Below are 72,089 nucleotides of genomic sequence, written 5' to 3' on the forward strand. Positions count from 1 at the left end.
AGAGCCTAGCCAGGGCGTTTGTGTGGTGGCCGGGAATTGATTAAGAAATCGAGGATATGACCAAGAGATGCACAGGATGCCAGAAGGTCCAAAACGCTCTACCACAGGCCCCGCTACATCCATGGGAGTGGCCCTCATCTCCATGGCAACGGGTACACATTGATTTTGCTGGTCCATTTATGGACTCAATGTTCCTAATCGCTGTGGACGCCCATTCAAAATGGCCAGAGGTCATCAAAATGTCCTCCACCACCACGGAGAAAACTATTGCAGTCCTACGGACCATCTTCACCAGGAATGGCTTGCCAGAACAGATTTGCTCCGACAATGGGCCACAGTTTGTGTCTGAGGATTTCTGGAGGTTTCTGAGGAATAATGGGGTGTAACATTGCAGATCTGCCCCATATCATCCAGCCACAAATGGATTGGCTGAGAGGTTTGTTCAGACCTTTAAAAAGGCAATAAATGCAATGCATAATGCTGACATACCACTACAACACAAGGTGGATAATTTCTTGTTTGCTTACCGGAATGCGACACATACAGTCACCAACCAAACTCCAGCCATAATGTTCTTCAACTGAAGGCTAAGATGTCGCCTGGATTTGCTCAAACCAAACATAAGACGAGATGTTGAGGATAAGCAATTCCAGCACATAAATGAGAAACCAACCAGGAGCTTCAAGATAGGGCAACCAGTCTTGGCCCGCGACTACCGAACAGAAAAATGGCAGCCAGGAACGATATGCACACAGCAGGGACCACTAATGTACACAGTGGACGTTGGAGAGAGCATCATGAGACGCCAGATTCTAGAGTCACAGGACCAAGCCAAACCCATACCACGAGCAAGTGCACCTGGTAATCAACCCGAAGTACAGATTGCGTCTACCTCAGAAGCAGTGGTATTGGAAGCTGACGAACCAACCAACCAATGACAATGAGCCAGAATCAACTCCGCCGCAAGAACAGGATACTCGAGAAAGGCGCTATCCAATCAGGATCAGGAAGCCTCCTCAATGACTGAACTTATAAATGATTATTTCAGTTAATGTATATAGTACAGAGCAAATTGTAATTGTAATTAGTTATTACTTAGTTGTTAAATGAATGTTATGTACTGTTTATCTAAAAGGGGAGGAATTGTTGTGTATGTACCTTTAAGAGAAGAACTGATTCTATACTGCAGTACCGGCAGTGACCACCCCTGTATATAAAGCCATAGCAGGCTTCTGTACTTCAGTCTTAAGTTACCCTCCGTTCAGTAAATACCTGTTTTATTGTTCTCCTGCAGTCCGTGTATTATTAAGGCGCGGACACTACAACCATCTCCAACAAGTGAGAGTCTAACCACCACGCCTTGACATTTAATGGCATTACCATCATCAAATCCCTTACCTCCAATATCCTTCAGATCACCATTGACCAGTAACTTAACTGGGCCAGCAACACAAATACTGTGGCACAAGAGCAGGTCAGATGCTGGCTATTCTGCAGCGAGTGTCTCACCTCTTGACTCTCCAAAGCCTTTCCACCACTTACAAGGCACAAGTCAGGAGTGTGATGGAATACTCTCCACTTGCTTGGATGAGTGCAGCTCCAGCAACACTCAAGAAGCTCGACACCATCCAGGAAAAAGCAGCCCGCTTGATCAGCGCCCATCCACCACCTTAAACATTCATTCCCTCCACCACCGGTGCACCGTGGCTGCAGAGTGTAACATCTACAAGATGCACTGCAGCAACTTGCCAAGACTTCTTCGACAGCACCTCACAAACCCGCAACCTCTTCTACCTAGAAGGACAAGGGCAGCAGGTGCATGGGAACAACATCACCTGCAAGTTCCCCTCCAAGTTACACACCATCCTGACTTGGAAGTATATCGTCATTCTTTCATCATCAAAATCTAACAGCACTGTGGGACTTCATTCACCACACAAAATGCAGCTTTTCAAGAAGGCAGCTCAACACCACCTTCTCAAGTGCAATTAGGGATGGGCAATAAATGCTGGCCTTGCCAGCAACCCCCATATCCCAGGAGCAAATAAAAAAGGACAGCAGCAGGAGACCTTTGGGGATGGTCCCCAGCAATTGGGAGCTGTAAAAGCCAGAGATCAGGGCTTGGGAGGTGGGGGAAGAGAGAAGCAATCAGGAGGGGTGAAGGCCCGAGATTGGTGCTTCAGTGTGAAGGGAACAGTGGAGGAGATACAGGCAATCAGGAGGGGGGAAGGCCAGAGATTGGTACTTAGGGTGGGGAGGTCGGCCAGGATCGATGCATGGAGTGGACATCGGTTCTGGGGGGTGTGGGGGGGAAGGTCTGCGATCGCGGCAGGGAGGGGGAGAGAGAGGCTGCGATTGGCAGAGGGGAGGTCAAAGGCTTCCTTGAGGGGCCGGGGGGAACACTCCTGCTCCTCCTGGCCCACAAGGAGAACTGTAAAATGCACTTACCTACTTGAGCTGGCAGCTCCCGCCTCCCTTTGCTGGGAGGTGTGACACCTGGGAAACCCATGTGCCAACTGTTAAAATTAAATTGGGCTCCAGATTGCACTGTGGGAGCCTGCTTTAAATGTGTTAATGAAGAGGACCTCCTCTCCACGACAGAACACTCGTTGCCGTGAAAATGGCGGCAGGCACGTACGCGGCGAGTAGGGGTTGTTACCCCAGTTTTTTTAACTTTAAGGCTCCCCACCCCCACCCCAACGACCCTCTCCCAGCTGTCATGGGGGTTAATATCGAGGCCAATGTTTCCACAGAAAATTTTTGAATTTACCCTCTTTAAGCACAGGCCATATCGCCTGGTTCTACTGTTCTGGAAAGTGTGAAATAGCGCGCTATGGTCTACATTGTCCAGTCCTTTTAGAATCCTAAAAAACAGCAATCATATCACCTCTCAACATTCTGGCCCATATATTCCGATGCCTACGGGTGGGTATGAGCTGTGTACACACACATCGGAAATGCCGGTTTCAGGCATGCAAAACACATCCTCCGTTACCAATAGCTGCTGTCTGAAAATAAAATGGAGTTAAGGTCTAAAATTGTTAAATTCAAATGTTACGGCTGGACGGCTGTAAAGTGTATTGAGCTTCATTGCAACAGTGCAGGAGGCCAAGGACAGAGCGGTCACAGTGGGAGTGGGATGGAGAATTAAGTTGGAATAAAAACAGAAAATGCTGGAAATACTCAGCAGGTCAGGCAGCATCTGTGGAGAGAGAAACAGAGTTAACATTTCAGGTCGATGACTTTTCGTCAGAACTGAAAAGAATTTGAGATATAACAGGTTTTATGTAAGTACAGGGGCAGGGAAAGGGGGGAACGGAGGAAAGAACAAAAGGGAAGGTCTGTGATAGGGTAGAAGGCAGGAGAGATTAAAAGACAAAAGGGATGATGGTACGAGGCAAAAGGAGATGGTAATGGGACAAGTAAAGAAACAAAAGAATGATCTAGAAGATGTGTAAATGGGAATATCAGAATCATCAACAGCTGCCATCTGAAAAAATAGGGGCCGAGGTTATGATCTGAAATTGTTGAACTCGATGTTGAGTCCGGAAGGCTGTAAAGTGCCTAATAAAAAGATGAGGTGCTGTTCCTCGAGCTTCCATAGAGCTTCATCGGAACAGTGTAGGAGGCCAAAGGCAAAGAGAGGTCAGAATGGGAATGGAGCGGAGAATGAAAGTGACAGACGAAATTGGAAAAAGTACAAGTAAATCAGTGTTTCACCTGGAAGGAGTGTTTGGAACCTTGGACTGTGGGAAGGGAGGGCGTGAAAGGGCAGGTGTTGCATCTCCTGCACTTGCTTGGGAGGTGTCAGGGGAAGCTGAGCAGGTGTTGGGGGTGATCGACAAGTTGCTTTACTCACCGCCATCAAGCATTGTTGTGATAACTTGTCTATGAGATCCACCTCCTGCTCCCTCGACCCTATTCCCACCAAAGTGCTGACCACCCAACTTCCTTTTCTGGCTCCCATGTTAGCTAATATTGTTAACAGTTCTCTCTCCTCAGGTACTGTCCCCCTCTCCCTCAAATCTGCTGTCATCACCCCTCTCCTCAAAAACCCAAACCTTGATCCCTCCGTCCTTGCAAACTACTGCCCCATCTCCAACCTCCCTTTCCTCTCCAAAGTCCTTGAACGTGTTGTCGCCTCCCAAATCCGTGCCCATCATTCCCGCAATTCCATGTTTGAATCCCTTCAATCAGGTTTCCGCCTTTGCCACAGTACCGAAATGGCACTCATCAAAGTCACAAATTACATCCTTTGTGATTATGACAAAGGTAAACTATCCCCCCTCGTCCTTCTTGACTTCCCTGCAGCCTTTGACATGGTTGACCACTCCATCTTTCTCCAATGTCTCTCCACCATCGTCCGCTGGGTGGGACTGCACTCACCTGGTAACATTCTTATCTATCTAATCGTAACCAGAGAATCACCTGCAACAGCTTCTCTTCCCGCTCCCACATCGTTACATCTGGTGTCCCCCAAGGATCTATCCTTGGTCCCCTCCTATTTCTCATCTACATGTTGCCCCTGGCGACATCATCCAAAAACACAGGCCGCAGTTTTCCCAGCCCCGAGGAGGCTGGTTTGGAGGTGGGACAGTTGGGAAAATCGCAAAAAGTGAGCGCTGGTTCAGAAACCGCCTCCAACCCGCCTCCAACCCACCTCTGCGCAATTTTGCCGGAGGCAGGTTTCATGGGTGCGATTCAGTTCCGCCTCCTTCAGGAGGGAGAGGTAGTTTCCATGACTCATTCATCCTGCGGCACGCTAATGTTCCTCTGCTCTTCAATCTGCCAAACCAACTTAACTGATGGCTCCTTGGTGACACGGGCTACCCCCTGAAGAAGTGGCTAATGACGCCGATCAGGAGGCCAGCTAACGAGGCTGAGGAGTGCTACAACGCCAACCACATTTCAACCAGGTCCATTATCGAACAAACCATTGGCTTGCTGAAGATGCGATTCCGATGCCTTGACAGATCAGGTGGAGCCCTGCAGTATTCAGCAGCCAGTGTCTCCAGAAAGGTCGTGGTCTGCTCTGCACTGCACAATATGGTACAGCGTCATGGCTTGCAGCTTCCTGATGAGCAAACGGCTAAGTACATAGCCTCCTCAGATGAGGATGAGGATGAAAAGTAGAAGGAGGACTGAGCGGCGGCACATCTACCAGCAGCAGCAGCAACACGCAAGCACATGGCTACCTGTGATGCAAGGAATGCACTCATCCTGGCCAGATTTGCATAGGTTGTCCATTGTGGCACATATGCTTGGCTCCTTCTTAACACATGATAGACAATGGACATGACTCTCTGCCCTCCTTTCGCTCTGACCACCTGACCACGCAAGTGTCACGGAGCCCGCAATGTGGAGCTGCCAGAGACTCCTGCACCTGCTCCGGGAGTTCCAGCACCGCTCTCCTTCTGGATGGACCCAGAGGCACAGGTTCCACATGCAGTGGAGCAAAGTTAGGAGAGTCCTGCAACCTCCGACGAGGACTCTCCATTGCTGTCCTTTTCTTCACCACCTGCTGATGCTCACCTGTAAGCTGTGATACACACGGTGACAACACTACTGTATGTCTCAAAGGTCCCACCGAGGTGTGCGTATCTGCGCTGGTGCTTGGTGCACTTACATCTACTGATGCTGCATCCTCAGAGGTTGCAGGTTCCCCTGAGGAGTCTTGCGGCTCAGCCTCTTCCTCGTCGACAGTGGGGGAGGCTCTGTGGATGGTCCTGTGGGGGAGTAAAGGCATGGGTTAGACATTTCACGGAAATGTGGCATGCACATGCAATAGTGCAGATGCTCAAGTGGCATTCTAATAACGTACACCAGCAGCCATTTCAGTCACTCAAGCAGTGTAAATGAGAGTGACGCAAAACTATTCTGTCATCGCCCTTTCCCTTCTATTGTGGGCTCTCTTTTCCTGCAGTGAGGGAGACAAGTGGAGTTGGAGTGAGTGTAGCGAGTCCAGAGCATAGATGCTTAGAAGGAGATAAAGATGGAGTGAGCTTCCATGTCCAAGGGCCCTCCCTGTGCGTTGTTAGTCATTGTCATTGCATAACATTGAAAGGGAGGGTGAGGGCAGCATAGTTGAATAGTGAAGTGATTGGGTTCATAGAGTGAGAGGGATGGTGAAGAGTGCAAGGGTTGTAAAGGTAAAATGGGATGTGGAGGAGGAGGTTGACAATGCAGAGTGCTGGTGATGAGAGGAGAAGGGGAGCAGAAGGAGGGTCAAGCTGAAGGTATACTCACTTTGCCTGAACTTACAAGGTCATTGAACCTTTTATGGCACTGCAGCCATGTCCTGCTGCACACAGGTCTGGAGGTTATATCCATTGCCAGCTGTACCCAGACAGCCTTGGTTTCTTTGGGAGGCCTCTTCCTCCCAGAAGAGGGGAAGAGCACCTCCCTGCTAGCTCTCGCTCCTCAACCAGGATACCCAGTGCCTCATCCGAGAACCTTGGAGCTGGCCACTCTTCTCTGTGATGAAAGTTTGGACGTGGTGCAGCCTCGACCAAAACCAGTGGAATGAGCCAAGGCAGCAAGCAGCCCTTAAATGAAGTGACATCAGCAGAGGCGAGTTTCAGTCCCAAAAGACTAATTGGCCCAGGGGAACCCACATGTCTGAAATTAACTGGCCAATTAGGGGAAAATCGCAAATTTTTCCTCACCTGACAGTGGAGGCGGGTTTGAAATCAGCCCAAACCAAAACCCGCCTCCAACCCGCCTCCAATGGGAAAGTCGTCCCCTCAGAGTCAGTTTCCATATATACGCTGACGACACCTCACTACCTCTTCTCTCGACCCCTCCACAGTGTCTAAATTGTCAGACTGCTTGTCCGACACACAGTTCTGGATGAGCAAAAATTTTCTCCAATTAAATATTGGGAAGACCGAAACCATTGTTTTCGGTCCCCACCACAAACTCTGTTCCCTAGCCACTGACTCCATCCCTCTCCCTAACATCTGTCTGAGGCACACTATTCACAACCTTGGTGTCATATTTGGCCCTAAAATGAGCTTCCGACCACATATCCGCAGCATAACAAAGACCGCCTACTTCCACCTCCGTAACATTGCCCGTCTCCGCCCTTGCCTCAACTCATCCGCTGCTGAAACCCTCATCCATACCCTTGTTACCTCTAGACTTGACTATTCCAACGCACTCCTGGCTGGCCTCCCACATTCCACCTTACTTGAGGTTATCCAAAACACGGCTGCCCGTGTCCTAACTCGCACCAAGTCCCGTTCGCCCATCACCCCTGTGCTCGCTGACCTACCTTGGCTCCCGGTTAAGCAGTGCCTCGATTTCAAAATTCTCATCCTTGTTTTCAAATCCCTCCATGGCCTCACCCCTTCCTATCTCTGTAATCTCCTTCAGCCCCACAACCCCCCAAGATATCTGTGCTCCTCTAATTCTGCCCTCTTGAGCATCCCTGATTATAATTGCTCAACCTTTGGTGGCCATGTCTTCTGTTGCCTAGGCTCTAAGCTCTGGAATTCCCTGCCTAAACCTGTCCGCCTCGCTACTTCTCTTTCCTCCTTTAAAACACTCCTTAAAACCTATCTCTTTGATCAAGCTTTTGGTCACTTGCCCTAATTTATCCTTGTGGATTGGTTTCAAATTTTTTGTCTTAAAATACTCCTGTGCAGCGCCTTGGAACTTTTACTACATTAAAGGCGCTATATAAATACAAGTTGTTGTTGTTGTAACTTAAATTTATTGTCAATCAGGACCCACAGATCTCTTTCCTTTTCCATGCACATTATTTTCATTCCATTTAAGTAAAATCCCTTCCTGGATACCTTGTCTCCATGTGAGGCATTTTGCCTTTCTCCACATTGAATTTCATCTGCCACCTGTCTCCCCAATTCCCAGTGTATTCAAATCTTCATGCAGCTTATCCTGTTCAGCTTTGGGGTTTATTACTTGCCGTCTTTAAAAAAAGAATCCCCTTACCTCGAAGAGAAGGCAGATAATTTGGACGTTAACTTCCTTAATAATTCCCAGGTGTACTGAAGGCCTGCCCAATTCAGGGTTGGATGATTGAGTCTACCACAGAGGGTCCACTTGATTCTGAGCTTCTGTCACCAAGCATGTTATTTTGAAGGCACTTTGACCTGAGGAAGACTAAGCCTACTTACTACTTAACAAGGAATATTCATAAGAAATAGAATCACAGTGCTGTGTGCAAACGTTAAAATTGGATTTTGAACACAAGTAAAAAGACTGGAAGCATTTGACTTATATGATGTTACAGGAATATGCTGGAAATTAGTTGAGCGATAAGAATAGCTAATGGGCAGATCCTTGAACACAAGAGAGATGTGTGGGACTGATTATCATAAGATAAATGGCATACCATGGTCATATTATTCAGGAATCAGAAAGAAAGTTGTTGGGATTGTTTCTGTGCAGAAAAATTGATAGTATCAGATTAAAAGGCTGAAAAAAGAAGAATGTGGATAGATAATGTGATGGAAAGGAGAATTACCTACTTTCATTCATGTCTTATTCATTCTCTGAATAATGCATTCTCCATACACTGCATCAGTTAGCCCCTTGTCCTATGGGTCTTGGGGAATCATGTAATTGACTTGAAAACCTTGATGTAATTAATTTGTTTTTAACTCCTGATTGGCTGCTTGCATCCATTGTAAAAAGGCAGTCAGAGTGCCTGATCATCAGTTCATTTTGGCCTATGATGTAGTACAGGAAACTTTCGTTTAAACGGCACCTAAATATCCGGAATTCTCTATTAACCAGCAAAATTCATACTCTGAAAACAACACCTCAATAACCGGAAATGTTGCCGAGTCCGAGTCCGAGTCTCCCGCGGTGGCCAAGTTAGTCAGTGGGGGTAGTTCTCCAAACTGCCACTACTCGGCTTTTTGGCGCTGTCAGAAGTCCGAACACCTCAATAACAGGAGCCTGACTCTCCCGCGCTGCCGGTAGTCTCTTCTGATCCGCCATTTTTCTGTTTATTGTGTAAGTTTTGTTTTACTGTTAAGTAATTAAAGAGTTATGGATTACCCTCAACTGGCAGTACTGTACTTAATCAAGCATCTTCCACCATCCATTTAACACAACATTCTGTAGGTGAGTACCCAATTACTGTATACTGCATATTTCTTGATTTTTTTAATTTTTGTTTGTTAAAAATAGCCTTGGTAGATAACCCTCTCCGTCATCTGGAATTTTTAATCAACCGGCACCATCCCGGTCCTGTCGGTGCCGGACACCAAAGAGTTTCCTGTATTTGGATATGTAGTATACCATAGTTTTAACTAAAACTGCCGTTCAGAGCTTCGACTTTTGAAGATGCAAGGAGAATTTGACGGAGTCATAGGACAAGTCCAGTAGCTAAAGACATTTAAAGGAGGATTTTCCAATTGTTATCCTGGACACAACATGAACATTTACCTCAATATCAGAGCCAATTAATATACTCTCGAGGCTGTAAGGGATGAAGGGAAAGGAATGCGGTGTCTGAAGAATGCATCAGACAGTACCACAATTAAATTATCCCACTTCCTTATTGCATGCTCGCTCCACAATCCATAGAGCATAGCAAAGCAAGAAAATTCAGGAAGAGGGAGGCCTCGGAAATGGATTTTAGTCATGTCTAAGAGGACAGATTTGCCCACGGTGAGATTCTATTGCGGGGGCAGGGGGAGGGGCGGGCGGGGGAGAGCAAAATACTGCAGATGCTGGAAATCGGAAACAAAAACAGAAAATGCTGGAAGTACTCAGCAGGTCAGGCAACATTTATGAAGAAAGGAAAAATATTAATATTTCAGGTATAATCCTTTGTCGAAACTGGATAGTATGCATGAATTATAATGCTGTAATTTGGTGTAAAGCCAGTAACACTGCACAAGGAAATTAATGGTAAATGGTTTTCCACAAAAGGAATTTTATTTTTAATCACATGAACTCATGGGTTCAAAATGCTTTTTCACCTCCAAACTTATCGATTCCAGGCTCTCCTGGCTTGCCTCCCATCCTCTACCCTCCATAACTTGAGCTCATTCAAACTCTGCTGCTCGCGTCTTAAACTGCACCATCACCCCTCTGCTCACTGATCTAGACTGGCACCTGGTCCCTCGTCCAATTTATATTTCTCATCCTCATGTTTAAATCTTTTCATTAACTCACCCGCCCCAACCCCACCCCCCATCTCTGTAACCTCCTCCATCATATAACCCCCCCAAACTCTCTGTTCCTCCAACTCTGGCCTCACATGCCATCCTCTTCCCTTGGCAGCTGTGCCTTCAGCCGTCTCGGCCCTAATCTCTGGAATTCCATCCCTAAACCTCTCCACCTTCCTCTCCTGCTTTAAGACCCTCCTTAAAACCTACCTGAATTAGAAAACTTTTAGTCACCCAACCTAATAGCTCCTAGTATGACATTGTGCCAATTTGTGTCTGATTATGCCTTTGTGAATTGTCTTGGTACATTATTCTACTCTAGAGGCACTAGATGAATGCAAGTTGTTCTTGAAGAATTTTGAGCCCATTCTTTGGGATTGGAAGGTAAAATAAGGGAAACAATCAATAGATTCTTCTGAAGTAGGGAGTGGAAAACAGTGAGGAGACCAATATCTTGCAGATTTTAAAAATTCGGGGATATCCAATTATAATGAATTTGGAGAGACTGCCTGAGATACACAGGGGGTACTACCCATAAAAGGATGCTTATTGTACGATATCTGATATAAAATGCAGACCTGGAAAAGTTGGTTCACTTTTAGATCCTGGTGAATTAGCAGAGTTCTTTAAAAATTACCTAAAATTTGTCTTAAGTATTCTAGCAGAGCAGCCTGATGTCAGCCTGACGACAGTTGAGGCCATTTCATTAAATATATTCAAGAAGGAGTTAGATATATTTCTTAAGGCTAATGGGATCAAGGGATATGGGGAGAAAGCAGGGACAGGGTACTGAATTTGGATGATCAGCCATGATCGCATTGAATGGCGGAGCAGGCTTGAGGGGCTGAATGGCCTACTCCTGCTCCTATCTTCTATGTTTCTATGTTTCAGCACTAAAACCTGGTCAATTTTCAGAGTGGAAAATTACATTTTGATGCCGATTTTTAAATGTAATTGTGGGAGAAGGCAGTGCCTGTATAAAAAAAACATGAATTGTCTTCAACATGGTCATATGGGGAAGGGTTTTGTCCAATGTGATGGCAGCTGAAGAGCGGGCGTGAGCTGTGCGCTCAAACCCCAATGGTCAAAGCACAAATGGCCAGTGAGAGTCAGTAAGGACCTCAGGAGTCGGAGGGAAGAGAGGAAGACTGGAGAATGGGATTGGAGGAGGAGACTGGGGGCTCGGGGGAAGAGAGGGGCAATGGGGGTCGGTGGATGGGGAGACTGGGGGCTCAGGGGAAGAGAGGGGCAATGGGGGCCGGTGGATGGGGAGACTGGGGAATGGGATTGGAGGGGGAGGCTGGGGGATTGGGGTAAGAGAGGGACAATGGGGGTCGGTGGATGGGGAGACTGGGGAATGGGGGTCAGAGAGAGAGGGAAAATAGAGGTCAGGGAGAGGATAATAGAGTCAGAGAGAGAGGGAGAATGGAAGTCAGGAGCAGGGAAATGGGGTCAGTGAGAGGAGGAATAGAGATCAGGAAGAGGGGAATGGGGTTTGGAGAGAGGGGGAACCCCAGAAGGCTGTGGATGGTTATCGAATCATAGAATGGTTACAGCACAGAAGGAGGCCATTCGGCCTGTCGAGCCCGTGTCAGCTCTCTGCAAGAGCACTTCAGCTAGTCCCATTCCCTCGCCCTTTCCCCATAGCCCTGCAATTTTTTTTCCTTCAGTAATTAGCCAATTCCCTTTGGAAAGCCATGATTGAATTTGCCTCCACCACCCTCTCAGGCAGTGCGTTCCAGATCCTAACCACTCAGTGTGTAAAAAAAGTCTTTCTTCATGTCGCCTTTGGTTGTTCTACCAATCACCTTAAATCTGCGTCCTCTGGTTCTCGACCCTTCCACCAATGGGAATACTTCTCTCTATCTACTCTGTCAAGACACCTCATGATTTTGAACGCCTCTCTCAAATCTCCTCTCAACCTTCTCTGCTCTAAGGAGAACAACCCCAGCTTCTCCAGTCTATTCACGTAACTGAAGTCCCTCATCCCTGGAACCATTCTTGTAAATCAATTCTGCACCCTCGCTGAGACCTTCACATCCTTCCTAAAGTGCGGTGCCCAAAATTGGACACAATACTCCAGTTGAGGTCAGACCAATGTTTATAAAGGCTCATCATACCTTCCTTGCTTTTGTACTCTATGGGCAGTGTAGTGTCCGAGGATCAATAATACTCAGACTGCAGGAGAACAATAAAACAGGTATTTACTGAACAGAGAGTAATTCAAGACTGAAGTACAGAAGCCTGCTATGGCTTTATATACAGGGGTGGTCACTGCCGATACTGCAGTATAGAATCAGTTCTTCTCTTAAAGGTACATACACAACAATTCCTCCCCTTTTAGATAAACAGTACATAACATTCATTTAACAACTAAATAATAACTAATTACAATTACAATTTGCTCTGTACTATATACATCAACTGAAATAATCATTTATAAGTTCAGTCTTTGAGGAGGCTTCCTGATCCTGACTGGATAACGCCTTTCTCGAGTATCCTGTTCTTGCGGCGGAGTTGATTCTGGCTCATTGTCATTGGTTAGTTCGTCAGCTTCCAATACCACTGCTTCTGAGCTAGACGCAATCTGTACTTCGGGTTGATTACCAGGTGCACCTGCTCGTGGTATGGGTTTGGCTTGTTCCTGTGACTCTAGAACCTGGTCAGCATGGCGTCTCACGATGCTCTCTCCAATGTCCACTGTGTACATTAGTGGTCCCTGCTGTGTGCATATCATTCCTGGCTGCCATTTTTCTGTTCGGTTGTTGCGGGCCAAGACTGGTTGCCCTATCTTGAAGCTCCTTGTTGGCTTCTCATTTATGTGCTGGAATTGCTTATCCTCAACATCTCGTCTTATGTTTGGTTTGAGCAAATCCAGACGACATCTTAGCCTTCGGTTGAAAAACATTATGGCTGGAGTTTGGTTGGTGACTGCATGTGTCTCATTCCGGTAAGCAAACAAGAAATTATCCACCTTGTGTTGTAGTGGTATGTCGTCATTATGCATTGCATTTATTGCCTTTTTAAAGGTCTGAACAAACCTCTCAGCCAATCCATTTGTGGCTGGATGATATGGGGCAGATTTGTAATGTTTCACCGCATTATTCCTCAGAAACCTCCGGAAATCCTCGGACACAAACTGTGCCCCATTGTCGGAGCAAATGTGTTATGGCAAGCCATTCCTGGTGAAGATGGTCCGTAGGACTGCAATAGTTTTCTCCGTGGTGGTGGAGGATATTTTGATGACCTCTGGCCATTTTGAATGGGCGTCCACAGCGATTAGGAACATTGAGTCCATAAATGGACCAGCAAAATCAAAGTGTATCCGTTGCCATGGAGATGAGGGCCACTCCCATGGATGTAGCGGGGCCTGCGGTGGAGCGTTTTGGACCTTCTGGCATCCTGTGCATCTCTTGGTCATATCCTCGATTTCTTTATCGATTCCCGGCCACCACACAAACGCCCTGGCTAGGCTCTTCATTTTTTCCCCTCCCAGATGACACTCATGAAGCTCACTGAGCACTCTATCTCTCAACTTGGGTGGAATTACCACTCGGGATCCACACATCAAGGTCCCCCAGCACACTGACAGCTGTTCTCTCCTTGGCGAGAATGCTGGCAACAGTGAGTCGCCATGTGCTGGCCATCCCTTCACCGTCAAATCATAGACCTGAGAGAGTGTCGGGTCATTTCGGGTTTCCTTCTCTATACTTGAGTTTGTAACAGGTAGACATTCGACTATGGTCGCATGGAATATCTCAACAGGGTCCACTGCAGGTGCTTCCTCTACCGTAGGCAGCAGTAGGTGCGACAGCCCATCAGCGTTTCCATGTTGTTTCGTACCCTTGTACTCTATGTCGTACTGATGTGCCCCTAGAAAAAGTGACCATCTTTGCAGCCGTTGCACCGTCATCACCGGAACGCCCTTCTTCGGGTTAAAAATGGAGACCAGGGACTGATGATCAGTCAGTAGGGTGAATTTCTGCCCGTGCAGATAGTGATTGAACTTCTTCACCCCCCACACCAGGCTGAGGGCCTCCATGTCAATCTGGGCGTAGTTACGCTCGGCTGAGGTTAACGTGCGCGACGCAAAGGCTATTGGCCTCTCTGAACCGTCAAGGAATTTGTGTGACAGCACCGCTCTGCTGCCATAGGGAGACTCATCACATGCTAACCGAATTGGTAGTGTTGGATTGTAGTGGGCCAATACTTCTTTTGAAGTGATTAGGCATTTACATTTCTGAAAGGCACGCTTACACTCATCACTCCATTTCCATGTTACTCCAGTTTGCAGTAGGGCGTTCAGTGGGTGCAGAATTGTAGATAAATTCGGCAAGAACTTATGGTAGTAGTTCACCAACCCGAGGAACGACCTCAGTTGCGATACATTTTCCGGTGCTGGAGCCTTGACTACAGCCTCAATCTTGTCCGGCGATTTATGCAACCCTTCCTCATCAATCATGTGGCCACAATACGAGATTTGTCTCCTGAAGAACTCGCATTTGGGGCGGTTGGCTCATAGCCCATATTCCTCTAATCTCGTGAGCACCTGCTCCAGGTTGGCAAGGTGTTCACTGTCATTTTCGCCCGTAACCAGGATGTCGTCCAAATAACACTGGGTCCCCGGGATCCCTTGCAGGACTTGTTCCATCGCCCTCTGCCAAATAGCCGGGCCTGATGCTACCCCGAATACCAGTCGATTGTACTGGTAAAGGCCTTTGTGAGTGTTTATCGTGTGGTATTTCCTAGATGCGTCTTCCACCTCCATTTGTAGATAAGCTTGGGCCAGATCAATCTTTGTAAAGCGTTTCCCTCCTGATAGTGAGGCGAAAATATCTTCTATCCGTGGAAGTGGATATTGTACTGTGTGCGGGACTGGGTTCACAGTTACCTTGAAGTCCTCACAGATGCGAACCTTCTTCCGTTCCCCAGGTGTGCTGCTCAATGATTTCTTCATTACAGGAATGATGGGTGTGGCCCACTCGCTCCAGTCCACCTTGGACAGCACACCCGAATGCTCCAGACTCTCCAGCTCTGCTTCAACGGCTGGGCGGATCGCGTAAGGTAGCGGTCTGCCCTTAAAAAATTTTGGGTTTGCGTTATCTTCGATTTTTATCGTTGCCGTTACTCCTTTTAGAGTCCCAAGTCCTTGTTGGAACACTTCTTTCGCGTCAGTTAGAATTTTTGACAGTCGACCAGGTGTGACGTCATCATCCTTTTTATCAGTCACAGCTAGCGCCTGAATGGAATGCCAATCCAATTGTATTTTTCGGATCCATTCACGTCCCAATAGTGGTGGTCCTCCATCCGGTAGTATATATAGATACAGTTTCTGTGTTTCCTTGCCGTTGTATTCAACTGGCACCCTTATTTTTCCTCTGGGTTAGACTTTGTGCCCCATGTATGTCTTCAATACAATGGACGTGTCCTTCAAGGGTGTGTGTGAGAATAGCCACTCATAGTCTCGTCGATTCCTGACAGTTAGGGCTGATCCTGTATCCAATTCCATCTTTACTTGGGACCCTGCTATCATGAGGGTGACCCAAATGGTTCGGTGATCCTCCTTTGCGATCACGTTGTGTAACTTTAGACAACTTAGTCTCCTGCTCCCGGAGTCATTATGAATCTCCTGATCTTCCGAACTACTGTCTGTCATTTTTTTTACTTTCTTGTACTTTTCCTTAGTAGTTCTTGTTGTTTTGGTTTTCTTTCCCGACCTGCAGACTCTTGCTTTATGTCCCATTTTCCCGCATTGCCTGCATACTTTGTCCTTAAACCATCAGTCCTTCTGATCATGGGTTGTTCTGCCGCAGCGATAGCACTTTTCTGCTCCATACGCCAATTCGTTAGCACTGTATTCTTCTGGTTTCTGTTGTATTTCCGCAGCTCCCCATGCTGCTGCTTTGTAGGATACTGCCACGCTGAAAGCCTGTTCTAGCATCAGGTCCTTTTCCGAAAGTCGTCGTTTCTGGGTTCCTTCACTCTGGAGCCCGCAGACAAACTTATCTCGTAAGGTGTCTGCCGGTCCTGCTCCGAACTGGCAGTGCTTTGATAACTTGCGTAGTTCCGTAAGATAGTCAGCATTGTTCTCATCTTTGTGCTGGTTTCTTTTATGGAACTTGAATCTTTCTGCTATCAGCAGCGGTGTAGGGTTTAGGTGTTCCTGTAAGATATTAACAATCTCTTCAAAACTTTTCTCCATTGGTTTAGCTGGGGTAATTAAATTCCGCAATAGGCCGTACGTTCTCGCGCCCATCAAATTTAATAATACCGACACCTTCTTTCCATTGGCCACCTCATTGGCATTGCAGTACACTTCAATTCTTTCCACATACGTGGTCCAGTCTTCTACCTCGTTGTCGAAAGCAGTGATACTGCCACTCTTCGGCATCTTGGGTGATTTAAAATGGCACCTCCCGTGCTTTTTCTTCTTCCCCAATGTAATAAAATGGCGCCTCCCGTGCTTTTCCTTCTTCCCCAATGGAATAAAATGGCGCCTCCCGCACTTTTCCTTCTTCCCCTTGCTTCCATGCTGCTCCTAGCATTCTACAGGTTAATGGCGGTGACCTGCGGCTTCGGTGCTTCTCACTTTTCCTTCCCCGCGTTCTACCCCCTCCACGCTGCCCTGTTCTTGAGCACCGACCGCGCCCTGTGCGCTCCACCCTCTCTCTCTCGCTCTTTTCCTCCCGACGATGCTGCATGGCCCCTTTGCAGAGCCGCTCGATCGAGCCCGAGGCCGCCACAGTCCGGAAGGGTCAGCGCACTACCTGCTACCAGCACGACTTGCTGGAACACCTCGCCTGGGGAGCCAGGCCCAGCTCTCCACAGCCTCCCCTGCAACTCTCCGATGGATCCCTGGGCGGTTGCCCGCGGTCGACACCTGCCGTTCTGACTTCGACCTCCAAGAAGCTTCTCTTCAGGGAAAAGATCCCCATGAGGTGATGCAGTACTGCAGGTGAGTTCAAACCTGCCCGTCGCCAGTGTAGTGTCCGAGGATCAATAATACTCAGACTGCAGGAGAACAGTAAAACAGGTATTTACTGAACAGAGAGTAATTCAAGACTGAAGTACAGAAGCCTGCTATGGCTTTATATACAGGGGTGGTCACTGCCGGTACTGCAGTATAGAATCAGTTCTTCTCTTAAAGGTACATACACAACAGGCAGGAATTTCATTGGGCCGTGGAGGCGGGATTGGAGGTGTGTGGGGGGTTAAAATCCCAAAATCGGTGGGCACAAACTCATCCCGCCCCCAACCCGCCTCCATGCCAGTTTCAAAGGAGGCGGATACCCGACCTGTGCTGGGACCCGCCTCCCTGAGGCGGGAAGGGGATTAGTGCCAATTAACTGCCTGTTAACAGGTAGTTAACAGACAGTTTTTAGCCTAATCCCTATTTTGATTGCTGAAGTGTGGGATTCCTGATGGCTCCAAACCATGCCAAGTTAGCAAGGCGGGCTGTCGGGCTGAAGGACTTGGAGGGTTCGAGATGTCCGGTGTTCAGTTGAGTGATGGGTGCATGAGTGAAGAGGTAAGTGTGTTTGGTGTGTGTAAAGTGTTTAAAGAAGTTTTACTTACCTTTACAGCCTTCCTTCCTTCAGGTCTCGGGAGTCCCTCATCTCACCAGCACAGAAAGCAGAATGGCCGCGAGCTGTCAAAAGTTGCAGCATTGAGCTTTCTGTTCTGGAGAGATCTCTAAATCAGCCTGAGAGGAAGGAATTAACTTAGTGTACAGATTGTCAATGTTTGACAGCTTCAAAGAGCTGTCAAACGCTGATATTTCATCTGTCAAAAGTTCTTGACAGATGAAATGTCAATCTGTGACGTCACCTGTTGCCGTGCGGCCCTTAATTGGCCTGCTGAGCCTGCTGGGCGGGCTCAACAAGGTCAATCAAGTAAAAATCATGTGGGTTGGCCACAACTCGATGGAGGCAGGACAACAACCCCGAAAGTTGTAGTCCCGCCTCCTGCATGCCTCCAGAATCAAAATCCAGCCCTATGCCTCTATTTATGAAGCTCAGAATCCCATATGCTTTTTTAACTGCTATCTGAACCTGCCCTGCCACCTTCAATGATTTGTGCACATACACCCCCGGGTCTCTCTGTTCATGCACCCCCTTTAGAATTGTAGTCAATGAGTATATTCAAGACTGAGATCAATACATTTTTGGGCAAAAAAGAAATCAAGGGATATGGAGATAGGGCGGGAAAGTGGAGTTGATGTAGAAGTTCAGCCATGATCTTATTGAACGGCAGAGTAGGCTCGAGGGGCCATATGACCTACTCTTGCTCCTATTTCTTATGTCCTTATGTTCTTATATTTTAATTGTTTTTTAAGTGTTTTAAACCCTGTGTTTTTGCGTTTCTTGTGATTTCTGGGCAAGAACAGCAGTTGTTTACATTGTAATCTGTACGGAGGGGCAATTTTAACCTAAGCCACCCATCGTGAAACTGACGGGACTGGTTGCAACACTGGTTTTACAATCACCCAATTTTACTCTCCATTGAAGTCACCTGACCAGCGATGTAGGTTAAAATGACCCCCAACATATCAGTTACTGAGCATTGCGGCACCCTTTAAAATGCTTAAAGCTATAATAATTCAATTGCCAACTACAATCTTTTAATACAGTAAATGAATTCGATGTTTGAATATTTTTCATTCTCTCCTTTCGTTTTTTTGTTCTGAAATGAGCACAAGTGGCTTATAGAATGAATCCAGTGAAGAGGGAAAAAAACGTAGACTAACCTGAGGCAGGTCCCAGAATGAGGCAACTTGGATAATGTCAGGTAATAAAAAGACACAGTATTGGAGTTGAGGAAAAATGAACTGACAGCCCTTTGACAGGTGACAAAAATAGACAATCATATGTTGCCACCAGCTTCATTTCATCATGGTCATCAAATTGATGCCATTATTTTCAAGGGCCAATAGCATAATGCGCAAATTTCAGCTGTGTATGCAGAATGCAAATGAGGGAATGGCAGATGTTAACATCAGGGGCAAATTCAATGCCCCTGTGCAGAGACTGAAAAGTATGGTGTGCACTGACGGCCAACTACCAGAGTGAAAAAGGCACATAACAGGGTACAGGAAACTTTGGTTTATCCGGAGGTTATATGGCCGGAACACTCGATGTAACGGCAAAAATCAGGAGCAGTTCTCTGTAAGTTTTTTTGATCTCGTTCTTTTTTCTTCCCAGTCAGCCATTGCAAGGTCTGTAGCTATAGCAACGGCTTCAGCTACAGACGCTGGCAGCTGCAGCCGACTCTTTAGAAGCTGTTGCTAAGCAACAGTGTTTGTTGTCAGATACGGAGATGAAAACCTCCGTATGCTTCAACATTAACTTTGTATGTCCGGCAGTTTTGATAGATCGGCAACACGTCGGTCCCATCGGTGCCGGATATCACAAAGTTTCCTGTACTGAGTTTGGATGATCAGCCATGATCTCATTGAATGGCGGAGCAGGCTCGAGGGGCCGAATGGCCTACTCCTGCTCCTATCTTCTATGTTTCTATAACAGTTGAAATTCTGTCCCTGGTGCATTGGTGGTGCAAGCACATTTTGTGCTGCTGATGTACAGAGGGGTCTTCCCTGGGTTTTCCACTGTCCCTTTATTTAGATATAATAGAGTTGGTGTCCTTCCAGCATGATTCACATAATACAGTAGAGCAAAAATGTGCTGGTGCAGTTTTTTAGGCCCCGCACTTCCTGCTGGTGGCAACGTTTGAAATTGGGCATTTTGCTGAGATGAGGCAGGAGACTGCTAATATCAAGAGGTAGGAAGGACAGCCCATGCCAGGTAAAGGCTTTGCATCGTGGGGTCCAACAGTAAAAGTGAAACCAAACAACAGTGCAACGCCAATAAACTAAAAACAGCAACAAAAAATCATGGACAGATCTCACCAAAAAGTCAGTAACAGAAATTTTAAAACTACATCTGGTCACTTTATGACCACATGAATGTGGTTCACTCCAAATTTTGAAGGTGTGCAGCGTTCCCCTATTGTCAAGGGCATAATGCAAAGGAATACCCAAGGCAACAAGGACACACATTTCTCACATCCCCAAATGAATGTTGATGAGGCTTATGCCATCAGAGCAATGCAAGGCTCCTGTGGCCCAAGTGTATGTCCAATGAGGAGACCAGGTAAATCAGGTGTACTGACACTAACCCCAGGTTTCTGCTCCCTCCGTGCCCACTGCATGCCTGCACCACTGACATAAGGGAACAGAATTGCAGCCCCAGATAGAGAGAGAAAAGGAAATGCTATGTAAGCCTTGTACCATGGAATAGCTGATATGACCTTCAACCCCCAACATGAAAAATAACACTATAGGCCAGAATTTTCTCTGACTTTATTGGCAGGGCCTGATTTGAATGCGAGGCCTCAGATTCCCGCCCACAGCCAGCCAGATTGAGAGGTTGGCTGACTGCTGGCGGGTAGGTCTTAGAAGCAAGGGGCCAGTCTGGGGGAGGGATCATGGAAGGGGGGTCAGCAATTGGCCGGGGTCAGGGATCGGGGGGGTTGAGGAGAGGATCGGCTGGGGTCGGGGAGTGGGGAGAGGATCGGCAGGGGTTGGGGATCAGGGGTGGGGGGTGGGTCAGCCAGGGATCAGGGGGACGGCGGGGGGGGCAGCCAGGGATCAGTTGGGCGGGAGGGGGAGGGTCGGCAGGGGGGGAGAGAGGATCAGCGGAGGCCATCGGAATATCGTGGCCGGTCTCATCATCATCGTTATTGGGTGGGGGACGGGGGGGGAGGTTGGGGAGGGGGAGAGGCCTGGGAAGGTGATTGGAGGCCGCGTGGTGGGGTGTCTATGATTGCATGGGATGGGTTCGGTAGGGACGCTGGATCCAGGAGGTAGGTATAAAGCCACTTACCTCCTGGATGTAGCAGCCCCCACCTCTTTAACTGCCAGGTTTCATGAATTGTGTGAAACCCGTCCGCAGGCAGTTAAATTCAAAATGGAGGGGAAAATAGAGGCTTCCAGCCTCATTATAATATTTAAATTGAGGTAACGCCCCCTGGGAGCGGGTTGGTCACCCACCCCCAGCCCCCGACCCGTCTCCAGCAAAACCGGAAGCAGGCAAGTTGGTGGCGGGATTGGGTCGGGAATCCCATTTTTAACATTTTAACCATCCCCATGCTCCAAACCTACCCTTTTTTAGGGGAAAATTCCGGCCTGTGCTGGATTTTCTCAATGGGGAGCTTTTGGAGGTGGGACTCCCACTTGTCAGGTTTTAACCCCGCCTCCATTGACTTGTGGCCAACCCATGCTATTTTCCCTTGATTGACCTTGTTAAGTCCGCCGACCGGGCTTAGCAGGCCAATTAAAGGAAAGCCAGTCACTGGTGACGTCAGCGAGTGACTTTTCATCTGTCAAGAGCTTTTGACAGAGGAAATGTCAACGTTTGATGGCTTTGTGAAGCTGTCAAATACTGACAATCTGTCCTCTGAGTTGAGTCCTTCCATTCAGGCTCACTTGATCTCACCTGAGCAGAAAGCAGAATGCTGCAGCTTTTGACAGTTCAGCGGCCATTCTGCTTTCTATGCCGGTGAGATGAGAGACTCCCGAGATCTGAAGGGATGAAGTCTGCAGGAAGAAGTAAAGGTAAGTAAAACTTATTAAAACATTTTACACACACCTCACACATTTACCTCTGCACACTTGCACTCATCACTCGCCTGCACACCGGACATCTCGACCCCTCCGACTCCCGCAGACCGACTGCCCACCTCGCTGACCCTAGCGAGGTTTGGCGCCATCGGGAAGCCCACACTTCAGGGCTGAAAATAGGGATTCTCAAAAAAACTGCCTGTTAACTACCTGTTAACAGGCAGTTAATTGGCACTTATCCCCTTCCCGCCTCGGGGAGGCAGCTCCCAGCGTGGGTCGGGTACCTGTCTCCTGGGAAGATGGCATGGAGGCGGGTTAGGGGCGGGATGGGTACCCGCCCCCAGATTCTGCCATTTTCCCGGCAGTCCCACCTCCAAACCCGCCTCCCCAGGGTTGGCAAAATTGCCCCCGATATCACAGCTTGGACACACTTTAAGGGTTATTTGATTGTGGTCACTATATTTTTGTTCCTTAAGCTCCAAATTTTATAAATGACTATAATTGCCTATAGGATAATTGGAGTTATTCTCACCAAAGTCCAAAAATTAGAAAAATTGTCGTTTCTGCTTAAAGTGATGGAAATATCATTGTGGGTACAGAAAGTGGCAGAGTCACACGGAAAATTGGAATGCAAGTGTATGTAACCAGATAAGACTAGAATCTGCCAGCACTGAGTGAAGAGATGGAGCCATAATACAGCTCACTGAGGTAGAAATTATATCTCATTGTGCCCGTTTTACGGGCATAAAACATGCACAACAAAGGCCAATTTGGGGGACCAACATCTCACGCCCAAAGTGCCTGAGAGGTCCAACCCAATATTGGGGTGGCGGTTTTTTGGTGTCCCTGGCAGCCACCTCAAACAGGCATTAGTTGTTTTAAATGAGGGGTCTTGCACCTGCTAAAAGCCCCATCTGCTAAATACGGTATCGCAGAGCGAAAGCCACCAAAGGGTAATTTAAAAAAAGTTATCTTTAAATTGTTCCCATGGAGGCAGGAAGAGCAGGAAAGCTCCCCTGACTCCACAGTATCCTGATCACCCCCCATTGCCACGCCACCCCCTCCCGTGGGACATACCTTCTGGCCACTGCTGGCGAGGCAAGCGGCACAATATTCATTGCTTCAACTGAGCCTGTGGAGATGCGATAGGCACCGACCGCTCGCCAAATTAATATTAATGTGGCCCAATATCGGGCTGGCCGCAGGCCTCCCGGTTTCAGCACAAATTGTAGCCTCATCGCCGCCTTCACACCCCAAACCCGGGTGCTGACAAATTTATACTCCCCTGTATCCAGAATATATATAATGATTTTTCTAAAATTATAATAGCTAAAAACGACACTGTTTCTCTGGAGATATCTAACGCAGATCTATTTTCGAGGGTTATGAATTATTCGATGTATTCAAACACAGTGAGGGATTGGACATTTTTTTTACTTCTTTCAATTTAATAAACAGGAGGTGGATTTTCACCTAGCCGCCTGGGGATATGGATCGGCCGCCCATTATAGTAACCGCCTGATTTCCAGTGAAAGGGAAGTCGGACATTTTCTGTGACGCGCGGTCGATCTGCAATGCCAGTTTAACACCCGGGCAACAAGGGTGTTTTAAGTTAAAGGCCACTTATGTTTTTGAACACAGATGGTTTGCAATGGTCTGTTTTTGTTGGGAAAGGCCTTCTGGCCACCTTCATCACCAAGGTTAATGGCTCAAGCTCTCCTCTAACCCACCAGTGAGCATTTACTTGCTTAAGAATGTTGGCTGCTCCAGTCTACATTGTTTTATGTAATACTTCAAACACAAAAGAAAGACTAAAATTCTCAGTCCATCAAAAGAGCAATCTGCCGCTGTAAGTATTCATCATCGTGCATTAGCATTAGCCCTATTGTCAAACTTGAAACTGAAGATTCAATGTTATATCTTCTTACTGAGTGCAGTCTTCAGTTTGTTTACATGTGGCATTAAGTGTGGGGGGAAGTAGAGGGGGGGAATGTAAAGATCCCAAATCTAGGTTTAGAAAACAATGAGTAAGATTGAGTGAACGCCCTGAGAATGGTGAATCCAGCCAAATCTACATTTATTGTTCACCCTCACCCTTGCTCAATGTCAAAGTGAAAAATGTGGCTCAGCTCCAAGATTTCCTTTTGACATTAGGGAATAACAAAAAGCATAGAAAAGATTAAATGAGTCTAAACCTGGCAATATTAGGGTTGCTTCAGTTCGGTGTAACCACCCATCTGAGATAAATTGAGAGAGGTTTTTGCTCATTCACACCGATCATCTTGTTATACCCCATTTACTTTCAGTTAAAAGCGGGCATTTAAAAAAAAAAGTCAAACATTTTTATTTGTTTTTAAGCAAGCAGTGGTTGGATATCAGCCAATTTCTTTTTTTTGTTCCAATTTTGTGTAAATAAGTGCTTCTTACACAAATATATATATTAAGCTGAATTAAACACAGATCTCTTTTGCTCATTCTTAGCAAAATACTATGAGTGGACAAAAATTGATGAATAAGAATCTATTGCAGATTTAGAAATGAGTTGGTTTATAAATTGGACAATGTCTGCCCTTGTAACGAACGCAAAACATTCCCATAGTATAGTTCACATATCCAGTCAAGTAGCTGCTAGAAATTGGACTTCTGTCCCCGACAGACATCCATATCATGTTATAGTCTGCCAGAGTTACATTCTGTTCTCTTTGGATGCTGTTTCCAGTACATAGGTCTAGATATTGGCAAATGTGAACCGCCACGCTGAAACTGATCAAGAGGACCATGCGAAATTGGACATCTTGGTCCAGAAATTGAGTGGGGTTAGCGCCCATTTTGAGGCGCTAGAGGGCCTAGCGCCGCAAGTACAGCCGATTGAGAAATTCACTTGGGCGCTGCCATCGGCGTTAGCCGGTTGCGCTGCGCCGGCACCGATGACGTCATCGGTGTGCGCAGCGTCCCGGTTGCCGTGGCAACGCGCCCGAACGCCGAAATTGAGTTGCGGCCGCCTCGCCCGTGGCAGCCGCAACCAACGATTTTTCAAAAGTTCGCTACGGGTCTTAGTGCCAGCGCATTAAGGTCGCGCGGCGGCCGGCCGCTTTCCCGGCGGCCGCCTGCCCGCACCTCCCTCCCCGGACTCCTCCAACACCCCCCCCGCGGCACAGATGCGTGTGGGCCGCGAGCCCGGCACTTCTCCGAGGTGCCGGGCTCATTTTTCTCCACAGATCAACAGCCAGCGGTCGGGTGCAGGCAGCTCCTCCTTAACGGAAGGAGGAGGCCTGCACTTCCCCAGCCTGCCGCACCGCATCGGGTGCCGCAGCGGTGGATTAGCGCCGCAATGCGGCAGTCAGCGCCCATTGCGAGGCGCTGACACCCTCCAGTAGCGCCGGCAGCCGTCTGGGCGCGGCGCTACTGAACTTTTGGCGCGCGCAGGGGGACTTAGCGCCGGCGCTAAATTTCCGGCGCTAAAGCCCTGGCGCGGCGCCAACTCAATTTCTAGGCCCTTGTGTCATCAATATGTGACCAGCATGCTAGGGGCGTAAGTCACACCCTAAGAGGCCGTGCACCAGTCACAAATAAGATGACAATCGGCTGGTGGGGACACCGGCACTGGAGCAACTGGGGGGGAGGAGATCGGAAGAGGTCAGGGGGTTGGTTGGTGGGTGCAGCAGTTTTAATGTTAAGCCATTGCCTTCTCCTGGCTCCAAATCCAAGTAAGTAGAGCATTTTTTTAACTTACCTTTTAATTGGCAGCTTCCAGCATTCCCTTTAAAGACCAGCTGGTTTGGCTGCTCTGCAGCTAAAAAAAACTGACCGCAGTGTGCACGGCGCATGCAGTGGTCAGACATCAGCCAATTTCGGGAATGGCCCTGAAATAGGCGTTAGGCCCCTGATCTGCATCGGCAAGCGGCCTAATACCTGTTTCAGGTAGGCGTCCTGTACAAATACAGGGCGCCCTAAACAAAATGCCGTGCGCCGCATACCCGGCGCGGATGAGCCCTTCAGCCCCTGTTTATCACCTGAAAAACAATCACTGCTTAATCCAGTTTCTTAGCTAAAGTGTCAAATATTTTTACAAAAGGTTTTCAAATACACTTACTTTTCAAATTTGCAAAAATAAATCCATTGAAACAAAGTCCATTCCCACTTAAAAAAAACTTGAGGAATTGTAAAAAAAAATATTTACAGTAAAACTACATTGTTTTATCACATGACAGAAACCTTAAGCATGTTATCTTAGTATCATATACTATTCTTCTCTTTTAATCTCCCTATGGCTTTCCCTTAATTGCTTTTTTTGTTGCCTCAGTGCTGTTATTATTACATTATACTAGCAGTGTTTTATCACCCTGTTTCTATGGTTCATAATTTGTTGTTTGTCCATAGGGGCAGTGCCTAAACTCTGTGTGTCAGTTCTTATTATAGCGTAAAAGACAAATTAACTCATGCAGACAAGTGCATATTATATAGGTTTAAGATACACTTGAGAAACTTACTGTAGACAGATACTTTGAGGAGAGTAATCACGTAGTTAAAAAACAAATATTTGAGTATAGACTTTTGTTATTCAGCACATGCTGAAAGTGTATTGTACATCCATCATTTTCCAACATGCACCCTCAACTCTGCAAATTATTCCTTCCCTTCTCTTTCCATTTAGGTCCAGAAGCTTTATCAGATAAGAGAAGTGATTGGCTGTGACAGATCCCTCAATGAGTGGAGGTGGATAATCCAAAATTGATATTTTCACTTAAATATTCCAACAGGCATCCACAGTTTTGCTTGTCTGTCTCTGCTGGATAGCAAGTGGGGAAGAGTGTGTGGGATCATTTCTAATGAAGACGCTTCATTTCCGTTGACGCCATTTGGCAATGAATGGATGAAGTCCTGTCTAGCTGAGGTCATTGCAACCTTGATAAGGTGTCAATGGCAATGCAGCCAACTACAATGCTAGGTTTAAGATTAGCTTCTGCCTGGCTTTGCTTCTTCTACCAACACAGACACTTGGAGGGAAAAATGAAATGGCAACTCAGTACGAACACTGAGCTTTCATCTACACTGAACCCGGTGGTCAAATTGATTTTAAGTTATATTGTTACCAGCAGGCAACAAGCAACAAAAAAATCACAGTACTGTCAGCAAGATAATTCTGCCCAAAACTGGACAAACAGAATACTCAATAGAGGACTATGGAGTGTAGAATTTATTCATTGGTGTCCAGGACTTTTATGTGCCTCTCCCTAAATAGACAGCATCTAGGAAGTAACACAGCAATAGCTCTGCTCACTGGTTCAGCTCCAGGCTGTCGCTTTGATTGGTCTGGTCACTGTCTCAATTGTCCAAACTGCCACCTTTCACCTAGTCCCCTATCCTGAATAACAAGGCCTCTCCTCGGTCACTACTTGTGACTGTGAAGTGCTACAACACACAACTCAAATCTCTCCTCTCACTGGAATTGCAGCTTCAGCTTGGAATGTTTTCTAGATGACAGTGTCTCACCTCAAGATCCACAGACTGGACTTAAAAAGTGAGTAATTAATCTAACCACAACTCAGATTGAAATGAAATCCAACTATTAATTTTAATTAAAATATTTAAGAACCGAAAATTAATTTTGTGTTGTGTATATATAAAATACTGCATTTTCCAACTATTTGATCTGATTTGTATTCAACTCATTGCTGACCTGCATAACTCACATGCAACTTCATTGTTATTTACTCCTTCTGAATCCTGCAATCAGCCAAACTTGCAGGATAAAGAATGTATAAAACTGTTGCACCTGCAGCAAGTTCTTACACATGCTCTTTATGCCACATGTAATGTGTAGAACAGCTTAATTGTACCACTGCCAAAAATGAAATGCACTTTTTATAGTCACTATGAGCACTGGTGTAGCATAATGATAATAGCTCTTTGTTGTGCTGGATTACAACAGTGCTATTTATAAACATTACTGCCACATCACTGAGCAACACTATTTAAATATGTACATTGGACAGAAATTCAGTCCCAGTCATTCTGACACTGTAACACTGGTATTGCCATTGAAAAAGTGATAGTGAAGCAACAGGTTCTCCTCAGCAAAGCTGTATCACAATTCATTTAAGTTGCTGAAAAATATATTCCAGTGTATTGAGGGATTCTTGTCCTTTAGGGGGTGATTTTGCCAATGGGTGTGCGTTGGAGGTGGGACTGCTGCTTGTCGGGTTTTAGACCCACCTCCATCAACTTCTGGCCAACCCATGCTATTTTCCCTTGATTGACCTTGTTAAGCCCGCCCAGTGGGCTTAGCAGGCCAATTAAGGGGAAGCCGGTTACAGAGAACGTCAGCGTATGACGTTTCATCTGTCAAAACGTTTTGACAGATGAATTGTCATCGTTTGACAGCTCTGCAAAACTGTCAAACACTGACATTCTCTGTTGTTTGATAAGTCCTTGTATTCAAGACTCATCAAACCTATCTGCTGAGCATAAATCAGATGGCTGTTGCATTGGAGAATGCAGCAACCACCTGTTATCTCCGCCGGTGAGGTGCGGGAGTCTCCAGTTCCCCAACTGTTGAAGCCTGCAGGAAGAAACAAAGGTAAGTAAACATTTTCTATCACTTTTCACTCACTTCACATACCTCTCCACACTTGCACTCATCGCTCATCACTCACTTCCACAGCGCACTTTTGCACCCCTCTGACACCTGCAGACCCACTACCCACCTCGGTGACCCTGGCGGGGTTTCTCGACATCAGGAAGCCCGCACCTCTGGTGGAAAAATGGGGATAATCCTCTTAACTGCCTGTTAACTACTGGTTAACAGGCAGTTAAGTGGCTGTAATCCCCTTCCCACCTCCAGGAGACGGGACCCGGTGCGGGTTGGCGACCCGCTTCCTGGGAAGATGGCACGGAGGCAGGTTGGGGGCAGGATGGGTACCTGCCCCCAGATTCTGCCATTTTCCTGGCAGTCCCGCCTCCATACCTGCCTCCCCAGGGCTGGCAACATCGCCCCCTAAGAGTCGGGAGTCCCGTATTCTTGCTTTTTTCTTGCATTGTTTGCTCATTTACTGAAGTGTGGTCTTTGTGGAGTTCCTTTGTAATGACACCACCAAAAATAGGGTGCTCATAGCTCAATAACAGCAAAAAAACGACATGGTTCCAGTAAGAATTGAGCAATTTCTTAGCATTAAAACACAGACAATAAAATTATGTCTAATTCTAGCAGATCCTTCACAGCAGTTTTTCACGATGAGTCAGAGAGTACACTTTTTTTTTAACAATAGTGGCGATATCCATAAATTGTGACAGGGAACATATGAAAACAAACAATAGGAAAAGACCAGCTGGTCTACTGAGCCTGTTCTATACTGTCATGGTATGACTGCTGATCAGAAATTCGACTTGGCGTTCGTGCAAGTCGCACAATAGTGAATTACCAGCCTGCCTTACACTCTTCCCTATTTTCTGAGAAAATTGGGTGGAGTGTAACACGGGCTGATGATTCACTATCGTCCATTTTGCACTAACGCCCAAGATGAATTTCACCCCCTTAGGACTCCCACCCATCTGTCCCCACCGCCCACCAACAGGAAGTAGCAATTCCAGGAAATGTGCACTATGTGTAAGACCTCTAACATACACTCAGTGAAAGGCATCGCTCGCTCGCAACAAGCACTAGTTCAATAGATGGGATGTAAATTTTGCCCTAGGTAGTGGCCTCTTTGGGTGGGGGATCAGGAAGGAAGTGAGACGAAGGCAAAAGTAAATAGAAGCAAAGCAAAGGTCAACATATACATGAAAAAGTGCACATTACAAACTTTGGGTTGTGGGCCTGAGGTGACTGCGCGTGGGGGAAGGGAGCAGTACCACGGAAAAATGAGGAATAATGTAGCAGAAGATTATTTCCAAAAGGAAAACTGTAAACAAACAAATAAATACACGGATTTCATAAATTGAAAGACACTTTACAGAGAATGGGGAGAAATGGCAGGAAATACATTTATTAAATAAAGTAGGGCACAAAGTCAGGAAAATGAAATAAATGCCAGCAGCAAAGAAACTAATTAAATAAAGTCAGCAATTGGCAGAAAGTTGGGAAATTAAACAAATAGCAGTAGGTAATATATGCATTACGTAAAGTCAGCACTTTGACATCAACTCATGAAAATTAATGATGTAAATATGTGGGCTTCGTGAATGGCAAGCAGCCTCACAGAGAATGGAATAAATAGCAGCAAATTAATTAATTAAGTAAAGTCAGTAGCGGAGTGGGGCAAACTGTCTTGCGCAGAATTTGGGAGAAATTAAGTAAATTAAATGATAATAATAAAATTAATTAAATAGGTGGACTTCATGCATTAAAAGAGATGTTAAAAACTTAAATACAGTCAGCAAAGGAGCACAAAGTCAGTAAAATTAATCAAATAAAGACTCAGAGTAAATAAATTAACTCAATATAGTCGGCAGTTTGGCACCAATTGGGGGAATTAATTAAATACTTATATGTGGGGTGTCATAAATTGGATAAGTTTTCTAGAGAATGGGGAGAAACAGTGACAAATAAATGAATTAAAGATAAATAAAGTCAGCAATGGGGCACAGAGTCAGGAAAATTAATTAAATAAATACTGGCAGCAAATAAATGAACCAAATAATGTTGGAAATGTCAGCTGGCCTGTTCTACCAGATTCCATTACTTAAGACTGTACATTAATGCAGGCTCACCCCTCTGAAGTCCAACTTGATGTCTTGAGGCCATATTTAGTTACATGTGCAAATGACACATGGCAGTGGGTCTGGCTGTGGCAGCTTTTATGTGGTGCATCTTGGGGTGAGGCAAGTGGATGAATATTAAAAGCGCAAATCTGATTACTTACAGGGTGAAGACGGTCATACTTATACGAACACAAATTTGACATGGAGTGGGTGGAATTTGTCTTGGGTGGTAGAGCGAAATAGCCAATAGTGAATTGGCAGCCTGTTTTACGCCCCGTCCAATTTCCTTAGATGGAAAAGATAATCGATTCACTATCGCCAGTTTTGCGATACTACCCAAGACCAATTTTACCCTGAGTCGTTTTCTACTCATATAAACATCTGCCCCCACCACTCCCCACCTCCAAAAAAATAATTCCAAAAGTAGGAGCGATGTTTTACATCCAGGGCCATATTATACTCAAAGATTTACTTTGAGTATAACATGGTTCGTATCGATTCACAGCAGTGTTATTTGTGGGATTGAAGATCCTTTGAAATCTATTAGCTCTTTCAGGAATATGGCATAGTTCTTGCATTAAATATGCTCTCTTTCTCTCTCTCTCATATATACACAGATAGAGCAACAGGGAAAAATCAATTTTAGTTTATTTAGAGAGAATAAATGGTGATGTTCTTGTGCATTGTTTGATCTGATATACCGGTTGCACAAGTCATAGAAACACTGATTACACGCATGCAAAAGTTGCAAATAAAAAAAGAGTTATCAGTGGGATATTTAAGGTGATTGGCAGAAGAACCAAAGGCAAAATGAGGGGAAACTTTTTTATGCAGCGAGTGGCATAGTGGCTAGCATGGTTGCCTCACAGCGCCAGGGACCCGGGTTCGAATCCGGCCTCGGGTGACTGTCTGTGTGGAGTTTGCACATTCTCCCCGTGTTTGCGTGGGTTTTCTCCGGGTGCTCCGGTTTCCTCCCACAGTCCAAAGATGTGCGGGTTAGGTTGATTGGCTATGATAAATTGACCGTTAGTGTTAGGGGGATTACATACGTGGGGTTACGGGGATAGGGTGGGATATGTGTTGGTGTGGGGGTTACGGGGATCGGGTGGGATATGTGTCGGTGCAGGCTCGATGGGCCGAAATGGCCTCTATCTGCACTGTGGGGTTTCTGTGTGATTCTGTGTGTGTGGTTTGGATCTGGAATGCACTGCCTGAAAGAGTGGTGGAAGCAGACTCAATCGCGGCTTTCAAAAGGGAATTGGATAATTACCTGAAGGAAAAGAATTTGCAGAGCTACGGGGAGAGGGTGGGGGAGTGGGACTTGCCGAAGTGTTCTTGTAGAGAGCCAGCACAGGCTCGACAGACCAAATGGCCTCCTTCTGTGCTGTAACCATTCTATGATTCTATGATTTCACATGCATCACCTAGTAGTTGGCTCAGAGCAGCAATGGAGTTGGCATCTTTACTGTAGCTTGTGAATAGCCTAGAGTGAATGCACACATCTAATCTTTAATAAGGAGATGGGAAGACTGTATATTTTAGTATGAGCCAAATATATATTAATGACAATGTAAACATTATGGTATATTAATATTTTGAATGGAGTTGAAATTTAAACCACAATGAAAAGAGGGAAAACATAATTTTAGTAAAATATGAAAAAATCATTATCGTTAGTGTCACAGCACAAAATTCAGGTGGCTCTCCTGAGAGGGTAAACTGAAGACAGAATCAGCCTTGCCTACTCTTTTTCACCTCTTCAGCAGCATAGGTGGAGGTCCAAGAGAAAGTTGCTTGGCTCAGCTGAGAATGGTCCTCGGCATGAGGAGATCCAAAGGGAAGGCTGAGAACGCCATTAAAAATGGGAGTACCACCTACATTCTCAAAAAAAATAATTGGAAACAATTCTCAATAAATGAATAGGCACAGCAACGTTTAAAAACTGCCTTCTGAGGGGATAGATTTCCTTGCCATTTTCCGGCCCATTACAGTGCAAGAATGGTGTAGGTAATGTTTTCCGTGAGGAAATTCAGGTGAAAGCCATTTCCACCTTTAAATCACTTCCTCTGAGTTTCTCTGTGCTTCTGCAGCTCTCTCACAATCTGCCTGTTGAGTTGCCACTGGCCTCCTTGGAAAAGAAAGAAAGACTTGCATTTATATAGCACCTTTCATGACCACCGGATGTCTCAAAACCACTGAAGTACTTTTGAATTGGAGTCACTGTTGGAATGTAGGAAATGCGGTAGCCAATTTGCGCACAGCAAGGTCCCACAAACAGCAATGTGATAATGACCAGATAATCTGTTTTTGTTATGTTGGTTGAGGGATAAATATTGGCCAGGACACCGGGGATAACTCCCCTGCTCTTCTTCAAAATAGTGTCATGGGATCTTTTATGTCCACCTGAGAGAGCAGACAGGGCCTCGGTTTAACATCTCATCTGAAAGACGGCACCTCCGACAGTGCAGCGCTCCCTCAGCACTGCACTGGAGTGTCAGCCTAGCTTTATGTGCTGAAGTCCCTGGAATGGGATTTGAACCCACAACTTTCTGACTCAGAGGCAAGGGTGCTACTGTAGGAATGTTTAGTTCCTATCCAAAGACTGAGGTGCACTCAGGCGATCAAACAAAATGAAGTTTAATGGAAACAAACAGGTTTAAACAAGTAACTGCAGGAGAACATCGAGTGTAGGTCTGTTCAGTTCGGAGGCTCCACGAGGACTGCTAGGGCGGTCCCGTGGTTGACGTCATGATGTCATCACATTCTTCCCGCCAGTGGGGGACCACGTGATGAACGGCGTGACGTCATCGCGTTTACCCGCGCTGTTAAAGTAATCACGCTCTGTACAAGTAAACAGTATAAATAAAGATACAGACTCAGGCTGTAGCTAACATGTTGTTAAAGGGAATTATATACAAACGATCTGAGTTCTTTAGTGGCTCCGCCACACTACCAATTTTTTTTAAAATAAATATACTTGATTGAACATTAAGAGCATTTACAACATCTTGATCATTTCATTGTATGATACAAATCAATTCCGCCGCTCTGCACAGCCATCCCGCCAGCACATTTTAACATCAAAACCTGAAGTTTAATTTGTCTCCTGTAACATATATTAATCAATTGTACTTTAAAAATTGATTGTAAAATACTATCCTTAAATTCCTTTCTGAATAAAACATCCACAGAGCCTTATAATGATCTTTTAGCTTATATTCAAAATACACTTTTAGATTGATTCTCCTCCCCTTAAAAAACAGAGCATTCCTTCTGTGCACAATCATGAATCTAGCCAAACTGAACATTAAATTAATTGCCACTCCGCTTGACTCGGGCAGACTCTCCTGCAATCCCCATCTCAAAATTGAGTCCCACGGGATTCCCATTCCCGCTCTTCGGTCCCCACCCAGCAAAAAAGCTTCACACAACTGTCGAACATAGTACTTAAAGTCATTTAACTGCGGACATAACACCAGTAAATGGGACAGAGTCTCATCCCGTGTCCCACACACTGTTGCCGCCTCCACTCGCCCAATCTTGCATAAGACTGTTATGGTAAAAATCCGGTTATGAGCCAATTTGAAATCCAGTTCAATCCACTCTGGACATTTAAAATTCGCCCACACTCCCTTCCAAATCCTGTTGAAGTCCAGCTGTGGGTATATACTCTGCCAAAACTCCTGACCAGCAGGTGTCTTGAATCTCCATTCTCTAAATACCTCATAGAAATCTCGAGTATTACAGTTGTCAAATTGGACCAACTCTCCCCCTTTCTCCAGTACAAAGCTTGGAAAAGCAGGATGCATTTTACTTCCTTTGGAGATTTCCGCATTTATTTCTTCCATCCAATCCTGTGGCATTGCCCTCACAATCTTCTCATACATAATTCCTATTGCTTTTTCCTCTACCTCCTGATCCTCCTCCCACACCATGTCCCTCACTATCGCTTCCGGCAACCAACCTGGAATCACCTCGTATAATACATCTTTCACAGATATAATCCCAGCTTTTATAAAAGCTTGAGTAAATAAAACCTCTCCTTCGATGTTGACCCACCTGTTCAAAAATAAGGGCTGTTCTAAAAATTCCTCAGCACCCTTGGGCATAAACTGCACACTTTTTAAAAATTGGGCCCAAGTCTCTACAACCCCCTTATAAAACCTCGGGAGAAGTTTAATCGATTTCAAAAATAGTAGCACACCTTTACTTGGTTATCGTGCAGCACACAAAAGTACTGCACTCCTTCCAGTGTCTCGAACTTCATACTGTACGGCAAAGACCTCACCCCCTCTGGGAACCGCACCTTTACATACCGGGTTCTGTCTGCTACCCGTTTTCCCGGATACTACCTCCTCTTTATTTCAGAACAGATTTTAATGTCCCACGACTCCAACTTTTTGCTCAGCACTTCATCCTCAATGTACACTGGCAAGTTCAAAAATGAAACCACCACCTCCTCTGACTATAGCAGAGTCACCTCCAAGAATTTCTCACCAACTTTCAGACTGAGTAGCAGTTTTTCCACCTCCTCACGGCCACTGACTGTCACCTCAAATCCCACATTCGGCTTTGGTCGGCAGGCAAAGCAGCTTCCCTCGCCACAGGCCTCATGAACCGCCTGGATTATATCCCAGGCTCGAACCTTCTTATCTTCACACTGCACCACCACCGTGTTTTCTTTACCAAACCTCCTGGGGTCCCGGCCCAAATCTTTGGGCCTTCTTTTTTCCTTTCCCACCACAGTTTCTTCCCTAATTAAATTCCTCTCGGGAACACTGTCCTCCAAGGGGCCCGGCTCTCTGGACCCCTCAGCAGCCATCTGGCTGTTTTTTGTGGGCCAAAAAGGCCCTAAAACCTGAAAACAAAACCCACCACCAACTTTTTACAAAACTCCCTCCAACACCCAGCTGCAATTAGGCAACTAGTGTGGTAAACCACGTTCACTATCGTATCACTGTTAGTAGTTAGCACTGTTCACCACTGTTCGTTATAACTGTATCACTGACCACTATTGTATCACGGTACGAGGTCGCCTCTTGCCACACTGCTATACCTGGGATGACCACTGCCGACTCCGCCTTGGCTCCACCCACCAGGCCAGGTATAAAGGTGAGCGACTGGCTGGTATTCCTCCTGCTTGGATCGGATCACCCACGAGAGTGGGCTCTGTTATTTAGTCAATAAAAACCTTTAGTCACCTTCGTAACTCTTCGCCTTTTATTGGAGGAATTGATAGGTATATCAATTTTATTGACTAAATTTAATGATGTCCGACAACGAGTCACAACCGGCGGAGGAGCCACCAGCGCAGCTCCCAGGAGCACAGCCACACCAGCCAGCTTGGCTGCGAGCCCTCAGACCGCCGTACCTGGACCTGAACCCACGAGCAGCAAACTCAGCCGCAGACTTTAAACACTGGCTGGTCTGCTTCGAATCATACCTGAGAGAATCCAGCATCCCTCAGGCATCCAAACTAAGTGTCCTGCAGGCACAACTGAGCCCGAGAGTATACACTCTCATCGAGGACATGACTACCTACGAGACCGCCATCAACCTGCTGAAACAGAAGTACCGGACCCCGGTAAACTACATGTACGCTAGGCACCTCCTAAGATCACGGCCGCAACAGCCAGGAGAATCAGTAGCCGAATTCTCACAGGCGCTATATGCACTCGCCAGGAACTGTGACTTTAAATCGGTGTCGGCAGCCGAAAATACTGAAGATAATATCCGCGACGCATTCCTGAAAGGCCTACGGTCCGAGTACTCACGGCAAAGACTGCTGGAAGCTAAAGACCTCAGCATGGAAAAAGCTGAAGCCCTCGCTATCTCCCTGGAAGTGGCCCACCAAGATCAGGAAGCATTCACCAGGTACTGCTCGCGACCCTGGGACTCGGGCCCGACCCCTACCACAGCACCCTTCCCAGCGCCGCCCCCGGGACCTACCTCTGCGTCGGCGTCCCGGAATCGACCGGCCCCGCCACCCCCGGCACCGGCCCCGACATCGGGCATCCGCGATCGGGCCGCCGGCTGTTTTTTTTGTGGCCAGGAGAAGCACCCGAGGTCGCGCTGCCCAGCCAAGAACTCCATATGCAAAACCTGCCTGAAGAAAGGCCACTTCTCCAAGGCCTGCAGGAGCGGATCCTCAGAGGCCAGCAGTGCCGCATGCGAACTATGGGGGGCGGCCATCTTCGTTTAGGGCAACTGAGGCCAGCATCCCCACACATGAGTCATGGGGGTGGCCATCTTTGTTTAGGGCAACTGAGGCCAGCATCCCCACACATGAGTCATGGGGGCGGCCATCTTTGATTTAGGCAACCGACCCCAATAGTGCCTCATGTGAGCTACGGGGGCAGCCATCTTCTCCGTCATTTTGTCCTACCTCGTGGGAGACGCCATTTTACTCACCACGCCCGACCGCCTCGCCCGCAGATGACAACGACTCGCTCAGCTACACACTAGCTTCCGTCACCCTGGACCAAGCCCGCCCGCACCATCTGTCCAAGTCAATGATGGACATCAAAGTGAACGGCCACGCCACGACCTGCCTGTTCGACAGCGGAAGCACGGAGAGCTTCATCCACCCAGACACGGTGAGCCACTACTCCCTCTCTGTCCTACCAACGTGCAGCCGAATCTCGATGGCATCGAGGTCCCACGCCACGGACATCAGCGGCTACTGTGTCGTGACCCTGTCGGTTAAGGGCACGGAGTATAAAAACTTTAAACTCCTCGTCCTCCCCCATCTCTGCGCTGCCGTCCTACTAGGGCTGGACTTCCAATCCCACCTCCAAAGCGTAACCCTAGCATACGGTGGACCCCTCCCCCCACTCACAGTCAACAACCAGCAAACGTTAAACCGCCCACCGCGTAACACCTGCAGCCTCTCCACCCTCAAGGTCCCGCCACCCTCTCTGTTTGCTAACCTTACCCCTGACTGCAAACCCGTCACTACCAAGAGCAGGCGGTATAGCGCCGGGGACAGAGCCTTCATTAGCTCTGAGGTGCGGCGCCTCCTGAAAGAGGGCATTATCGAGGGGAGCAGCAGCCCCTGGCGTGCCCAGGTCGTAGTCGTAAAGACCGGCGATAAAAACCGCCTGGTCATCGACTACAGCCAGACCATAAACAGATATACCCAGCTGGATGCATACCCCCTCCCCCGCATATCTGACATGGTCAATCAGATTGCACAGTATAAAGTATTCTCGACCATCGACCTGAAGTCGGCCTACCACCAACTCCCTATCCACCCTGAGGACCGCCAGTATACCGCCTTCGAGGCGAATGGGCGCCTATACCACTTCCTTAGGGTCCCCTTCGGTGTCACTAATGGGGTCTCGGTCTTCCAAAGGGAGATGGACCAGATGGTTGACCAGAACGAACTGCAGGCTACATTCCCCTACCTAGATAACGTCACTATCTGCGGCCGCGACCGGCAGGAACATGACGCGAATCTGGAGAAATTCCTCCGTACGGCCCAACGGCTGAACCTCACCTACAATAAGGAGAAATGCGTGTTTAACACCACGCGCCTTGCCATCCTCGGCTGCGTAGTGGAGAACGGAATCATCGGCCCCGACCCAGAAAGAATGCGCCCCCTCATGGAGCTACCCCTCCCCCACTGCCCTAAAGCACTTAGGAGAACCCTGGGGCTTTTCGCCTACTATGCCCAATGGGTACCCAATTACGCGGACAAAGCCAGACCCCTCCTGAAAGCCACTTCCTTCCCCCTCACGGAGGAGGCGTGCGCGGCCTTCTCCCTCATTAAGGGAGACATAGCCAAGGCCACGATGCACGCAGTGGACGAGTCCATCCCCTTCCAGGTGGAGAGCGACGCATCCGACTTCGCCTTAGCCGCCACCCTAAACCAGGAGGGGAGGCCAGTGGCCTTCTTCTCAAGGACCCTACAGGGCCCCGAGATCCGACATTCGTCGGTCGAGAAAGAGGCCCAGGCGATCGTGGAGGCAGTACGGCGCTGGAGGCACTACCTGGCAGGCAAACGATTTACCCTCCTCACCGACCAGCGTTCGGTGGCTTTCATGTTTAATAACAAGCTGAAGGGCAAAATCAAGAATGACAAGATTTTGAGATGGAGAATCGAGCTCTCCACCTACGATTATGAGATCTTGTACCGGCCAGGCAAGCTGAACGAATCCCCTGATGCCCTTTCACGAATGACATGCGCCAGCGCGCATATCGATAGGCTTCAGACCCTCCACGACCAGCTCTGCCACCCCGGAGTCACCAGACTCTACCATTTCATTAAGGCCCGCAACCTGACCTACTCCATCGAGGAGGTCAGGACCATGACCAGGAACTGCCAGACCTGTGCGGAGTGCAAACCGCACTTCTATAGGCCGGACCGAGCAAGCCTGATCAAGGCCACCCGCCCCTTCGAGCGCCTGAGCATCGACTTTAAGGGGCCCCTCCCGTCCTCTGACCGTAATGTGTACTTCCTCAACATCGTTGATGAGTACTCCCGTTTCCCCTTTGCCTTCCCCTGCCCCGACATGACCAGTAGCACGGTCATTAAGTGCCTGAATGCCCTCTTCGCCTTGTTCGGGTTCCCGAACTATATACACAGCGACCGGGGCTCCTCCTTCATGAGCGAGGAACTCCGGCAATTCCTCCTAGAGAGAGGTATTGCAGCAAGCAGGACCACCAGCTACAACCCCAGAGGTAACGGTCAGGTGGAAAGAGAGAACGCGACGGTATGGAAGGCCGTCCTCTTAGCCTTAAAGTCTAAGGGCCTCCCAACCTCCCGCTGGCAAGAAGTCCTCCCGACAGCGCTGCACTCCATCCGGTCATTACTTTGCACGGCCACTAACACCACCCCCCATGAACGAATGTTCGTTTTCCCCAGGAAGTCGACTATGGGAACCAATCTACCAACCTGGCTGACCGCCCCGGGGCCGGTCTGGCTGCGGAAACACGTGAGGGCCCATAAAACGGACCCCCTGGTCGAGAGGGTGAACCTCCTGCACGCCAACCCCCAGTACGCCTACGTGGCGTACCCAGACGGGCGGGAGGACACTGTGTCCCTACGAGACCTCGCACCCTCAGCCGATCCGGAAACACCGCCACCACCCCCCCCAACCCCAGCCCAGGTAGACGGCATGCCGGAACCCCACGAGCCCTCGCCGACCACGCAAACACCAGCATCAACACCGGATAAGGCACCAGCACCGGATAAGGCAACACCACCGCTGCGGCGATCGGAGAGGCTTACGAAGCCTCCGGACAGACTGACCTACCAGAATTGGTAGTACACTTCACCCCGCCGGACTTAATTCTAAACAAGGGGTGAATGTGGTAAACCACGTTCACTATCGTATCACTGTTAGTAGTTAGCACTGTTCACCACTGTTTGTTATAACTGTATCACTGACCACTATTGTATCACGGTACGAGGTCGCCTCTTGCCACACTGCTATACCTGGGATGACCACTGCCGACTCCGCCTTGGCTCCACCCACCAGGCCAGGTATAAAGGTGAGCGACTGGCTGGTATTCCTCCTGCTTGGATCGGATCACCCACGAGAGTGGGCTCTGTTATTTAGTCAATAAAAACCTTTAGTCACCTTCGTAACTCTTCGCCTTTTATTGGAGGAATTGATAGGTATATCAACTAGTAACACCTGGCTCATTCCTAGCCCCTCCCACCTAGAGAGTGCTACCCACTGAGCCACAGCTGACACTGTATATGTCACAGTGGAAGCTAGTGATGTAGCACTTTCAAGTAGCCTGGATTTAGGCTGCTGCTACTCTTGGGGTAACTTACATTCAATTCAATGAGGTGCAGCAGCTGCCAGGATCAAAGCGGAAGCGTTGAGTTTCTGAAATGGAAGATGCCAGAGATCTTGTAATTCAGATTTATGAAAGTAGGAAATGATTTTTAAAACATTTTTCTTTTTTACCATTCTGCCTACAGACATCTGTACTGGTTGACTACTGGCATATTTTTGGACCCCCAACCCCTTCTCACAGTCATGGCTTCTCAGAAGCAGGTGTGGCATTCTCTAAGGGCATCTGTTCTTCTGCTTCTTCTAGACGCTACCTGAGTGCCAGGATTGCAGGAGATGATTGGCTGCTCATGTTCCACAAAACGCTCACAGGACTGGGGTGGCCTTTGTCTCATGTCAGCTTACTCCTTGGCTGCTTGATGTTGACTTCCATGTTTCACTGGTGCAGTGCTATGAGTGTGATGATTGGAGGTCTGGCATGTGCTGCTGTCCTGGGAGATGGCAGCGACTCCTGGGTGGCTTGGCGCTCACTACCCTCTTCACCACCATCTTACTCCTGCTGTATTGATCGTTTCTGTGGTGGATCTGCAGGAAAGGAGGGTAGAAGGTATGAATGAGTAAGCATTACCCCTTTGCGATCAAGGAGACAGCGAAGGGATGGAACATTGTGCCTGTGCGGTGCTTCACAGGAGTGCCAGTGTAGGTGCTCAGTCAGTAACCTGGAACTGACTGGATGCTGCCGGCCTTGCCCTTTCCCATGGCCTTGTTCTCAAAAGAGATGGGGTATTGACAATGAGTATGCCTCTCCAATGGCTTACCTTTGGTGGATATTGTGTTCCAATTTGTTCTGCAAGAAAACAAAGTATGAGGGTAAGGCTAGTAGTTGAAGAATGCCAAGCAGCTTAGGGAAGGTGAAGTTGGCGATGTGGGGATTGAGACTGTTTAAGTGGAGGGAGGGGTTTTAGAGTCATGCTGTGAAGGAAACTGGGTAGCCATAGTGCAAGATGCTGAGTTCAAGTGCTCCTTAACCAGAGCACACTGTGAAAGGTTAGTTGAGCATGCGTCTCTTTATGAGGGTGAAGAGCATGATGGCACCCAGGGAGTACAAGGAAGAAAAGGGGAAAATGTGCAGTGTGTTACCTTGCCTGCCTTAGTGAGGACGTGAAACTTTTGGCATCACTGTTCTGCAGTTCTGGGGGTGAGGGATTGGCAGTCAGTACCAATGCCACCTCCTTCCAAGTGGCATGAATGATAATTCTAGATGAATTGGTGGCACCGACACCCAGGAGTGCATTTGTCCTGCCTTCAATGCCCTCCCAGGAGGGCTTGGAAATCTCAATGAGTATTGCACTTTCTTCTTTTCTGGCTTGGTGCCATGTCGTACTGCCCTCTGGGCACAGATGGTGTGAGTGTAATAAAAATATTGCTAAGACATGGCAGTGAAGTTAATAGTGAGTGAAGTCAACGAGTCAAGCACTATTGCTCTCCTATTTGTTCGTCCCCGAGTCTGCTGCTGAGTCCAGACTGAACTGTCTTTTTTAAGGCTGTGAAGACATTTCCAGGTAGTTCAGCTGCTTACACCCATTTTGCACCAATTCCTGCACCACTGGGAATGCAAATGAGCAGATCCAGGAAACTTGTGCATAACTTACTGTTGAGGCCATCAACGGACACAACACTTCTTTTTCTAAAAGTTGCATTAGCGATGTAACTTATTTCAAGGAAATTCTAGGCCTACGTTTCTCCATCACAAGTAGTTACTGAAAGATTTAGAGTGTTAACAAATCTTTGAACAAGCTTAGATTTTCTTCCACTTTGGAAACAAGACAGCATTAAGTTAAAATTGGCAGAACGCACAAGTGTTATTATTTTCCATTTGGCAGAATTATAAAACAAGAAGCTGTCCCACTTTGACTTCTCCCAAGTTCAGGCATCTTTCAAAACATTGTTAAACAAACCCCTTGTGCAGTGGTCACTATGAGTGGAGAAAGCAGCAAAAGACACTCGATCCTGCTTTACATGCACAGCAGCCACCGTGCTCAGTTTGTGGGGATTAGTACAATTTCCGATCTGACACACCCAGGGTAAAAATCTCTACAGTTTAAAAACAGCTCTTATAAATAAACCTCTCAGCCAGCTGGTGCACTGCCGATGCACTCGGGTGAGTACACACTGCCACTTTTTTTAAACGAAAAATTCTTGGAAAAGTAATCTTAGCCACTGTCCTGCAAATTGAGGGAAGCAATTTCTTAAACATTTCGATAAACAGAGAGTTTCTGTGTAACACAATGGTCAGGAATTTCCTCAGAGTCTGATCCCACGCTGTCATTATAACCGTGATTTTGCCGGTGCTCAGAGGGCGGGTTTGGAGGCAGGTCAGGAGTGAAAATCTAAATGATTGACGGTGGGTTGTGAAACGCCATCCCGCCTCCGCGCAACTTTGCAAAGTGTCGGGTTTGCGAGTCCCGATCAGACCCGACAACAAGCGGTGGGAGAGGCCCTTAAGGCAGTTAACAACTTGTTAACTGCCTCGATAATCCCATTTTAACAGACTCTTCCCATTTTACTACATTTTCAGTGTGTTGCACGTCATGCGAAAAACACGCCAGCTGATTGTGCCGGGTTCAGCAAGTAGCTGAATTCTTGACAGCGGCTCCTGCAGCATAAAAGCTGACCTGTAACATGGCTGACTTTCAAATGCCAGAACTTTGTGTTTTGAGGTTTTGGAACATATTTTGCAGGTCTATTGAGCTTGTAAGTGTTTAAACTGAGATCCATATGCACTGTGACCTCCTTGGAAAACCTTCTCCCCACATTGACTGAGCGCTTATAACATCTCTTCCTCAACTGAGATATATACCAGCAGAATGGGAACCATTTATACCCTCTCATCCTGGTTCTCAGAATTGGAGGAAGAGCAGCTGTAGCAGCAGCAGAACCGGGCACAACAGCAGCAGCAACAACAGGAGCGCCAACCTCCTCCTCACCCACCTGATGCTGCACAGGGCAGAGGGCACCAGCGCAGGACTGCACCTTGCCGCAGAAGATACCCCCAACACAGGGTTTACAGGCAGAGGATGAGCTTCCTCAACGTGAGTGAGCAGTAGTGCCAATGGAGGCTGAGACTTCCGCGAGAGGTAGTTGCTGAAATCTGCACAATGCTGCACCAACACCTGGAGCCCAGAGGAGCAGGTGGACACTCCTTACCAGTGGTTGTCAAAGTCACCACCGCACTCAACGTCTTTGCTTCAGGTTCCTTCCAGGGATCAGCAGCAGACATCAGCGGCATCCCACAGTTGGCCGCACACACTTGCATCATGCAGGTTACCGATGCCCTCTTTGCAAAGTCGCACAATTACATCCACTTCTCCACGGATGAAGCAATTGTAACCGCGCATGTGGTTGGCTTTGCAAATCTGGCAGGCTTCCCAAGGATGCAAAGCATCATAGACTGCACACATGTGGTCCTTAGGGCAACCCATCACAGCCCAACTGTATTTGTCAACCGCAAGGGCTTCCACTCCCTTCACGTCTAGTTGGTGTGTAACCACAGGAAGAACATTATGCTTTTTTAAAAATTCTTTCACGGGATGTGGGCATTGCAGGCAAGGCATATATTGCCCAAGTTCCCTGGCAGTTGCCATGACTTGTTCATCCTGTGGCAGTCTACTGTGCCTCAGCTCTTCAATCCGCCAACCCAACTTTCCGGATGACTACTTGGAGACAAGGGTTATCCCCTGAAAAAGTAGCTCATGACACCGATGAGGAGGCCATCAGATGAGGCTGAGGAGCGGTACAATGTGAGCCACATTTCCACCAGAAGCATCATAGAGCAAACCATCAGCTTGCTCAAAATGCGATTCCGATGCCTCGACAGATCATGTGGAGTCCTGCAGTATGCAGTAGCCAGGGTCTCCAGAATCATCGTGGTCTGCTGTGCACTGCACAACATCGCACAGCAGCGTGGCTTATTGCTGCCTGAGGAACAAGTGGCTCAGCGCACAGCCTTCTCCTCCTCTGAGGATGCAGATGAGGAAGGCCTTGCAGAGGCGGATGTGCCAGTTCCACCAGCACATGAGCACATTGCTGGCCGTGAGGCAAGGGATGCACTAATCCATGCCAGATGCACGTACGTTTATGCAGCCAACACATGTGGCTGGCAAATGCAAATGAGTGTCTGGCCGACCTTCTTAACAAACCATACAGCATCTGTACAATAAAATGTGGGTTCCCATCACTCTCACCACCATCATTACAGAAGAAAGGCGCCCTGACCCCTCACTGTGATACTTCCATTTCTGAGAACACATAGGCCAACTCTTTGAATCTTTGCCATCACATCTCTTTATTACATTTGAAATAACGCTGACAATCTTCACTTTGTTTTATATCAAAACATCCAAGTGACTAATATAATTGCAAAATACTGCGGATGCTGGAAATCTTTCTATTTCTTCCTCCCCTCCTAACCGCCCCCCCACCCCCCCCGTCTCTGCACCTGCTTAATATCTGTTACATCTCCAGCTTTTTCCAGTTCTGATGAAGGGTCCCAAACCTGAAACGTTGACTCTGTTTCTCTCTCCACGGATGCTGCCTGACCTGCTGAGTATTTCCAGCATTTTCTGCTGTTATTTCACCCAAGTGACTACCCTTGTGACTATTTGGGGGAGAAATTGAGTATAGCCCCGTTTGGGGCGCCAGCCTCGCCAGGGCGCTAAAAGTCATGCCCCGGAAACATTTGCACCCGCCCACCGGAAATTGAGTTGTTGCGCCCCAAAGGGAAGCGCGGCGTTACTGGAGGCGCCCGGCATCCCTCTTGGGGCGCTGCGAGTGAATATCGTGGTGCAACGTGCCGCAGCGCCACACGCTGCGGCACGTCACACTGCGGTATTGCAGGCCTTCCTCCCCTTCTTAAAGGGAAGTGGCCTTGTGCAGCGCGATCTGTGGCCCAGCTGGGCCCCCGAGGATCGGGAGTGCAGGCAAAAGAGCCCGGTACCGAGGAGAAATGCCGGGCTCTTGGAACGCAGCCGGCACTCCGTGGAGGGGGGGTTCAGGAGGCCGGGGACGGGAGTGCAGGCAGGTGCTGGCAGGCGGCCAACAACAAAAATGGCTGCCCCACACCTCGTCTTTAATTTGCACCTCCCCGGCCGCAGGTAGGCCCCCCTGAACCAGTCGGACATAGCGTCCGGCGGTAAATCAGGGGGCACTGTCGAATATCGCGGCTGGGGCATCAGCGGGGCGCTGCGCACACCAATGATGTCATCGGCAGCAGCACAGCGCTAACGGTTAGCGCCACCACTAACGTCCCGTGGAATTTAGCGGGAGGCGTGGGCAGTGCTGTGCATGGGCGCCAGTTGGCTTGCGCCCCACTTAGCACCTTCTTTAGGTGCTAATGGGTGGCGCAACCTACTGAATTTCTTCCCCTTTGTGTGTTAACTTTCTCTTACGCATGCTTCTACGTGGTGCTTCCCCTGAGCTTCAGCAGATGTTGAGGCACCTTGCTCACCTCCATGCTGCGCCTGCTTCGACGCCTTTGGCAGGTGTCCTCTGGGTTTGGGAGCCAGGGAGGGCTCGGCAACAGTCTCTCCTCCTGCGGCTGTGCAGGGGCTGAGACGGCCATCTCAGTTGGGTGCGGAATCTGGGGCTCTGACCGAGGGCTCTGCAGTGGCATGGGAGTGTGAGTGCTTGGAGAGGAGCCCACACTTCCTTGTTGTCGACCACCAACATCCCTCTCATGAGTCACCCACACTTCACTGCTTGCAAGTAGTTGGAGAACGCCTTGCTGCACATCAGTGGGCCATGAGGACCCATCTCTGTACTGACAGTCCTCATAAGGGGGACGTACATGTACCTCTAGTTTCTCTCCTCAACAGATGCCCATCTATCCCCCATAGCAGACCATCTATTTAGAAGAGTCACCATGTTCATTTGCATTAGGCAATTTATGTCCTCCATGGAGGTTGCCATCCTTTCCATGGTGGCACCTACATTTGCCATTGCATGCACCATGATATTGCTCATATTTGAGATGGACTCCTCCATTGTATGCACACTCGCAGTTACTGTGGTTACAAACCCAGTCAGAGACTCTTGCATTTGTTCCTGAAGTTCCAGCACCGCGCTCTTTCAGGATGGCCCCAGAAGCAGCTGAGCAGTGCAAGGAGCATCCCGCACCCTCCAACAAGGACTCTCCACTGCTGTCGCTGTCTCCACCATCTGCTGATGCACCAGGTGACAACACTACTCTATCTCGCGAATGATCCACCGAGGTGTGCGTCTCTGCGCTGGCGAAGGGTGCGCTCAATTCTGCTGACGTTGCTCACTCAGGGGTTGCAGCTTCCTCTGAGGAGTCTTCCAGCTCTTCCTCCTGGACAGTAGGGAGGGGGGCTCTCGATGGTCCTGTGGGGGAGTAAAGGCATGAGTTAGACATGTGATATTAATTTAGCAGACACATCCTATTGTGAAGATGATCAGAACTCAATCTGTATGAACATCAGATGCCATATCAGTCACTCATGAAATCTAAATGAGAGGGTTGCAAATCTATTTTGTCACCAACATGCTCGACTGCACCCGTCTCGCCGTCTCCCACTTCCAGATCCTCAGCACCTCTGACAATGTCAATTGCAGCCTCCTCAGTGGTGGTCAAGTACGCCAACAAAGGTGGGCCTCCTCCTGTCCTGCCCCTCTCCCTCTTATTGTGGGCTCTCTTTTCCTGCAATGAGGGACACAAGTGGCGTTTGAGCAAGAATGTTGGAGTGCGTGTAGAGAATCCATAGTATAGATGCTTAGAGGGAGACAAAGATGGAGTGAGGTGCCAATACCAATGTCCCTCCCTGTGCATTGTTAGTTGTTGCCATTGCACAACAGTGAGAGCGAGTGTGAGGTGTGCATAATAGAATGGTGGAGTGATTCTGCACATAAGGGGGGAGAAATTCGGTATCGCCCCATTTGGGGCGCAATTATCGGCCGGGCGCAAATATTAGTGCCTGGCGCTAATTATCGCCTCTGACAGCAAACTTGGCTTTTATCGCCCCTGGAGGTGATTGGAGCGCTAAATCAGGGGCTACACAACTCTCTTAAGGCGCTAAGGCCGAGGCGCTACCTCAGTGGGCGGGCGCAGCGCAGGTGCTATCAGTTAGCGATTGAACACTGACACACTGGTGCCGGTCAGTTCTTAAAGGGGAGGGTCGATCTTGCTCTACAGCCACACCCTGCTCAGTGGAGCCTTGAATCTCGGCCTGGGCAGACCTGTGGCTAAATCTAGCAGCCGACACTATGGAAAGGGCCAGGGAGCGAGCACATCGCTTCTGTGAGCGGGCTTTGGAGGCTCTGGTTCGCGGGGTGGAGCGCAGAAGATCCATTCTGTACCCAGAGAGTGGCAGGGGGCCTTTGCCAAATGAGTACAGAAAAGTGTGGAGGGAGGTGGCTCAGAGAGTGTCCTCAAGCAGCATAGTGCCTAGGACCCATGTGCAATATAGGAAAAAGTTCAACGACCTCACTCGGGTCGTCAGGGTGAGTGCCTTTTTTCAAAACCTCTTCATCCCTCTATCTCCAACTCACTTTATGGCCAGAGGGCCTTGAAAGCCCCAATGCTCAACACTCACCCAACAGCTATGGCCCTTTCATGAAACACACACGCACATTCCACACTTTGCATACAGTAAGGGCTATTCAAACATGGGAGGAATTTCCGGCAAGATCATGGCTGCATACAGTAAGGGCTATTCAACCATGGGAGGCATTACAGGCAAGATCATGGCTGCATACAGTAAGGGCTATTCAACCATGGGAGGCATTTCAGGCAAGATCATGGCTGCATAAAGTAAGGACTATTCAACCATGGGAGGCATTTCAGGCAAGATCATGGCTGCATACAGTAAGGGCTATTCAACCATGGGAGGCATTACAGGCAAGATCATGGCTGCATACAGTAAGGGCTATTCAACCATGGGAGGCATTTCAGGCAAGATCATGGCTGCATACAGTAAGGGCTATTCAACCATGGGAGGCATTTCAGGCAAGATCATGGCTGCATACAGTAAGGGCTATTCAACCATGGGAGGCATTTCAGGCAAGATCATGGCTGCATACAGTAAGGGCTATTCAACCATGGGAGGCATTTCAGGCAAGACCATGGCTGCATATTTACTCAGACGCTGTCCTTTTTCTTGCAGGCCAAGCTGTCTCATAATAGGAGACAGCAGCAACGGACCGGTGGAGGGTGGCCTCACCTTCAAGCCCTCAGCGATTTTGAGCAGCGCGTCCACAGGATTGTGGCAAGCTGGGTGACTGGTCCCGTCACCACTGGAGATGCCGACCCCATTCTGGACAGCAATGGTAAGGTCATCACCTTTTTGTCCTCGCTCCTTCCACTTGTCCCTCACAACAGCAGCCTTTGACACTTTCAATCCAAATCACTAAATCGCTACACTCATGCCCCCCTTGCTGCCACCATGTCCTCACACTAAAGCCACTCTTGTACCTCCCTGCTTTCAGATGGTGATTCACCAGGTGAGGAGATGGGCCCTCAAGTTGCCAGTGAGGGTGAAGCTGAAGGCGAGGAGGAAGAGGAAGCCGGACCATCAGCGCCACCCTCTACCGAGGCAGCCCATGCCCATACTGGGGACATGCCTTCCCTGGAGGGGAGAAGGGGGGAATGGTCTGATGAGGGTGAAGCTCCAGGACCCAGTGGGCTGCAGCAACGCAAGGGGGTTAGGGAAGCTCGGGGGCCTTCTCCACGGACGGAGAGTATGGCCTCGAGTCCTGCTGCACTGAACGCAGACGAGGAGCGGGTCCTCGCTGAAATGAGCGCCCAGGTGGAGCAAAGGCACACTGAGCTCATGGCTGCAGTGGCAAGGATGCCCGAATCCATTGAATCACTGGCAAGGAGTGTGGAGCACTTCACTGTAGCACAGGCGGCTGCCACGCAAATGCTAAGTGCTGCAATGCAGTCAGTGGCTGGTCTCATGCAGACGCAGATTGAGGCCACGCGAGCACTGACTGCTGCCACCCTCGCTGGATTGGGAAGATTTCCCCGGGGCTCTCACCGCACCGCAGCAGGCCAGCAATCTGTGCTCCGTCAGATTGCTCTGGATGCTGAAGTGCTGCCCCGTGGGAGTGCCAGTGTGTCGGTCGAGCAGGGAGTTGCTGTCCTCTTTCAAGATGACACCACTGGCACTTCTCCACTGCAGTTGCCACCACCTGTGGGACAGACTGCTGCCGCCCATGCAGAGATGGAGCAGTCAGCAGCCAGGCCCTCCAGGCCCAGAGCTGGTCCAGGCCGTCCCTCAAGGGCATCTGCAGTCTCAGTTTCTGACACTCAGCAGCCTTCCCCCAGCCTTGCTTCAGCCACTGGGGTCCCATTACGGAGGAGCTGCAGGGTGGGAAGGGGGGAATTTCGCAAGGGAAGCAGATCACCCCCGAAGGGAAAAAAGTAGGAGCTGTGGCAAAATGTTTTTCATTGTTTTATTGAAGGCCGAGGTTCGTGGTCAAATTTTTGTTACTGTTTTGGACATTGTCTCCAGTTTGTGAGAGCCACTTTTGTGAATGACTGCTTTTTTGTGTTTCTTTCTATTACTTTGTCATGTGGAAATGAGACACAGTTTGTGAAATAAAGAAGTGTCTACATTCAAAATGTGCATGTATGATCTTTGCACTCATTGTTGCCTTGACCGGCTTAGGGGTTGCGGGATGGTTTCATTCAGGTTGTTTGAATGGCAGAAGTCATTCCCTCAGAGGGGGCCTAGAAGCGACTTGCTATGAGCCTTTGACGGACGGCCCTTCCACTTTGTGCCTCCCTCCCACCTTGGTGCTGCTGATGATCATCCTCCTCATCTTCCTCCTCCTCCTCTCCTCCTCCGCTGGTGCTCCAATGTCTGGTGGCATTGGCTGGGTCCTGAGGATTGCCAGGTTATGCAGCATGCAGCACACAACAACAAAGTGGGAGACTCGCTCAGGCGAGTACTGCAGGGCTCCTCCTGAATGGTCCAGACAGCGGAACCATTGCTTGAGCACGCCGACTGTGTGCTCAACGATGTTCCTGGTAGCTTGATAGCTCTCATTGTATCGTAGCTCAGCAGGGGTGCTGGGTGAACAGAGCGGTGTCATCAGCCAGGTGCACAGAGGATATCCCTTGTCCCCGAGAAGCCAACCTCCTGGGTGATGCGGTGCCTGGAAAAGGTCTGCCACAGAAGCCTGGCGCAGGATGAAGGCATCGTGGCTGCTGCCTGGAAAGTGGGCATTGACAGCGAGTATCAGTTGTCTGTGGTCACAGACCAACTGGACGTTTAAGGAATGGAAGCCCTTTCGATTGCGGAAATCCTCGGCATTCTCTTGCGGCGCCCGAAAAGCCACATGCATGCAGTCAATGGCACCCTGCACCATGGGGAAGCCCGCTATCATCGCAAAGCCCGTTACGTGTTCTTGCTGCTTGTCCGGGGTCATGGGGAAAGAGATGTACTCTCATCTCCTTTTAAAGAGGGCATTTGTTACCTGACAAATGCAGCAATGCACCACGAACTGGGAGATATTGGCGATGTCCCCAGTAGCTGATTGAAATGAGCCGGTGGCATAAAAGTTCAGAGTCACTGTTATCTTCACTGCCACTGACAGAGACGTCCTGCTCCTCAGTTGAGGCTGCAGATCTGGCTGAAGCAGGTGGCACAGCTCAGTGACCACCTCTTTGCTGAATCGCAGCCTTTGCAAACACTGCTCCTCAGACATATTAATGTAGGAGAACTGTTGGCGAAAAACGCTGGGAGGGTAAGGTCTCCTGTACCGAGGCCTGTTGGCCCTCCTCCATCTGGCCATGATTGTCACTCTCTGCGTCTCTGTGACCTCCGAATGTGGTGGAGAAGGATGATGTTCCCATTCATTGCAGCCCCCATAGTATCTGGCCAATCAAAGTTATGAAGTTCAAAAAGCAAAGTACCTGCAAAGTTATGGTCAGAAGCCAAAACTACCTCAGACAGCGTTGACTCAATGCAGAAGTCTCTCTTTCTCTCTTTGTCTCTCTGCAAATCTCTCTCTCTCTCAGAACGAGTGGTGCAAAAATGGCTACCACACAAAAGCCAGGAAGAGGCCCCCTTTAAATAGCGCCCCCCCAGCCCCACAGCGACTGGGATGCATTCCAGTCAACCTGTCGTTGGTAGCGCCAGGCGGAAAGGACGGTGGCGCCACTGAATTTCCAGTCCGGGGCGCCCCAAGGGCGTTGCACTCTTGAATGCCGTCAAGATCTGCATGCGCAGGAGATCGGGCGGTATTGTTTAGTGCCGCCGCCGCAAAATGTCCGGTCAATTTCGCGAGAGGCGCAGATATCGCCGCGCCCGGGTGCTAGGTGGTTTGCGCCCCACTTAGCGCCCTCTTAAGATGCTAACGGGTGGCGCTACCAACTGAATTTTTCCCCCAAGGAGTATGGCACAAGGGAGTATGGCAAGGCTGGATGGCATTTATTTTAATGCAAGGAGTCTTCCGAGTAAGGCAGATGAATTGAAGGTGTTGATGAACACATGGGAGTATGATATTGTTGCTATCACAGAAACATGGTTGAGGGAGGGGCAGGACTCGCAGCTCAATATTCCGGGGTATAGATTCTTCAAGTGAGACAGAGGGGTGTGTAAAAGTGGAGGGGGTGTCGCAATATTAATCAAGGAGTCAATTACTGCTGTAAGGAGGGACGATATATTAGCAGGTTCCTCTAATGAGGCCATATGGGTAGAACTTAAAAACAAAAAGAGGCAAGCACTTTGCTAGGAGTGTACTACAGGCCGCCAAACAGTCAGGGGAGATAGAGGAACAGATATGTAGGTAAATCTCAGAGAAGTGTAGAAATAATAGGGTAATAATAGTAGGGGATTTCAACTTCCCCAATATTAACTGGGATAGTCAGAGTGTGAAAGGCTTAGAGGGTGCAGAATTCTTCAAGTGCATCCAGAAGAGCTTTTTGAGCCAGCATGTAGAAAGTCCTACAAGAGAGGGGGTGGTACTGGACCTAATTCTAGGGAATGTAGCCGGGCAAGTGGTAGAAGTGTCAGTAGGAGAGCATTATGGTCACAGTGACCATAATTTGGTGAGATTTAAGGTGGTCATGGAAAAGGACAAAGATGGACTGGAAATAAAGGTTCTAAATTGGGGGAAGGCCGATTTTAATATGATAAGGCAGGATCTGGCCAAAGTGGACTGGGATCAGCTATTTGTAGGAAAATCCACATCAGAGCAGTGGGAGTCTTTCAGACAGGAAATAGAGAGAGTACAACACCAACATGTTCCCATAAAGGTCAAGGGTGGGACCAATAAGCCCAGGGAACTCTGGATGTCAAGGGGTATACAAAAATGGATTAGGAAAAAATGGGAGGCTTTTGGCAGATACAAAGGACTAAAAACAGTGGAAGCCTAGAGGAGTATAGAAAGTGCAGGGGGGTAATTAAAAAAGAAATTAGGAGAGCGAAGAGGGGGCATGAAAAAACACTGGCGGGTAAAATAAAGGAAAATCCCAAGGTGTTTTATAAGTATATTAAGGGCAAGAGGATAACCAGGGAAAGAGTAGGGCCGATTAGACACCAACGTGGCAATGTTAACTATGGTGAAAGATGATGTAGGCATAGAAATCAGGCAGGGGGATTGTGATATACTTGAACAAATTAGTGTTGAGAGGGAGGAGGTACTAGCGGTTTTAGCAGGCTTAAAAGTGGATAAATCCCCAGGCTCAGACGAGATGTATCCCAGGCTGCTGAGTGAGGCAAGGGAGGAGATTGCAGGGGCTCTGACACAAATTTTCAGAACCTCTCTGGCCACAGGGGAGGTGCCAGAGGACTGGAGAACAGCTAACGTAGTAACATTATTCAAGAAGGGTAGTAGGGATAAACCAGGGAATTACAGGCCAGTGAGCCTAACATCAGTGGTAGGGAAATTATTGGAAAAAATTCTGAGGGACAGAATTAGTCTTCATTTGTAGAGGCAGGGATTCATCAAGGATAGTCAGCATGGATTTGTCAGGGTGAGATCATGTCTAACCAATTTGATTGAATTTTTCAAGGGGGTGATTCGGTGTGTGGATGAGGGTAGTGCAGTTGATGTAGTCTACATGGACTTCAGTAAGGCTTTTGACAAAGTCCCACATGGGAGACTGGTCAAGAAAGTAAGAGCCCATGGGATCCAGGGCAATTTGGCACTTTGGATCCAAAATTGGATTAGTGGCAGGAGGCAGAGGGTGATGGTCGAAGGTTGTTTTTGTAACTGGAAGCCTGTGTCCAGTGGTGTACCACATAGATCAGTGCTGGGTCCTTTGCTGTAGTGTACATTAATGATTTAGATATGAATGTAGGAGGTATGATCAGTAAGTTTGCAGATGACACGGAAATTGGTGGAGTGGTAAATAGCGAGGAGTGAAGCCTCAGGCTACAAGACAATATAGATGGGTTGGTCAGATGGGCAGAACAGTGGCAAATGGAATTTAATCTTGAAAAGTGTGAGGTGATGCATTTTGGGAGGACTAACAAGGCAAGGGAATACACAATGAATGGTAGGACCCTAGGAAGGACAGAGGATCAGAGGGACCTTGGTGTGCATGTGCATAGATCCCTGAAGGCAGCAGGACAGGTAGATAAGGTGGTTAAAAAGGCATATGAGATACTTGCCTTCATTAGCCGAGGCATAGCATATAAGAGCAGGGAGGTTATGATGGAGCTGTACAAAATGCTAGTTAGGCTACAGCTGGAATATTGTGTGCATTTCTGGTTGCCACACTATAGGAAGGATGTGATTGCATTGGAGAGGATGTTACCTGGGCTGGAGCACTTCAGCTATGAAGAGAGACTGGACAGGCTGGGGTTGTTTTCCTTAGAGCAGAGAAGGCTGAGGGGGGACCTGATTGAGGTGTACAAAATTATGAGGGGCATAGATAGGGTAGATAGAAAGTAACTTTCCCCAATAGTAGAGGAGTCAATAACCAGGGGGCACAGTTTCAAGGTAAGGGGCAGGAGGTTTAGAGGGGATTTGAGGAAAAACTTTTTCACCCAAAGGGTGGTTGGAATCTGGAACTCACTGCCTGAAAGGATGGTAGAGGCAGGAACCCTCACAACATTCAAGAAGCTTTTAGGTGAGCACTTGAAATGCCATAGCATGCAAGGCTATGGACCGAGTGCTGGAATATAGGATTAGAATAGACAGGGCTTGATGGCCGACGGGGACACGATGGGCCGAATGGCTTCTTTCTATGCTGTATACCTCTATGGGCAGGATTTTCATTGGGCCGTGGAGACGGGATTGGAGGAGTGTGAGGGGTTAAAATCCCGAAATCGGGGGGCATGAACCCATCCCGCCCCCAACCTGCCTCCATGCCAGTTTCAAAGGAGGCGGGCACCCGACCCGCACTGGGACCCGCCTCCCCGAGGTGGGAAGGGGATTAGTGCCAATTAACTGCCTGTTAACAGGTAGTTAACAGGCAGTTTTTAGCCTAATCCCTATTTTCATTCTTGAAGTGTGGGATTCTCGACGGCTCCAAACCATGCCAAGTTAGCGAGGCTTGGAGGGATCGAGATGTCCGGTGTTCAGGTGAGTGATGGGTGCATGAGTGCAGAGGTAAGTGTGTTTGGTGTGTTTAAAGAAGTTTTACTTACCTTTACAGCCTTCCTTCCTTCAGGTCTCGGGAGTCCCTCATCTCACCGGCACAGAAAGCAGAATGGCTGCGATCTGTCAAAAATTGCAGCATTCAGCTTTCTGTTCCGGAGAGATCTCTAAATCATCCTGAGAGGAAGGAATTAACAGATTGTCAGTCTTTGACAGCTTCAAACAGCTATGAAACACTGATATTTCAGCTGCCAAATGGTCTTGACAGATGAAATATCAATCTGTGATGTCACCTGTTGCCGGGTGGCCCTTAATTGACCTGCTGAGCCCCCTGGGCGGGCTCAACAAGGTCAATCAAGTGAAAATCGCGTGGGTTGGCTACAACTCGATGGAGGCGGGGTTACAACCCCGAAAGTTGTAGTCCTGCCTCCTACCCGCCTCCTCAATGAAAATCCAGCCCATTGACTCTATAAAGAGAGAGGGATGGTTAAGGTTTCAAGGGATGTAAGGGTAGGTTGGGATGTGCAGGAGTAGGTTGACAATGCAGAGTGCTGGTGATGAGAGAAGATGGGGAGCAGATTGAAGGTAAGTGTGATGTTATATTCACTTTTGCTGAGCGGAGCAGATCATTGAACCTTTTGTGGCACTGAACCCAGGTGCGTGAGCACAAAGACCTAGCACTCACCCCCTTAGCAATTTGCAGCCAGGCTGCTTTGGTTTGCTGAGGAGGCTTCCTCCATCCATTTGAGGGGAACAGTACCTCTTTGCGCCCTCTCACTCCCTCCACAAGAGCATGGAGGGAGTCATTATCAAATTGTGGAGAGGCCTTTGGTCGTGACCCACTCATCTCTCTATCTGCTACACTGAAAAGCATCAGAAAATGAAGGAGAAGTCACAAGGCTGCATGGGCCCCTTAAATGCAGCTGAAAGGAAGACATCAGCAGAGGCAAGCAGCAGACCCGAAGCCACTGATTGGGCCAGGCAGTGTGCATGATGGGCTTAATAAGCCCAGTCAAGGCAAAATAATGAATGCAGAGTGGATTAAACCGGCAGCGGGACTGGAACCTGCCGACAAGCCAACCCGACTCCAACCCGCCTCCACTCTGAAAATCGTGGCCTATAATTTCACTGGAATTGTGGAGTTTACATCTGGTGAAGTTACAGCAACGGAGCAGGAACAGCTCCAAGGAAATTCCCTGCATAGAAATCCTTTCAGAAAATCAAATCAAATCAAATCAAATCAACTTTTATTGTCATTGTTAGTGCACAAGTGCAGTACAACGAAATGTAGGCTTGCGGCTCCCGAGAGTGTACATTTAAATTAAGACATTTAAACATTCAACATACATTTGGCTTGTAATACATTAACATAAACATAACCATAATAAAGTGCATTGGCAGATGTGCAGGCTTTAGAGTTTATTTGTGGAGTTCAGTAGGATGACAGCCCTGGGAAAGAAGCTGTTCCTAAATCTGGTCGTACAGGTGCGAATGCATCTGTAACGTCTCCCAGATGGCAGGAGGGCGAACAGACTGTGGCTGGGGTGGGTAGGGTCTTTGATGATGGACCGTGACCTCCGTAAACAGCGTTTCTGGTATATGTGCTCTATGGTCGGTAGCCGGGTGCCGGTAATGCGTTGGGCAGTTTTGACTACCCGCTGCAGGGCTTTCCGGTCATCGTAGCTACAACTGCCATACCATACTGTGATACAGTTCGTCAGGATGCTCTCTATTGTGCAGCGGTAAAAGTTAGAGAGGATCAGGGGTGACAGGTTACATCCCTTCAGCCTCCTTAGGAAATATAGGCGCTGCTGGGCCTTCTTCACCAGAGAGGAGGTATTGAGGGACCAGGAGAGGTCTTCCGTGATGTGGACTCCGAGGAGCTTAAAGCTGTCCACCCTTTCCACCACAGTCCCATTGATGTGGATGGGGGTGTGACTTCCGCCTTTAGACTTCCTGAAGTCCACAATGATTTCTTTGGTTTTCTTGATGTTAAGGGCCAGGTTGTTATCGGCGCACCACTTCACGAGATGCTGGACCTCCTCCCTGTAGGCTGACTCATCGTTGTTGGTGATCTGGCCTACTACCGTGGTATCATCCGCAAACTTGATGATGGTGTTGGAACCATGAACAGCCACACAGTCGTGGGTGAAGAGGGAGTAGAGGAGGGGGCTCAGCATACATCCTTGTGGGGCCCCCATGTTCAGGGTCAGGGGGGCCGGAGGTGTGGTTACCTAATTTGACAGACTGGGGTCTGTTTGTTAGGAAGTCCAGGGTCCAGTTGCAGAGGGAAGTGTTCAGGCCAAGAGTGTGGAGTTTAGTGGCCAGCTTGTTGGGGATGATAATGTTGAATGCTGAGCTGTAGTCTATGAACAGCATTCTGATGTAGGTCTCTTTACCATCTAAGTGATTCAGTGCAGAGTGTAGAGCAGTTGTGATTGCATCCTCCGTTGATCTGTTTGCACGATAGGCAAACTGGTGTTGGTCAAGAGTGGTGGGAACACTAGCTTTGATGTGAGCCAGGACCAGTCTCTCGAAACACTTCATTATGATGGGTGTGAGTGCGACAGGTCGATAGTCGTTCAGGCACGTCACAGCCGTTTGTTTTGGCACAGGAATAATGGTAGCGGTCTTGAAGCATGTAGGGACTACTGCCTGGGCCAATGACAGATTGAAGATGGCGGTGAAGACATTAGCCAGCTGATCAGCACATTCCTTGAGTACCCGTCCAGGGATGCTATCCGGTCCAGCAGCCTTTCATGTGTTCACTCCGCGTAGAACACCCCTTACATCGGAGGTCGACAGAGTGAGCACCTGGTCTTCATTATGATGGGTGTGAGTGCGACAGTAAAAGTACTGTAAATTGGAAAATATCAGCACAGAGAATATTTTCCCAACTACTAAGGTTACCAACAACAAATTAATTTCACTGAGAGACATTTAGAGAACTCTCATGCTCTTCTTTGAATAGTGCCAGGGGATCCTTTACATCCACTTGAGTAGGCAGTCAGGATTTTGGCTTAATGGCTTATCTGAACGATGACACCTCTGACAATACATCACTCCCTCGGTACTACATTGAAGTGTCAACCTAGATTATGTGCTCAAACCTCTGGAGTAGGGCTTGGATACACAACTGATTCAAAATTTAATTGATAGTGAAATGTCCTTATTTATGGTACATGTGGAGCTGTATTAACTATTCTGGTGTGGCAATAATTTAGGACAGCAATACCATGGAATGGTAGAATACATGTTTACCCACATCTTCTTCTTTCATTCTCCACAGGGAAAGTTACCAAACTCAATCATTGGTGGAAGTACCAAAGGGAGATCAGGCACTTGCCCTGAAACAGCAAAGGAAATTCAGAAGACAAGTCAACCTAACCAGGACTTGGACATCTTCCAGGTGCCAATTCAGTGCTGTAGAAACTTTGAAATAGGTCATCTCCTGTGACCAATGCGGCATTCATGAACATAGTCAAGGAACAGTTAACATTTTCAATTGAGTTCATAGTGAATTAGGGACAACATTCTGCTTTTGTATCATGGAATGCTTTAAAGAGAGATAGAACTGGACTGATTCAGGTTGAAGGATATTTAAGAAAAATAATTCAAGGACAGTTGGGACCTTTGAGACGTCATGAAGAATAGCACAGCAGTGATAGTATTCACTGGTGGTAGTCACCAAGTAGGATATCAAAAGCTATTTCCATTTGAATACTGTTTTCTAAAGTGGCATTCCTCTACTAAATTTTCTCCAGTAACTGCTGTGAAATGGACTAAAGCCATATCAAATCAGGAACGAAATGTGTTCTCAGGGACAAATTACAAGCTCCTCATATGAATATACTATAATAAATAAATATTTTTTATCCAGAGTCTGATAAATATCTATCTCTTGCTGCTTCTTGAGGCTGTATTCCTACGTAAATTGTTTTTATTTTCCTGATCTATGAACTTAAATGCTTTTTCCATAAAACGAGCTTATTTCACTTCATTAATGCAGCAATAAAGTGCAGATCACAATGATACGATTAACTCAAGCATGCAAATTAAAAAAAATAAAATCTTAGTTGTACTTATGAAAGTCCGTCAGGCTCACGAGTTATGTAACCAATATTGCGGAGGTTTATTTTTCAGTAAACCAAGTTAGAGGTTAACATTTATAGGATGGTGAGCAGTTGAAGAGAGTTCCTGAGTTTTCAAAGATATCTACGGCAGGAATACAGTCATTTCTGGCATAACCATACTAGACAAAGGTCTTGTGGTGTCTTCAATAATAAGAGCTTTTCCCAGTGAGCACTACGACAAAAAAACCCCACAATATTTCATCTTGAGAGCAGTTAATTCTCACACTCCATGTCCTGCCCTTTAGTTTCTGCAATAATTATTTTCCATTTTCACCACTCTGTTGTGGAGACACCATTTTAATGTGAATAAATCAGGAAACCAAAAGCTATTTACATACATTGTTGCTTAATTTATGTTTCGAAGCAGCGAGACAAACCCCATTATTCTGCTGTGACTCTGCAATGCTGTTAATGACACACTAATGAGCCACTCCAAGCATTTAAGTTAAATTTGCATATGTACAATCCACAATGTTGCGGGTTGGGATAAAGGGTAATACGAACATTTTAGCATACTATTTGCATTTTGTTACTAATAAACTTATGACAATAATCGGCTTGTAGGAATGACAACAGTAAACCTCCACATTTTTACAGAATACGAACAAAATTGAAACCTGGCACAGATATACGTAGTGGAATTTGGTTAAATGCAATAAATTGGAGCAGATAAAAGTTTTGGGTTGCAATTCACAATCTCCAGATCATAGTCCAGATTTACCTGTGTACAAGGTGTTTTTTTCCTTTTGTCACTACCCCATGTTTTCCAATGAACATACAAGAGTGAAAGCACACCAAGAACGTATGGAAACAGTTAGGGGGCAGAATTTCTGTGGTGATTCCCTGATCCCTCGCCGTGACTTCAAATGGCTTCTGCCGTTCTTCCACCAAAGTTAGGGTGAGAGATTGAAAAAATCCCCATGGATGTTCCTGATGTGGGTGTCTATGTTACATTGTGAGACAATAATGACATACCAGTCCTCAAATTCCATGGGGGATTTACCAGTTTCGCACCTTAACTTCAGTGGGAATCCCCAAGGAAACAGCGTAAATGGCTGCTTACCCATTTGCCTAAGGATTCTGTAGTCAGTCGAACCCCCATGGAATTTCATGGTCATAATCTGTTATGAGTGTCTTTAATCAACTTATGCAGTGATTGAGTGCTGAATGTAATTTATGGTGCCATTTAAGTTCTAGACTTTTGAAGAACCCATTTTGAAATCATGTAGAGTTGTTAGAGACCAATAATACCCATAAACATTGTTAATCCCATGTATTTTTTTCTGCTGTGTTACTTTCAATGCCCAGTTCAGACATAAAGGGGGAATTTTAATCTCCTAGTATGGGCGGGAGGGGGGTTAAATTCTTAAAACTGGGAAACCCAAACCCAACCCATCGTGAACACGCCTAGTCCCTGTTTAACCAGGGCGGGTTGGGGGTTGGGAGAGTAACCCACTCTCAAAAGGCAGGTAGTAATTGTAATATGTTAATGAGGCTGCGTGTCTCAGATTTTAGCAGCCATTTGGATTTAATGACTGCAGGTCTCGCTTCCAATGGCACGGAAAAGCTGGCAGCTAAAGGGAGGCGAGAACTGCCATTGTTTCCTACTCTCAATCTGGCTAGCTTCCAGGCAGGAAAATGAGTACAAAAATGCAAGTGAGGTCCTGTCGTTAAATTTGGGAGGACCACCACCTTTTCCATTTATCCGGGTTTCCCGGCCCTGATAGTTCCCCACCCCGCTCCCTCCCCATAAATATTGGGATCAAACATTCTGTAATATACTGAAATCCCTGTAGATATGTGAGTGATATCAATGCCTGATGTGTCAGGAATAAGGCAAACTATCCCCTACCATCAGTTTACTTTATAATTCATTTCTATATAAAGACAAAATTGCACCTCTTGCTTTTAGCATTAGTTTGAGTGCCAAAACAAACCCAATTTTAAACACAACATTTATTGTCATTGCTTATGTTAGAATGATTATTGATATGCTGAAACTTTGAGGAGGATGAATTTACCAGCTCCACCCATAATTAAAATATCCTGAATTGAACAAAAGTAAATCAATCAGTAAAATCTTTTAAAATAACTCAAAAGTATTTAGAAGCCTTGATGATCTGAAGAACAAGCTGAAATTGTAAGTGCAAATTTAATAGGAACTTTATATTTACTAGCTGATATCCCATGGCATTGCTCATCCTGAGTCAGAGGTTTTATAAGAACAAGGACGTATTGCCAAGTATTATTATCAGGGACACTGATTTACCAGTATTGGGGCATCCCTGGAAGTGGCCCTTGGATCAGAGAACGCTGGGAAGGAAGCCTGGGGTTTCAAAGAATTGGAATGGGGCCTTAGGGTCTAGCTGTACTGTTTGAGTCCAAGAGCACTGTGGAAAGGGTTCAGGAGGGCACTGGGGCAGGTCAAAGTATGTGGAATCACTGGAAGAGGAGTCCTAGATCTGAGAATATTGGGGAAAGAGTCTGGTAGTATTTGGGTGATCCTGAGCTGAGGGAGTACTGGGGACAGTTCTGGTATTTTAAAGCACTGAGAGAGTGGCCTAAGATCTGTGAGTGGTGGGGTGGGGCTGGGGCTGCACATGCCACAATTCAAGTAGGCAGCAGCCAATCAGGCAGAACCATGAAATTCAAATTTATTTTCCAGGTAGATTTAAATCACTTGGAGAAAAAAAAACCTGAAATATTATTTCATTTTTTTCATCAAGGAAAAACATGTATGGCCGGGAACAAGCTTTATTTCACATTCTCAGTGTCAACAAAGGAAAGCACAGGAAGTGTTAATCACGAGTGTTGGCTAACTGCTTGTGGGGTAACAAATGAACAGTGCTCAATAGAAAGAAAAGCAGTTTGGAAATTCAATAGTCAATTTGTTTCAAAAACTGTTTGGAAAAGGTCAAGAAACTTACAATTTCCATTTAAATAAAACAGATAAATAGTACCCTGATGCTGTAGAGTATGCTCTCCAGAAATTATAGTTAAGCTACATTTCAAGGCAGAGTTTTCAAGAGTTTTACTCTGCATCTGGTTCATGTAAATTACTTGTTGACCCAAAAGTGCTCAATACCAACAATAAGGCCTGCTTTTACCAGCATCATAATTTAAAAATACTTTTAAAAAGGTAAGTTTATTTTTAGCCCCGTAAAAAAAACGAATTATTTTTTTCAAAAAATAAAATTTTTGTTTAAATATTTAATTTAATGTAATTTTAACTCATTTTAAAAACATGATTTAATTTTTTATTTATTTAATGTTGTAGCGTCTTTTTTCGGTGATCCCCATTCATATATTTGACAGGTCTACCTGTCAAAAGTATGACGGGGGATTCCCTTCTCCCATTGGCTCAGCTGGCCCATGTGATCCCAGGGATGCTTGCGAACCGCCTGCACCCCTGGGATACCTGGGCCTTTGAGCGCTCGGACCAGGAGAGGCCCAGGAGCGGAAGAGTCCAGACCTCGGGAGCCCTCAGGTAAGGGCGTAGATTTTTTCGGGATCGGAGGTATCCACACGCAGGAAGCCTCCTATCGGGCTTATGGGCCATTATATATATAAAACAAAAAGAAATTCATTCTTACTACTTAGCTCTGATGGTGCTATGACCGAAAAAAACATAGTCGATTAAAGATGACTTAATTGAGTTTCAGCAAGGCGCTTTCATGCTCAAACCTCTTGTGTGTTATGTTTTATATGTAAAGTACTTCTATGATAATATCTATACCTCCTGGTCAAGTGACATCAGCATCTCAGCACCAATAACATCTTGTCCACAGTGAGTTATTTAAATACGTGCAGATTTGATTACATTTAATAAGTAGTTTCATACAAAGGGGAATAACATGGCTGCTGGTCAATCTCAGTTAAGTGAATTGAAACAGAAAATTGGTGAGAAAAAAAGTCTCATCTTCTGCTCTCTATAATTACAGCTGGTTTTGTCAGGTGTCAGCATTAACTTTTTTCTTAAGCAAGGGCAACATTGTCAAGTTATCCTGACACCCACTACTGCCACCATCTTGGTGCCTCCATTAATGAGCTTTGGTTTTGTTAACCAAACACTTTTATGCCCAGATTGCTACACTATAGTAGAATGTTAAAGACTAAATCATATTTCGCCTTCTATATAATGGCCCAGAATTTGCGGTCAGCAGCAAAGCCGAGGCATCCGCTGCTGACTCCGAAGTATGCTTCGCACAAGGATTTTGCAATCCCTGTGTTGAGAACTTTGGGTTTTATGACCTTCAATTCAATTCAATGGAAGTTAGTGGGAATCCCCCTGTGCGAACTGCTGTGACATCAACAGGCTGTCTATGCAGCCAATCAAAATGCAGCGAACAAGGAAGTGAGTAAGCTCTTAGGGGGAGAAATTCGGTATCGCCCCGTTTGGGGTGCTAAATTTTGAAAACTGGAAAAATTAGCGCCAGGCGCTAATGATTGCCAGCTTACTCTAAATTAGGTGTTAACACTCCAGGAAGGAAGTGGAGCGCTAAATCAAGTGCTACCACTTTTCTTCTGGAGTGCTAAACCACGCAGGGGGGCGGTAGAGGTGCAGCTCTGCACCATGTCCCGTGAAGCGCTGCCGGGATCCGAGGGCCCCTTCCCTCCCTTAAAGGGAAGGGTCATCGCTGCAGGCTCTGCATTTCAACAATGTCCCTCATCGCCGACGGCAGCCGGAATCCTCGACGATCAGCCCCGAGCACTCTAACAGAGTGTAGGGCAGATCAATCGCAGCAGTTAAAAATTTTCAAACAGCAACCTAAGGGATGGAAACAAATTTTTTCAGCAGAGCAGTGGCCTTACCTTTAATTACTGCTCCCGAAGCGCCCAGCCTCCCGAACAACACCTCCTGCAGCTGTCGGTGTTTTCGCCCGGCGATGCTGCAGGGGGCGGAACCGAATTTCGGGTCCGTGGCGCTACACAGCCGGATGACATCACAATCTCCGGGCACAGGAGTTACCATCACCACAAATCTCCAAGTGAATTTTGCAGACAGTGGTACTATCGCCGCGCCCGGGCGCTAAGTCGTTAGCGCCCTGTTATCGCCCCCCGGAGGTGCTAACGGGAGGCGAATTTCCAGTAACTGTCTATTTAAAAAATGTTAGCGAGAGCAAAACAAAGATTGGGGCTCTCACATTGGGAAAAGGCAAACCTGAAATAAAGAGAGACAAACTTTATAGAAAAATTTAAAAACATTTTTTGAAAAGTTACTTAAAAATTTAAATTTTTATTAAAATGGACAAATTTCACACTGCACAAAATTAAAATTAATTTTCCAGGCCCTTAACAATTGTTTAGCAGTAATAATGCTGTTAAAACCCCAGTTACAGCTAATCCCTTTGGGTCTAACTTTTAGTGGGGAATTTAACAGTGTACTTACTGCGGGAGAGCCGAAGTTTTTGTCAGTTTCCCTGATTTGGCTGATTCACTGATTGCAGGCTCAGTGGGGGTGGGAGGGGGCGGGTACAGCGCAGCCTGTTTCTGACAGACCTCAACTTCAAGATTTCCGCATGAACCTGCGCCAAATCCCAAAGTTGCGGTCAGTTTCAAAGGCGGAATGACAGCGAACGCTGTCAGTTCGCCATTATTCCAACCGCAAATTCCAGGCCAATATGTTGTTCAATATTAGGGAACAGTAGCATAGTGGTTATATTATGGGACTAATAATCCAGAGGCCTGGACTAATGATCTGGAGACATGAGTTCAAATCCTGCCACAGCAGCTGGGGAATTTAAATACAGTTAATTAAATAAACCTGTAATAAAAAGCTAGTATCAGTAATGGTGACCATAAAACTATCAGATTGTGAAAACCCATCTGGTTCACCAATGTCCTTTAGGGAAGGATATCTGCCGTCCTTACCTGGTCTGGCCTAAGTGTGACTCCAGACCCACAGCAATGTGGTTGACTCTTAACAGCCCTCTGAAATGGCCCAGCAAGCCACTCAGTTGTAAAAAAATTACGAAAAACAATAAGAATAAAACCAGATGGACCACCCGGCTCGACCTCAGCACTGGCTTTGGGCACAACAACAGCACTCCCAGCCCAATCGACCCTGCAAAGTGCTCCTCACCAGCATCTGGGGACTTGTGCCAAAATTGGGAGTGCTGTCCCACAGACTAGTCAAGCAATAGCCTCACAGAATCATACCTTTCAGCCAATGTCCCAAACTCCTCCATCACCATCCCTGGGTATGCCCTGTCCTACCAGCAGGACAGACCCACCAGGGGTGGCGGCACAGTGGTATGCAGAGAGGAGGGAGTGGCCCTGGGAGTCCTCAACATTGACTCCAGACCCCATGAAGTCTCACGGCTTCATGTCAAGAATGGGCAAGGAAACCTCCTGCTGATTACCACCTAACGCCCTCCCTCAGCTGATGAATCAGTACTCCTCCATATTGAAGAAGCACTGAGAGTAGCAAGGGCACAGAATGTACTCTGGGCAGAGGACTTCAATGTTCATCACCAAGAGTGGCTCGGTAGCAACACTACTGACCGAGCTGGCCGAGTCCTGAAGGACATAGCTGTCACTCTGGGCCTAGAACAGGTGGTGAGAGAACCAACATGAGGGAAAAACCTACTTGACCTCGTCCTCACCAATCTACCTGTCGAAGATGCATCTGTCCATGACAGCATTGGTAGAAGTGACCACCGCACAGTCATTGCGGAGATGAACGCCCATCTTCACACTGAGGACACCCTCCATCGTGTTGTGTGGCACTATCACCATGCTAAATGGGATAGATTCAGAACAGATCTAGCAGCTCAAAACTGGGCATCCATAAGGCGCTGTGGGCCATCAACAGCAGCAGAATTGTATTCCATCACAATCTGTAGCCTCATGGTGTAGGGGGTTTCTCTTGCTCATTCTGGTCTCCTACCAGGCTTCGTGCAATAATTACCCTTGAGTGGTTCGACCCACTCTTCCCTACGGTTCTAGACCTTGGACTTAGTGCAGGGAACTGTAGTGCAGAGAAAGACTCAATAGACCAGGTTGAATAGCACGAAATGGATGCTTTTATTACTAAACAGTTTGCAGCATTACAAAATACATATCATAAGCACAGATCAAAGTGACTACAAGCATGCACATATCTATAAACTTGATTCCATGGAAATGGGAAACACACGGCACATCGAAAAAGGGGAAACACATTACGATTACCCTTACCCTCTCCCTCCCCTTATACCTAAACTAAGTTTCGACTTGAGGAACTCGGGATCATGCTCACCACTTTCAAGCTCGCGAAAAGGAGGGGTTCGCAGCCTTTTGGCACAGCTTTCCGTCGTCACGTGGATTTGGAAACTTCTGGCGCAGCTTGTTTTTCTCTCTCTCTCAGGCGATGAGGCAGTGGACACAGCCTCGGTGAGCGCTCGTCATGGCTGAAATCCACTAGGTCTGTTGTGGATTTTGGTTCATGGAACAGGAAAACACCTCGAGAATGGGATGTTGAGGCACGGAAGTGCTAGGCCCGGAATGTCCTTTCCCTCCGGCCTGGATCGTCGGTTTTCCCAAGGGTGTCTTCTTCTTCGGCCTGGGTCGTCGATGATCTCCCGACAACGGTACCCGGGCCACCCTCGTCATCTTCTCGTCGTGGCCGAGCCTTGTCTGGCTGAACACCGACCACGTTGTCCTTTCCGAAAATGTCCGTCCGAAACGTCCTGCTCGAATTCCGAAGCTACCGAGGTAGAAGAGGCGCTGATGGACTTTTCAAAATCCATAGTTATACCCTTTTGGGCCAGCCTTATCTCCCGCCAGATCATAGTCCAGTCTTTGTAATAATTTTGGCGGGCAGAAATCTCTGCAGGGGCGCTTTGTCTTGTAACGGGAGCCGGTGATAGCTTTAACTGGCCTTCCTGGCCGATAATGTCTTTTACTTTGTCACCGTAACTCGGTTCGCATATTGATCGGTCTGGAGATTTTCCTTGATGGCTGTTAAACGGTTTTTCCTTTGTACATTAAATGGGTCTAAGTGTTTTTGCATTGTCCGCCCATATCTTGATGGGCCCCATCCTGTTTGCCTGAAACTGTCTTGTACTTAGAATCCAATTGAATATGTATGCCCATTTCCCTGAGTTTCGGTTTCCCGATACTGGCTTTCGCGGGCTTACTGTTCTCAATCCACAAGTCTGTCTGGCTTGCAGTAACAGAAATCAAATGGTCCAAGAAACTGATCACGAGGTCCGGCGGCCATTTTGTGTGCCCTTTTATCAAAGGTTTTATCTGTACAAGCTTCTTTTGGTCAATAAAGCTGTGTTATTAATCCTGTTGTCTCGTGTGATTATATAATGAAAAATTGTGAATCTTACAGTCCCCCCTGTGATACTGATAGCTTGCTTACAGTATCAACAATCCTTGGTGAGTAAATTTTTTTCCGGTTCCTCACGTCCAAACATTCCCGGTAATTAACTATCCATGACCCCCATGACACATGCAGTTCCCATTTCAGAAAATTACCTTGTGTACAATTGGACAATCATAGGCAGTATTACCTTAAACTATAACACACTAAATCTTTCAGATGTGAAGGGCCCAATGCTCCTTGCACCACCTGTATACACCTTTTATTATCAAAAAAAACAAACTTCACCAAACGGCTATAACATTACAATATTCACACACTTAAACCCTGCAGTATCTGAAAATCTAAAAATGGAGGGACGCTTATAACTTTTAACGCTAGCTGTTTACACAGGGGTGTCCTCCTCCCCTACTCGTACATAGCGTTCTCTCCATCCTCCTGTGTTCTCGTGCCTCTGGAGGCGTTTGTCTCTCTTGCAATGCACGAACAATAAAAATATTACAATTAAAACCTGACACACTACTAGGATGTGCAATGCTATTCTAATCCAGGCCGGGATTTCTATATTGGTGAACAGGTCCCACCATGGTGGGGTGACTATGTCCAATATGTCTTTCCCTATCTCTATTGTCTTCTGCTCCAGTGTGTAGAAATGCTTCTGTGAAACTATAACGGCTTTTAAAATCTTGGTGAGGTGTTCGGGGAGAGGGGGAATGACATAACCAAAATGCGCGACGAATCGCTGAAAGTCCGTGAAATTCTCCTTTACAGTGAGATGAATGGTGGAGGGTGCAGGAATGGGGACAATCCGTTGTTGTGCCACTTGAACTTCAGCCCTGGGTTTGAAACAGAAACTGCTGTCACTGACCGGACACCCCTCGTGCTGTCCATGGCGGTAGTGGGGCGCTGCAGTGGTGACACAGTATGTCCCACCTCCGATGTATGCCACCTGCGGGGGCACATGGTCCTTTGCCATTGCCTCCATGGTGCAATTTATCGGCTTCGCGCTAGCGGCTCTGAACCCGCACTGTGGTTTCAAAAAGGCATTCAAATGCTGGGGGCACAGGATGATGTGTGCTCCCCGGCTACGACACCCCGAGAGGTCGGTGCCTGTCATCGTACGCTCCCATCTGATGACATAAGGCGGGACCACTGCGTAACGAATGTGCGCACCCCCCTGAATGACTCCAATGTTCTCCACCCTGTATACCGGGGCGGGCCTTGCTGCAGGACCCAACACCGGCATCCTTATTACGATTCCCATGATAGTGTGATTCGAGCATCCGCAGTCCACTGGGACTGGGTACGCCTCTGCGGCTAGTCTGAGCTGGCACGGACTTAATGCGTTCTCGAAAGGGTGGAGCGCTTGCAAGTGCTTGTTGCTGATCCAGGACGGGACCAAACCTTGTTTTAAATCCTCCAGATTACTGCGGCCCTCGCCCAGTAACCACGCCCCGTATAGCACACAAGCCTCGTTCTGCGCAGCCTGATCGGACGCATTCCGATCCTCCTTAATGAGCGCATTTACTGTCCTAGCGTGCTTCTCCAGCTCAGCAATTATTTCCTTTAAGTGTAGTGTCATGGCTTGGTCTTCATGCAGCTCAGAACCCACTACCTTATTTTCGCCTGTCAGTATGTTCCTCAACTGGGTTTTTAAACCATTGATCTGTGTCTGCAGCTCCACGTTGTCTAGAGTGTTGACAACAGACGTTCCGGTGTTAAAAGCAGTGAAAATGTCATTTACAGTACCCCTTCTTTGCCTCCCTACTCGATCCAAAATTTCCGGTGGTGTGGTGTATAACTTGGCCTTGTCGATGTCAGCAAAGTCAAACTCGTAAAATTTTCTGAACATTCGGGTTAACAGTACCTGGTACAACTGTTCCGTCTCTCTGGGACACCACTCCGGCAATTGTACCTCAGTGAGGTTTAAAATCACTGAGGCCACCGCGTAGTGTATCCCTTGGTACAGCATCTGACCGGTGGGTACCAATACTAACCCGTTCCCGGGCCCCTTTGTGGTGGTGGGGCACCCTTCCTTCTGGGCTAGTGCTACCGGGATTGTGGGCAGGGGCTTGCGTGGGCGGGTGATGAGTTCAGTGGCGTTTACCGGAATCGGGGAGTATGGGGCTCCGCACGCCCGAGTGCTGACATCCCATCTCATCCCCTTTCCTTCGTCCTGCCACTGCCTCTGGAAAAAGATGGATACGCCCTTGGGGCAGACGCGTTTCGAACCCCACATACAGACATATATTCCTTCATCTGGTTCCCACCATTTGTCCCAACACACACGTAACTGTCCGTGAGTCCCCGTAATTGTCCGATGGGTATTGTTACCCAGTCGCTCCCACTCGATAGTAGAGTTTTTCATGTCCTTTCCCAGCTTTCGTAGCCGCCACCATCGACTTAGTGGTACGTTCCCATTACACACCAAACAGATCTTCTTTCCCACGGTAACGCTGACTCTGGGTGCAAGGATCCTCACCCGAGGGCACATTAATGAAGTCTCTTGGTAGGCGAAACCGAAATTGCTGGAGTATTCCGTAGAATTTGTCCCCAGCCATCCTGGCCATCTCCCTTGGTGGAAGTAGGTGGCGGTTTCCTCAACCTCCCGCTTCCCCGTCCCATCCGTCGCGATGGGGGCTGTGTCCCCGGAACACCCGAACACGATGACGTCCTTGGTGCGGCCCCGGTAGGCCAGCCCGCACCCGATCACCGCGATCCCTACGAGAATCCTTTCCATTGTATTCCTGGTTCCTGTAATCGACAAGATGATGTAGCCAGGCTCCCGACAGGTGCTGGCTTAATTAAACGGACGCGCGGGTCCCTTGACCCTGCTTCCAAACAACCACACATACTGGGCAGACTTTGAAAACTATTCTATAAACATTCCGTCATTGCAAACTTTTCCCATCTTAAACTGACATTAAAATGACTTATACTTGAACATCATCACCTAAACCTATATACAGCGCCGCCCTCCTTCGGGCGGCCCACCTAATTCCTGTGAGGGCTGCAGCGCGCCGCTTCCTGTGGCGGGGCTGCACTGACCTTTGGCTTTGATCCCCCGCAGCCTGTCTCTGCTGAACGGGAATCGTGCCTCTCTCGGGCTGCTCTGTATCGAGGTTGGGGAAGATAGGGAGAGTTGGACCATTGCTTTCTGGGCTGGGGCTTTCGAGTCGACCTACGAGGGGCTGCCTTGGGTGAGGCTCCCAGGGCTGACGGACCGGGGGTTGGGACTTTCACCGTCACAGCCTGTGGTCCCACCACAGCTGCCGGCTCCGGCTCCCTTCCCTCTGGCTCCGCCCCCTCGGGGCCGGGATTTGTGGTATCCGACTCTACCTCACCTGTCCCTACAGGTTGTGAGTCTCCTCCCCCAATCCCTACCTCCCCTGAGCTTGAGTCGAGGGCGGAATCTTCGTCCTCTGACTCATCCTCCTCCGTGATCGGGTCAAGGGCGGGGTCGAGCTGTTCGGCCTCCTCCCCGTCCGAATCCCAAATCAGGGGGGAGACCTCCCACTCCCGTGGGATGACTCCTCCCTTCACGCAGGCCACTGTTCCAGCCTGTGTGGTCTGTGACTCTGTCGCAGGCTGGGGATTTTTGTCCTCAGACCTGGCCACTGTTGTTGGCCCTTGTGCACCCGCCTTAAACAGTTTGCACTGGTTAATGTGAAACCATTTTGTACGTCGGGGCACCTTCACTGCATAAACCATGGGGCTGGCCTTGTCTACAATGCTGTAAGGCCCCATGTACAGTGGTTCAAAACTCCCCACCCGGGCATAGTTCCTAACCATGACCTGGTCTCCGACTTCCCACTCTTGTTGCTTACGAGGTTCCAGCAACAGTCGATTGCCCTGATGCTGTCTCCCTATGTTCCCAGCTGCCTGCCCATAAATCTGTTTCAGGCGCTCCAAAAGGGTCTGGACGAACTTGTCTCGTTTCACCTCTTGGAGTTGGCCCTCAGTGAGCACCGGGGCTAGTACATGGGTGGGAGTTCGCATGATCCTCCCAGTCATTAATTCGTGCGGGGAGTATCCCGTACTTTTGGACTGGCTGGCTCGGATCCCCATGAGGACTAAAGGCAGGACCTCCGCCCATTTCTGGGGCGAGCCCATTGTCTCTTTCCTCAGCTTTTCCTTGAGGGTCCGGTTCATGTGCTCAACAATCCCGGATGACTGGGGATTGTAAGCTACGTGCCACTTCCCTTCAATGCCCAAGAGCATGAGGGTGTTCTGCATCACTTGACCGGTGAACTGACTCCCTTGATCGGACTCAACAAAACGGGGGAGTCCCCACCGTGAGAACACTTCCCGGATCAAGATCTTGGCAGTACCCAGTGCCGTAGCTGTTCTGCACGGGAAAGCTTCTACCCATTTGGTGAACACGTCCACCAGAACAAGGCAATACTTATACCCGCCCTGGGCGGCGGGCAGGGGCCCTATGTAGTCAACCTGAATCGACTGCCACGGTCCCTCTACCCTCCTGATGTGTCCCATGGGCACCTTCCTTTTCTGGGGGTTGGGTTGTTTGCAGCGCACACAAGACAGCTCGCACAGAACTCGCGGACATCGTCTCTAAGTCCCGGCCACCATCCCGCCTGCTCTACCCGTTGCCAAGTAACCTCAGGCCTGGGGTGTCCTGCCCCTGGACCCTCGTGGGCCAGTTGAAGGAATTCCCTCCGGTGCTGCTGCGGCACAACCCACTGCTCCTCTCGGAACAGCATGCCTTCCTTGACTGAGAGGGCTGCCGTACTGTACGGACCCTCTACCTGCTTGCCCTCAACAATGGCTTTTAGGACCGTTTTGAGGGCGGGATCCAGGGTTTGGACGGTTTTTAGGTCCAGGGGCGGTGTCACCCCTGTGTTCCCTGGG

At 47.9% G+C, this 72,089-nt stretch overlaps 1 long non-coding RNA gene across 2 annotated transcripts; it reads left to right on the top strand.

The window, feature by feature from the left end:
• The first annotated feature begins 27,057 nt into the window (after positions 1-27,057).
• On the top strand, positions 27,058-58,657 carry LOC147107056 (uncharacterized). Of its 2 annotated transcripts, none has more exons than XR_015081076.1 (2): positions 27,058-27,283; positions 58,066-58,657. It is a non-coding gene; the product is annotated as an uncharacterized LOC147107056 (long non-coding RNA). The 2 variants fall into 2 exon arrangements; XR_015081077.1 differs by lacking the exon at positions 27,058-27,283 and adding an exon at positions 55,251-55,361.
• Positions 58,658-72,089: the final 13,432 nt, after the last annotated feature.

The sequence above is a fragment of the Somniosus microcephalus genome, chromosome 15, assembly GCF_052327205.1.
Source record: "Somniosus microcephalus isolate GS21.2 chromosome 15, FLI_Smic_1.0, whole genome shotgun sequence".
NCBI lineage: Eukaryota > Metazoa > Chordata > Chondrichthyes > Squaliformes > Somniosidae > Somniosus > Somniosus microcephalus.